The sequence below is a fragment of the Cydia fagiglandana genome, chromosome 14 (assembly GCF_963556715.1).
Source record: "Cydia fagiglandana chromosome 14, ilCydFagi1.1, whole genome shotgun sequence".
In the NCBI taxonomy this organism is placed as follows: Eukaryota; Metazoa; Arthropoda; class Insecta; order Lepidoptera; family Tortricidae; genus Cydia; species Cydia fagiglandana.
Genome location: NC_085945.1, coordinates 12,906,520 through 12,978,608, shown reverse-complemented (window position 1 = coordinate 12,978,608; position 72,089 = coordinate 12,906,520). Strand labels below are relative to the sequence as shown.

Here is a 72,089-nt window from a genome sequence, read left to right as displayed (position 1 = left end):
ATTCATGTATTAGCTTGTCAAAATTCGAAATAACATAGTTTTTACTTAGGGTTCGAAACTCATTTATTATACACGGTGTAACATGAGGAAACCGAATAATTTTAACAGCGTATTCCTGATCACATTTAGAGACAAAAATGTCCTATAAACTTTTTTGAAATTCGCCTAGTTTCAGAGTTAATACCAATAAAAAAAAACAAGTTTCTATTGTTACATCCAATCCGCATTGGGCTAGCGTGGGGACTATAGCCCAAGCCCTCTCGCGCATGAGAGGAGGCCTGTGCTCAGCAGTGGGACGTATATAGGCTGAAATGATGATGATTGTTACATAGTTCAAAACGCCTTTTTGATGGCGATGTTGTTACTATGGGATTTAGTCTAAATATCCTTATTGATATGTCAAAAAGTGACAATTAAGTAACACGTTGCAAAAACTATGTTTACCGAAAAAAAAGTAAAAATCCATGTTAACTGACAAGTTTACCAATAACATTTACTTTTTATGTACATACATATATACTCAAAAAATTAAAAAATTGCGGCCAAGTGCGAGTCGGACTCGCGTTCCAAGGATTCCGTATATTACACAATTTTTAACAATGTATTTTTTATTTTATTTATTTATTTATTTAGATATTTAATTCAGGGAACAAGGCCCATATTACAAATACCTTACAGACTAACATACATATGTATTTTATAAACTTAAAACTAAACATTATTTATGCGAAACGTGAGTGAAATCTTTAAAAAATCCGTAGGAGTCGGATCAAAAACTGTAATTAAGTCCGACTCACGCTTGACTGTACATTTCTAATAGGTTTTCCTGTCATCATAGACCTATTTTATGTATTTTTTCAAAATTTTAAACCTAGTAGTTTCGGAGATAAAGGGGGAGGGGGGAATAGTCATTTTTTGCCTATTTTCTTGAATAACTTCTAAAGTGTTTATTCGAAAATTATAAAAAATATATATTTGAGATCCTTACAATAAGCTCTTTCATTTGATATGTAACATGATATAGTTTGAAAATTTTTATTTTTTAATTTTTTCATTTACCCCCCAAAAGTGGCCCCCATGTTTAAAATTCATTTGTTTACAAACTTACATATGTGTACCAGATTACAACTTGATTGGTCCAGTAGTTCCGGAGAAAATCGGCTGTGACAGACGGACAGACAGACAGACGCACGAGTGATCCTATAAGGGTTCCGTTTTTTCCTTTTGAAGTACGGAACCCTAAAAACAATAAAAAAAATTGTTTTCGGCGAAATTGACCTAAACTCATACAAACATTTTTTCCTTCTTTTAATTTGACCTCAGAAATAAAATCTTTCGCATTTCTTGAGGACACCTTGTATAATAAGTGTTATAAAATGAATATATAACCTTTTTTACTAAGAATTTAATAAGGAACTATTTCTTTCATTGACACTTTTATCCTAAAATGTATACATGAGGTCAAAAAAAGGAAAAGATGTAATATGTGTTTAGGTCAATTTCGCCAAAAAAAAAATTTTTTTTGGTTTTTTTTTTAATTTTATGAATGAATTTGTATACAAAAAATTGTCACTTAAAATGGTTTTTTTTTTCGTAAAACTTAGTTTTTGTAAAGTGTTACTTGTCACTTTTTGACATATCAATAAGGATATTTAGACTAAATCCCATAGTAGCAACATCGCCATCAAAAAGGCGTTTTGAACTATGTAACAATAGAAACTTGTTTTTTTTTTATTGGTATTAACTCTGAAACTAGGCGAATTTCAAAAAAGTTTATAGGACATTTTTGTCTCTAAATGTGATCAGGAATACGCTGCTAAAATTATTCAGTTTCCTCATGTTACACCGTGTATAATAAATGAGTTTCGAACCCTAAGTAAAAACTATGTTATTTCGAATTTTGACAAGCTAATACATGAATTAGGTGCATGATATAAAAAAAATGAATATGACCTTTTTTATTAAGAATTTATTAAGGATTATTTCTTTCATTGACACTTTTTTTCCTAAAATGTATACTTTCCTCAAAAAATGTAAAAAACTGTGAACCGGGACATATTTCATGCAAAAAGGGTGGGTTGCGTCAGGGGGAGGGGAAGGGACGCTAGTGTGCGTAAAGCACCATACCCTAAGGTATCATACTACATTCATAAAAGGCTGGCTATAATTAGTTTTTCAAAAAGCACAATTTGACCGAATATATGAAAGAGGGTCATTGTTGTTGTAAAAGGTGTGCAGGAAATGATACGTTTCTGCACTAGAGCAGTTTAGGTTCCAATTACAAGTACGATTTTATTATTCTTTTTACAATAAGCAATTGAAATTTGGGTATAAATGGATTTGTTATACAATTTCCATTCTGATATTTGACTCCCCATTCCATAAATTACTTTTGGCCAAATTGTTAATTGAAAATACCTACTCTCAAAAATACCTACTCTCAAAAATACCTACTATAAAAATGTATTTAAAAAAACACATGCATTTTACTTTCCTCGTATGCGAAATGAAAAGTAGAGTGTTTTAACTCGGGTGAAAGGCAGCATTTTTGAAAAAAAACCAGGCAAGTGCGAGTCGGACTCGCGCACGAAGGGTTCCGTACTATAATGCAAAAAAAAACAAAAAAAAAAGCAAAAAAAAAACGGTCACCCATCCAAGTACTGACCACTCCCGACGTTGCTTAACTTTGGTCAAAAATCACGTTTGTTGTATGGGAGCCCCAATTAAATCTTTATTTTATTCTGTTTTTAGTATTTGTTGTTATAGCGGCAACAGAAATACATCATCTGTGAAAATTTCAACTGTCTAGCTATCACGGTTCGTGAGATACAGCCTGGTGACAGACAGACGGACGGACAGCGAAGTCTTAGTAATAGGGTCCCGTTTTACCCTTTGGGTACGGAACCCTAAAAGTATCATCTACTAATGTTATTGTTATGCACAAGCAGAAGATATTATAGAATCTTGTTTATTTACAAGAAGATGACATTTTTCTCCACATACCTATAGTAACAGCACCAGTCATGGGACATTTAAGAAGAAATTTGGAGTATTTATGATATTTCCCTTATACATGTAACTGGTCTACCGCTTAGCGTGTTAAAAGATGAAAGTCCTATCCGTCTTTCATGTTTTAGGCGTGTTGTATCAAAGATATTGCAATGAGTTTCCACATACTTAACAAATTAAAACTATGTTTTTTTCTTCTCCAGTCATGGACACCAAAGCTCCAGTAATGGGCCCCCAGTAATGGACGTGGATCCAGTAATGGGCCCCCTATAATGGACATTGCTCTATCAGTATAAAATATTGAAATGGGGTATAAGTTATGGCAAAAAAATCAATTTTTGGTATAAGCTTTTATCGATGAATGTATTTTTCTTTCCACAGCCAATTATTATTGTATTAGATCCATCGAGACAATTCTAATATACCTAACACAATTAGTTAGGGTTTATTTCGATAAAATTCCCATGGCCACCTCCTGTCTCCATCATAAGATCAGGTCGATGTTATCATATATAATATTGCATTATCATCAGATTTGCATACTTAATTACGTACTTACAAAAAAATTCAATTGTATCGGAAATCGAAAAGTGGCTCAAATTCAGTTACCAAAATTTGACCCACACAAACTAACAGGGCAAGTTAAATAAAAGTTTGGAAAAACGATATTAATTTATGCGAAGTCCGAGAATACCTCCTGGTTGACGTATTTCGTAACTACATTTTACTTCTGTATTGTTTAAACATGAAATTATGCCATGGCAAGCATTATAATGTCAATTGTCCCATTATAGGAGGCATGCAGTTTTACAGCTCCTATAATGGGATTGGGCCAAATACCACTATTTTTTTTACATCTGTGGAGTCACAACATAGTGTGTTGTATACATTATCTCATGGTAAATGCAATTAACAAAACACATTCTAGTTTTCATCGAGTATTAATTAATTAAAATTTAATAAATTAACTCACCTCTCTTAGCGAAGTTGTTAAGAATTCGTAGTGGTATTTTTTTTCAGTGACACGACAACTTTTGGGTTGACGCCAATTTCTTAAAAAATAACCAAATTTAATGAAACTTTAAATTGAAACAGCTCTAAGACTCATATTTATGATAATATACAGACAGTGTTTATAAACTATTTTTAGATACTTATTTTAGAGGATTTGTGGTTTTTTGTCCCATAACTGGTTCCACGTCCATTATAGGGTCCACTACTATATATATTTTTGAGAAAAATATAGCTAGGTATTTTAGTTTAAAAATCATTGTTACAATAAATATAGGCTTTTCCAGAGAACATTTACCGAAACGAAAGCAGAATTCACAAGGGTTTTCGGTGGACGACCGTAACGCGAATGATTGTTTGGACTGACCTTTCTATAAATATATTAATGTATTTTATTGTGTAATAATCATAATAATTATTAAGTTATATTAAATCTGGGAATGAAATTATATCAGAAAGGAGATTCTTAAATGAGTAGGTATACTCGTAACATGCTTTGTGCATTAAATATACCTCCCTCTATTGAGTGAAAATAAAACAAAATACACAGGTAATCTGTGTTGCGGTTTTAAAGTGCCATCTGTTACACCTTTGACAAATTAAAAATGATTACTTGTCAAATGAAGTCGCCATGTTAGAATTACACCGATACTATAAGCATCACTCACACAAACAAGCAATGAGGCAAAATTTTACCAATATTCAAAGGCTTTTTTCTTAATAATTTTAATCAAAATCTAGTATTTTTTTACGTTCTGCGAAGACAGAAATATATATACTACCCAAACATTACATATACAAGTGAAGAAACCCTATATAATAGGAGCTAGGGTGCCAAGAAAGTTGTATGAAAATCCTATAAACAATACGTAAATGAACCAACTAGAGTCTCAAAAAATACAGCTAAATGCTTAGATATCATATTTACAAATTTTTATGCCGATGGCTTTAGAGTACATGTTGACGAACTTGGTTTCTCAGACCATAAAGGTGTCTCTTTAATAGTGCCTGATTCAATTCAAAAGACTGGATGTAAACATAATGAATATATACAATTTAAGCGTTTGTTTTCGGAGAAAAATACTCAATCGTTTAAAACGGAATTACAGCAGGTTAACTGGTGCTCTATCCTTTCACCATATTTTACAGTTAATGAAAATTATGATCAATTTAATAATAAAATAAATATGTTGCTAAATCAATGTATCCCAAAAAAGCAAATTAAATTTAAAGTGAACTCTATAAGAAAATGGCTAACACCAGGAATTAAGATATCTTGCCTACACAAAAGATTATTGAAGAATATTACTGATCAAACAAATGACCCAATATTAATTAAATTCTCAGAAACGTATTCAAAAATATTAAAGAAAACTGTCACGCAAGCTAAAAAAATGTATAACTACAAAAGAATAAATATGTCAAGTAATAGGTATCGTCTAGGGTCGTCTCATTCGTTTTTTGCCAAGTTCTTAAATTAGTCCTATTCTGCTTTCGTCACCCATTCTACATTCGCCAAGTTCATCGGTGGTCGTTTTCATATTTGGTTATATTTAGTTGTTTGCCTTTTTCTTATTTCGGCTTATTCCGGTATTCGTCATGATCTTCCTTGGGCATGTACGATGTTAGTCAATTTCTTTATTTTGTCTCATTCGTTTTTCGTCCTATCGTCTTTTGGACTTATTCTAATTTCGTATTTTTCTTATTTAGGCTCTTCTGAAATTTGGACACATTCTCTATTTGTCCCGTTAAATATTCGTCCCGTTCGATATTCGTTCTATTCGATATTCGTCCCATTCACTATTTGTCTCGTTTTTAGTTTTGATTCCATATACAATAATCCTTATACTTAAATATTAATTAAATGTATCCTAAACAATACACATGTAGGGGAGATTAGTCCAAAACGGGGACACGGGGCTTACTCCATCGTGCCGTGCCTGGTCTTAAACCAGGGCACACAGTAGTATGGCTACTTAGATAGTTTCAGACTGATTAAAGCTTTGGTAACTGCTGTCAACCTTCTTCAGGGCGACTTCTATGACACTCACGGGAGGGAAGGGATTATGAAATTGATAACCACACTGGGAAAAAGGCAGTCAACAAATATGGCCAAAGATGACAAAGACTACCAGTGAAAGTGACGAATGAAGAATATGACAGAATACAGAATAAGACAAATTAAGAACTTGTCAATAACCGAATGGGACCAACAACGAACGTGTCGTTGAAAAAATGACGAATAATGAATGAGACTGAAAACGAGATAGACTAACATCGAACATGCCCAAACAAGATAATGACGAATACCGGAATGGGTCGGAATAAGAAAAAGGCAAACAACAAATATGACCAAAGATGATAAAGCCCACCGACGAACGTGACGAATGTAGAATGGGTGACGAAAGCAGAATAGGACTAATTTAAGAACTTGCCAAAAAACGAATGGGACGACCCTAGACGATACCCCATATAGCATATTATATCATCCTTCTGACATATTTTAAATCAGGATACGATGACTATTTTATTACGTGTTTGGGTGGTTGCCGTTCCCCAACTAACCACCTGAGCGGCACGAGGGCTCAATGCACATCGTCTTTAACAACTTTACGAGTTATAGCCCGGGATGTGATGACCGACGAAATTTTTCATCTGACCCGCGGTCTAACGCAAAAAAATCATGACACGCAACAATCATAAGTTTATAAATATGTGAAATAAAAGAAATGCTATACTACTTACCTAAATCCGGGCAGCCGAAAAGGCAAAATCGTCTTCTTCTTCCTGGCTCACTCATTTTTAACAACCGATATACCGATATACGAGTATCTCTTTGCGAATTGCGAGTATCTTTGAAAAGTTTCAAATCTGACCGATGCCATTTTTTTAACGTTTCGTTTTTGTCAAAGAGAATAATAATACATTAGGTATAATAAGACTAATGTTAATTTCCTAAAACTACTCTATACTCTATATAAAAGTAAGTATATTAAGATAATTATTTTTTTACTTAAATCACAGAAAAATTTAAAACGGTTTGTGTGAAATGGAATGTACATGTTAAAAATTAATAAAAATACACAGATAAGGTGTAAAAATATTTTTACGCTGTGGCACCATCTGTTTGATTTATTTGGAAGCATCAGGTGAGGAAATGTTGCTGTACATATGACGCCGACTGCGCTAGTATCCCAGGGGGGCGAAACTTAAAAGAGGGGTACCTTATATAAGGTACCCCTCTTTTAAGTTTCGCCCCCCTGGGATAGCGAATATCCGGTATCCGGCCAAACAACTATCCGTTGCATCTCTAGTAATTTGATTCAAAAATTTATTTAATTAATATGTTCAGAAAGACTTCTTTGCAGACAAGTCACAGAGCGATCTTAGTTATGGGAATCATATTTAAGTACTCACCACTTTTCACGCTTGCACGAACTTATCCGGCCCGTGTGAGGGCCTCATATTGCGCATAGTATCTCCGCGCTCCGAGAGGCCCGTCGTATTCTCGGTTCGCGAACCTTGGATTCTGCGCCATGTATTCTGTTAGCATCCGCATTTGTACTGCATTTGAACGGCTGAAAAAAACAGTCAGATAAATTAAGTTAACGATCAAACGAACTGCATGAAACTATATTTTTTCTGCAAATAAAGTATTGTTGTTTTGCGCAACTTACATTTTTGTAGTTTTGGGTGGCATCCTTCTTCTGCTATTGTGAACACAGACCAAACCCTTGTAAATGATGGCGTCAGTCCAGTGGGACTATTTCGGCAGTATCAAGGTATTAGGAGCTATATACGACGGCTAAAATTGTAAAGGTGCTCCAGACGCAATTCTAGCTCGGATTTTCAGGCGATCAGGATATCCAATTCCTAGTTCACAGACTGGCTAACACGTAAACGTAACTCAGTACCTACACGACTGAACGTTTGGCTTTAAAAATATGAGATGACCGGACGCTGTCACCACAGCCTTTCACAGTATCAGTATTAGTGATAGTTTTTTTACTTCCAACCTCGAAGGATTCCAAGGTCTTCTGACGCCTTTCACGGGAACAGTGTACATTTGTGTCAGGAACTGGAACTGCTAGAAAGGCCACAATGTTCGCTAGTTCCCCTCCCGCTGCAAAAATAAGTAATACTTAGTATGGTTAACGATTACTTAAAGTTTCTATTGAGTAAAATTCGCCAGCTGTCTACAGTGTTTTTCCTCCAGGTTTTGTTAAAAATCCATCTTAAGTATAGATATCTAGGAAAATGTCTCATTATGTCTTATTATTAATTGATACTCTGGGATAACGTACGTAAATATTTTCGCTTGCCCGACCATTTGAACGACATTATTGCATACTGTTGTAGGTAATTTTAATTTGTCTCAAACCCCCGAAATCGAGAAGATTCAATATTATAAGTATTATAAGTAGCCAATACCAAAAGAAAAATGTAATTCAAATAAAGTATAAAACTTAACTATTTTCGTCTTCGGTATCTTCAAAAGAAGCGTATATCCCTTTTATTTTTTTGCCTTCGTGGTAACTTGTTATATCCGCTACCTTTACGGCGCAACGCAATCAGACCCAGGGCTATAACCGCGAAAATCGAAGTTCGCAAATTGCGGGCATTTTTCTCTGTCACTCTAATTACGCCTTCATTGGAGTAAAAGAGAAAGATCCCCGCAATTTGCGAATTTCGGTTTTCGCGGTAGCCCCTCAGTCGTTAGAGGGCGTTTGTTCCGCTCTCAACCGGTCCAATTCGTGCGACTTTTTAGTTCTCGGCCATAGCAAAATATCGTTGTCGAGTACCCAACGACTGGGTACTAACGAAATCATTTTATTTTCCTCAGTCAACACTACAGCCTGGCAAAAAAGAACCATGCCGTGGTCAGTACAGCCTGGCAAAAAAGAGCAGAAATCAAAAAGTGGCAGCACTGTAGTGTCGTCCCGTTCTCTTATATATGTCGGCGGCCGATCGTAAGAGCAGGCAGATCGTAATGTTCCTGTGTAATGTTTTGACGATGGTCACATTAAACCAATATATAGGGAGGATAGGTTCGTGAGGTTGCTACAGATGCCCGAAGGGCAAACCCCCAGAAATAGGAGCCCCGCGGGCTCCGTCGACTCAGGAAACGAGTCAAAGATTTTCACGTTTCACGATATGTCTAGGAATTTCACGATATGCCTGATCTTACGGTCGGCCGCCGACATATATATTGATTTGAAAGGGACGACACTACAGTGCTTCTGCTCTTTTTTGCCAGGCTGTTCTGACCACGGCATGGTTCTTAGAATTTGAGAATATCTGAAAACAAATGAACTCCAATCCAGTCCTTGATTCCTCTAGCTAGGCTAAACCCACACCTTCAGAGGTGTCTCTGCCGATAGTAGCCAGGACCAGTTCCTCGTCCTCACTGATCTCCAGTACCTCTACTGAATTTCCGGTGATATATAGCGCCCAGTTTGCTGTGGCTTTCATTCACTCTAAGTCTGACGGTAAAATAGTTATTTGTTTTACAAGGGGGCAAAGTTGTTGTTTAACCGCTCGTGCTATCATAGAAACCAACTTGACATCTTTTCAGGCCAACACTGTAACAACCCCACAGTGTGCAGCAGTAATTAGTCCTCGTGGCATACGACGGTCGTTTAAATTTTTTATTTGTGGAGGAGTTTCCACTCTGCGACGGTTAACAACCTACGACGTCTGTGCGGTTTTTGTTTCAAAACGCGCTAAGCCTGCAGAGTTGTAGTAGTTGTCCATGTAAAGACAATGACCTTTGTCATCCATCGTACAATTGAAGCACTACTTTGGATGTAGCATTTGTGAAGCCATGTAAAGCTTGCCCTGCATCTTGACTTTTCCCTGTTTAAATAATCATTTTTAACAAGTATCCTGATTCTGTTTCACAAAGCAGATTTGATGCCGAATCTTGCTGATTTTGCACGTATGTACTGTAACCATGAAATTTTCCCTGTCCACAACAAACGCGAAAATAGCGAACATACAATACACACACCAAAAACTTTTTGCATCACATAATATACGAAAAGTAATATTTGTGTCCGTTCGGCAAATAAAAATGGCGTCGCAGAGATGGGTCGGTAGGCAAGTGACACATTGCACCGACATTTAGTTTCACGAAATGGGTTTCCTCCCATGGCCACTTGAAATCGTGAATACACGTTTGTGTATTCACAATAACATGTTACTATGAACACTTGACCTCTAAAACGCAATAATTATCAATAAGACGATTATTTCAAACTATTCGCGGAGCTGCGTTCCGGCACAAAAGTCACAAAACAATTTCTAAACATCATGTATATAAATATTCTAATTCCCGCAACGTAGATCCGCGTTCAAATCTGTTGTGACAAAATTTCAACAAGCATTTTAAACTAAAATTATAGATATTCCTTGTCAAAAGGTACATCTGCAAACATTTTTTCAGTCTTTAAATATTTTATAACAATAAATTTTGTCTCCACCAAGTCTTTAATGAAATGGTATCTTATATCTATGTGTTTTGTGCGCTTGTGACAATATTCTTTACTTACTAACAATTTATGCGCACTTTGGTTGTCATTATACACCAAAATACAATGTTACTTTAACTCTGTAAAATTTTCAGTCAGAAAGTTTAAATATAAAACACAAATCTTTGGTTACATCACAGAGGTACTCACTTTCACAACTCGATAGGGAAATACACGCCTAAACAAGTCCTTGTCTTTAAAAACAGAACTCAGTTTTTTCCAAGCTTCTTTTGCTGTATGAATACCATGAAGTAGTTGAAATAGTGTGGGTTTTAGTCTTAACGAAATTCTAGCTAAGGCACGCTATATTTTTACTAGATCGTTGTCATCACCTGTGACAAATGGCCAAATTGCTTTCAATATTAATGCGTTTTTGCATATAAATTTCCATGACGAGAAATTTCCAAGGCCATTCAATTTCTCAATACGCAATCCGCCGCTAAAGCTCGAAGTTGAAGGGTTAGCAAAGGCGTTCTCCATCTTATGTGGTGACGAACACGATTGAATTTCTACCAAGCACGTTGCAATTGAGGTTATGTGAGTTCGAAGCCAACCGCTTACAGCTTTCTGCTGCTTTATTTATCAAGTCTACGCTATCAATCTGAGCCCATAAACTTGTCGCCACTTGTAATATATTATGTACCTATGATGGATGATTACATATAACATGTCATTTTGAAGTTTCCTGATTTTCCTATTGTACATATACCTAAGCGACAAGGAGTTAAGTGACTCACGTTGAGAGGTTCATAGCTTTCATAACTAAATGCAATCAGTGAGAGTCGTTGATGGCACCAAATTTCTGATATAGAGCCACGCTCTTTGGTATATTCCTCTCTAAAGTGATCAGACCCATTGCCACCACAATTTCTCTACTCTCACCTTACTGTGGGACCCGCAGGTCCCTGGAGGTCCTACCACCTTCCCTAATAGACCTTCCCGTTCCACCATCGTTAGTGTTCTTACTTTTTACATAACCTCTCAACGTATTTCTCTCACCAGGGTGATCTTCTGACTATACTCTTACAATTGTAATCGGTACACAGCAATAACAGCTTCTTCTTAAATTTCTTCTATCTAACTAATAAGTTGCTTAGAACGCGTTCTTTTCAACTCTGCCAAATTATAATGTCAAGTTATTTTCTCTATCCCGCCAAAATTGTCTATACAGTGTTACCAACGTCAAAATCTCATGCTAATGGTTGTCACTCACCTTCTATAATAAGACACGACGAGGCTTGTTTAAAGAATAGCAAAAAGTTGACGACTCCACTCTGAGATCTTTTCTCGTGCTCGTATCGCGGCGGCTCGTCTCACTACCTCTTCTCGTGGCTGATTTTCATTTTGCATGACTACATCGGACTCATGGCTTACATCTTCCACTGGGTGAGGAATCTCATTAGTTTCTCTTTGTACTGGTTGTGGTGGTGTTGTAGATTCTTTCTCATTCAGACTATCATCATTAATCCCTCTCTCTTCTTCTATAGGTTGGATAGGTATTACCTCTGAACTCCCTTGGCTCTCCTTTACAATCTCAATTTGCTCATTTTCTTTTGGTACTTCAATTGTTCGACTTGTGTCGGACTCACTTGGAATAGAACCTCGAACTATTTCTCGGGGTTCACTGTCTTTGGTAGTTTCAACATGTCCTGGTGCCGAAGGTAGATGTTCCAGTTCTAAAGGATATAGGTGTCCACTCGACCGTTTGAAGATACTGTCTCCTACTTTAACTTGTGCTACTCTACAGTATCCATCAGGACTTCTTATCAATTGGACAATCTTGCCAACTCTCCAATTGTTTCTGTTGCTAGTTTCGCCTTTAATTTTAACTACGAGTAGGTAAATCACCAACACTTGGCTCTTTGTGTGATTTTACTCTTGGTTGCTTGTGACTGTGTTGATACCTTTCTCTTAAGCTCATCAAATTATTGGGTGAAGTTCTGCAGATGAAGAAAAGTGTGTTACTTAGAATACAATCTATATACAGGGCGTCCCACGGCGATGCCACATGGAGGGAAAGTACCTTAAATATCATAGATAGCATATTTTGCTGAAAGAAGACTTCATTTTAGTTTAAAAAACAATTTAAACTGCATTCATAGATTTTTAAATAATTACATGGTTGAACCGGGAATCGAACCCGCTACACGGAAAAAAAAAACACCCTGTAGCTTTTTCATCCCGATCGAAAGGCTTCATCATAAGGATTATTTTTTGCTAAATAACATAGTGTCAGAAACTAAAGGAAGACCATGAATTTTAACATTTGATGTGAAATTTAGCGAAATAATCAAAAGAGAGCGGCTTTGTATTCAACAGAATGACACTCATTTTGAGCATTTGATAAATTAAATTGGTTAATTTGAATTAAAAATGTTAAAATTCATGGGTTTCTTTTTATTACCGACACTATGTTATTTAGCAAAAAATAATCCTTATGATGAAGCCTTTCGATCGGTATGAAAAAGCTACAGGGTGTTTTTTTTTTCCGTGTAGCGGGTTCGATTCCCGGTTCAACCATGTAATTATTTAAAAATCTATGAATGCAGTTTAAATTGTTTTTTAAATTAAAATGAAGTCTTCTTTCAGCAAAATATGCTATCTATGATATTTAAGGTACTTTCCCTCCATGTGGCATCGCCGTGGGACGCCCTGTATATAAATGCAAGTGTCCTGACTGACTGATTCATCAACGCAGAGCCGAAACTACAAAAGCCAGAAAGTTGAAATTTGCACACCAGATTGCATTTATAAAGTGTACAAGAGATAAGAAGCGATTTTGAGAAATTCAACCCCTAAGGGGGTTAAAAAGGGGATGAAAGCTTGTATGGGGTTAAAGTTTTCTTTTAAGCTAGGAACTTGAAACTTCGTAAAAAGATAAATTATTAAAATACAAGAAAACTAATTTCAGCGTTTTAGAAAATTCATCCCCTAAGGTGGTGAAAAAGGGGTTGAAAGTTTGTATGGATATCAAAAAATTTTTCAAGCGCGGGACTTGAATCTTTGTATTTGGAGATATTATTAGAAGACAATAAAAGTAAATTCAGCGTTTTGTAAAATTCATCCCCTAACAGGGTTAAAAATTGGATGAAAGTTTGTATGGGGTTAAAGTTTTCTTTTGAGCTAGGAATTTGAAACTTCGTTAAAAGATATATTATTGAAATACAAGAAAACTGATTTCAGCGTTTTTGAAAATTCATCCCCTAAAGTGGTGAAAAAGAGGTTGAAAGTTTGTATGGATATCAATCATTTTTTCGAGTGTGGGACTTGAATCTTTGTATTTAGGGATATTATTAGAAGACAGGAAAAGTAATTTCAGTGTTTTGTAAAATTCATCCCCTAACAGGGTTAAAAGAGGTTGAGAGTTTGAATCCATTAGAAATGGTTTTGAAACTTCTTAGAAAGGCATAATAGCCGATTACAAAAAAAAGTAATTGCATCGTTTTTGGAATTTCAACCCCTAAGGTGGTTAAAAAGGGAATGAAATTTCGTCTGCGGGTGCAAATTTTATTTAAAGCAAGGAACTTGAAACTTTGTAAAAACGTTTTAAATATAAATTCAAGAAAACTAATTTTAGCGTTTTTGCAAATTCATCCCCTAAGGTGGTGAAAAAGGGGTTGAAAGTTTGTATGGATATCAAACATTTTTTTGAGCGTGGGACTTGAATCTTTGTATTTGGAGATATTATTAGAAGACAGGAAAAGTAATTTCGGCGTTTTGTAAAATTCATCCCCTAACAGGGTTAAAATGGGGTTCAAAGTTTGAATCCATTACAAATGCTTTGAAACTTCTTAGAAAGACATAATAGCCGATTACAAAAAAAAGTAATTGCAACGTTTTTGGAAATTCAACCCCTAAGGGGGTTAAAAAGGGGATGAAAGTTCGTCTTGGGGTGTAAATTTAATTTTAAGCTAGGAACTTGAACTTTTTGCATAAAAAGGCATTAAATTAAAAAACATGAAAATTATTTGAAGCATTTTTGAAAATCATCCCCCAAGGTGGTGAGAAAGGGGTTAAAAGTTTGTATGATCAGATATTTTGTGAGTGCGGAACTTGAATCTTTGTATAAGGGCATAGGTACAGTCAAGGAATTTAAATTCCGACCCATTTCGTACTTTGTCACAGTGACAATCAATATGAAAGCCGCTAGAGACCTCATACGGTTGTCACTGTGACAAAGTACGAAATGGGTCGGAATTTAAATTCCTTGACTGTACCTATTATGAGAATACAAAAAAAGTACTTAATTTCAGCAATCAACATCAAAATCCACTTGACTTAAAACTCCATACAACTTGCTAAAAAAAGAAAAGTATTTAATTTCAACATTGCTTGGATATGAAAATTATAGGTAATACTAAAGATGTAAAATGATGAAAGATACGGATGCGCGGACGAAGTCGCGGGCAACAGCTAGTCTCTTCATATTTGTCAGGGTCAGGGTAACTGCCTAAGCGGGGAAGCACTTGCTATCATATGTATTGAGGTATTTTCGTCCCACTGCCCTCGATCTATCCCACTGGGGCATCTATACTGGAATTACCCTACGTCATTTGTTATTGGTCCCTTTGGATCATGTTTTACTATTTCTCTCGCAATCTCTCTGGTTAAAGTTGTTTGTAGTTTTTAGGGTTCCGTATCCAAAGGGTAAAACGGGACCCTATTACTAAGACTTCGCTGTCCGTCCGTCCGTCCGTCTGTCACCAGGCTGTATCTCACGAACCGTGATAGCTAGACAGTTGAAATTTTCACAGATGATGTATTTCTGTTGCCGCTATAACAACAAATACTAAGAGCAGAATAAAATAAAGATTTAAGTGGTGCTCCCATACAACAAACGTGATTTTTTACCAAAGTTAAGCAACGTCGGGCGGGGTAAGCAACTTGGATGGGTGACCGTTTTTTGCATTATGGTATGGAACCCTTAGTGCGCGAGTCCGACTCGCACTTGCCTGGTTTTTAGACTCTGTTTTTAGAGTCACAGTGACAATCAATATGAAAGCCGCTAGAGACCTCATACGGTTGTCACTGTGACAAAGTACGAAATGGGTCGGAATTTAAATTCCTTGACTGTACCTATTATGAGAATACAAAAAAAGTACTTAATTTCAGCAATCAACATCAAAATCCACTTGACTTAAAACTCCATACAACTTGCTAAAAAAAGAAAAGTATTTAATTTCAACATTGCTTGGATATGAAAATTATAGGTAATACTAAAGATGTAAAATGATGAAAGATACGGATGCGCGGACGAAGTCGCGGGCAACAGCTAGTCTCTTCATATTTGTCAGGGTCAGGGTAACTGCCTAAGCGGGGAAGCACTTGCTATCATATGTATTGAGGTATTTTCGTCCCACTGCCCTCGATCTATCCCACTGGGGCATCTATACTGGAATTACCCTACGTCATTTGTTATTGGTCCCTTTGGATCATGTTTTACTATTTCTCTCGCAATCTCTCTGGTTAAAGTTGTTTGTAGTTTTTAGGGTTCCGTATCCAAAGGGTAAAACGGGACCCTATTACTAAGACTTCGCTGTCCGTCCGTCCGTCCGTCTGTCACCAGGCTGTATCTCACGAACCGTGATAGCTAGACAGTTGAAATTTTCACAGATGATGTATTTCTGTTGCCGCTATAACAACAAATACTAAGAGCAGAATAAAATAAAGATTTAAGTGGTGCTCCCATACAACAAACGTGATTTTTTACCAAAGTTAAGCAACGTCGGGCGGGGTAAGCAACTTGGATGGGTGACCGTTTTTTGCATTATGGTATGGAACCCTTAGTGCGCGAGTCCGACTCGCACTTGCCTGGTTTTTAGACTCTGTTCAAGAAGCAATTTGCCCCCTTGTACAGGTACTATTGAGTAGAGAAATGAAGTCCTGGCATTTGTTGTTTAATTCTTGCGAGCTTGAAATCATTGTCGTCTGGCCATCGCCTAAGAAGTGACACTGAAGTGTGAAGATATTGAAATCGATGTATCCCACAGGGGCATGTATACTGGAATTACCCTATGTCATTTGTTATTGGTGCCTTTCGATCATGTTTTACTATTTCTGTCGCAATCTCTCTTAAAGTTATTTGTAGTTGATCCCCCGTAGGGTTTAGACTCTGTTTAAGAAGCACTTTGCCCGCTTGTGCAGGTACTATTGAGTAGAGAAATGAAGTCCTAGCATTTGTTGTTTAATTCTTACGAGCTTGAAATCATTGTCGTGTAGCCATCGCCTAAGAAGTGACACTGAAGTGTGAAGATATTGAAATCGATCTATCCCACTGGGGCATCTATTCTGGAATTACCCTACGTCATTTGTTATTGGTCCCTTTTGGATCATGTTTTACTATTTCTCTCGCAATCTCTCTGGTTAAAGTTGTTTGTAGTTTTTAGACTCTGTAGGGTTTAGACTCTGTTCAAGAAGCACTTTGCCCCCTTGTACAGGTACTATTGAGTAGAGAAATGAAGTCCTGGCATTTGTTGTTTAATTCTTGCGAGCTTGAAATCATTGTCGTCTGGCCATCGCCTAAGAAGTAACACTGAAGTGTGAAGATGGATTACTAATATGTTGCATAAAATTTATTGTCATATTTTACTTTCGCATAGCAACCCTTGGCAGAATCATCATTTCGCAGAATTACTTTTTGCATAAGTTTCATGGCATACTGTTGTTTCGCACAATTTTGTAAAGCAGAATAATGCAATGGCATAATCTCAATTTGAAGAATAATACTATAATCGAATAATTGTTTTGCCGAAAATTGCGTCGCATAATATGTACTTGGCATACTGTCTTTTCGCACAATTTCCTTAGGCAGAATAATTCATTGGCATAATATATTGGCATATTGGCATATAATATGTTGATGAGAATAATATTTTGATGGATAGTTAGTTTCTCGCCGAAATAGGTATCGCATACAGATATAAAATCAATAATAATAATAAGTTGAGGTTATAATAAAAAAAGTCGGTTCTGGCGCTTCGCCGGCCGCTACCGCGGCACGCTCGCTTCGCTCGCTCGGCTCGCGCGCTGTAGGGTCGCAGTTCTACCTAACACTCCTCCTCGCTTTGCTCGTCGTCGTACCTAACTGAGACCTGCCTTAAGTTCGAATACGTAGGTTGTTATAATAGTAGTAAATATTACAAATTATACCAGTACTACATTATGCCAACTGAGCGTTATATCGAACTTAATTATATACGCTGTTAATGTTAGATTAGAAGTTGTTATATTACAAGTTCATTATACTTGACGATAGTTAGACTATTTAAGAATATACCATGTATTGTTATAGCAAAAGTGCATTATGTCCCTCAATCGTTATATCGACTAAAATATATCAAAAGTTGTTATATGGACCGTTACGCACCCTCTTTTGAGTAGGGGTCGCAGTTCTAACCTAACCTAACCTACAGTTCTGGCAACAATTTCTTTTGTGTAGGGGTCGCAATTGTAACCTAACCTAACCTATAGTTCTGGCAGCAATTCCTTTTATGTAGGGGTCGCAGTTCTAACCTAACTTAACCTGTAGTTCTGGCAGCAATTCCTTTTGTGTAGGTTCAGTCAGCGACATGAGTATTATGCGGTAACAATTTCGGCAAAACTTTTATTCTGCTGCATAACATTCTGCGAAATTCAAGTCTACAATATGAGCAATATGCCATAAGAAATTCGGTGGAATGTAATTTATGCTACATACAATTCTGCGTATGTAAAATCGACGATAGTAGTATTCTGCTATTCAAAATTCTGCCAAATGAATGTTATGCGACATGACAGTTATGCTAATTATACAATTATGCAAAAGTATCATTCGGTTAAAAATGTTTCTGCGAAACCTGCTATGCGAAGTGTATTTCGGACAATCGATATTATGCAAGATAAAGGGAAGCCTGTGAAGATATTGAAATCGATGTATCCCACAGGGGCATGTATACTGGAATTACCCTATGTCATTTGTTATTGGTGCCTTTCGATCATGTTTTACTATTTCTGTCGCAATCTCTCTTAGAGTTATTTGTAGTTGATCCCCCGTAGGGTTTAGACTCTGTTTATAGTTCGTTTTTTTAGCATTAGAAAGAACTCCACAGAAGCAAGCGTGCAGTTTTTATCAGGCTCTTTAATTGTTAATAATTATTGAATTACCTAATGTAGCATGGTCAATACATATAATTTACTTCAAATTGTTACCGCTAAAAGTGCCGGATTTGGAACCACAAGCTTACTTCTGCGAAGTTCTTTCTAATGCTAAAAAAAACGAACTATAAGAAGCAGTTTACCCGCTTATGTAGGTACTATTGAGTACAGAAATTAAGTCCTAGCATTTGTTGTTTAATTCTTGCGACCTTGAAATCATCGTGTGTCGCGTTACGTGCTCTGCCAATGAATTGGTAGAGCACGCAACTGAGCAGCTGGAAGGATGAAGGGTGAAGAAATGAAAAGTAAAGACTCAGGGGTAGGTAACGTTTATTTTTCCAGGTATAAGTGGTGGGTCAATATGGCACGGCTGGGAACTTAAATTGTCCAACAACACCGGGAAGTTGTAGTAGCGTGGTAGCACGGTGCTCCGGGGTGCAGCGCCTGGGAAACGCGTTCCCACGCACAGGCGCGCGGCGTCAAGGAGGGCGCGATCAGGCGCGCGGCGTCAAGGAGGGCGCGCACAGGCGCGCGGCGTCGAGGAGGGCGCGCACAGGCGCGCGGCGTCGAAGAGGGCGCGAACAGGCGCGCGGCGTCAAGGAGGGCGCGCACAGGCGCGCGGCGTCGAGGAGGGCGCGCACAGGCGCGCGGCGTCGAGGAGGGCGCGCACAGGCACGCACAGGCGCGCGGCGTCGAATAGGGCGCGAACGGGCGCGCGGCGTCAAGGAGGGCGCGCACAGGCGCGCGGCGTCGAGGAGGGCGCGCACAGGCGCGCGGCGTCGAGGAGGGCGCGCACAGGCACGCACAGGCGCGCGGCGTCGAAGAGGGCGCGCGGCGTCAAGGAGGGCGCGCACAGGCGTTCAGCGAGGGTCACCAAATCAGAGGCTTGTAGTAGATTTGCGTTTGTAATTTATAGTGAAAGTATTTATATAGTAAGTTACGCCAGGAAGAGGAGGGTTTCTTGAAGGTGCGGGGCCTCACTTGGCCCCGCACGGACCCTTAATTTCGAAAATGCTCGGATGAGAGCTGACGAAGAACTGAACAGAATGACGGTTGTTCCGCTTTTATACCTGATTCTTTAGAACATCTAAAGAATCAGATTTACAAGATTTGAAATTTAAAAATAGTCGAGTACCAGTTATGATTTTACCAAAATTTTGAATAACCTTTGCCGAAAGTATACATACTAGTCTTTTTAGTGGTGAAATCCGAACAGTTGAAAGCCGATTGACGGGTTACGTCAATCATCTTACAAAATGTAAACAATGAAAGAATCCCGAAAAATACAGCGATAATATTAACAAAAATCCCCTAGATTTATATAAAATAGTTGGAAAACCCTAAAGGTATGTATTTAGGTGGCTTAGGGCCGCATTGCATATGAAAAGTTATAAAAATAATAGCCCAAAGTAAGCCAGGCAGAAGTCCCAGTCTTCCCATGCATCCTGAGGGTTGAAAAGGACTTTAAAAATAAAATAAAATAAAATTCATTTATTTCAAGCTACAAGGCTCATAATTTGTTGTTAACAGTTATATAATAAATATGTCATTCCTAAAAATACTGTACAGTTGTTTAACGTTATCATTTATCAATTCCCATTAATTAATACTAATAAACAATAATTAAAATTGAATTTGAACTATTAAAATTGGAATAAATAAAACAATAAATAATACACTAAAAGCTACAAATGAATTAGTCCTTATCCTATCCTATCCCAGTCTTAGTTACATGCCTGTCACAGCAGTGCATGATGTAAGGACAGTCCAGTCTGTCCGCGATCATCGCCAGGACTGTGTTGGGGCTGGCCCGCACCCGCTGGACCAAGGACGCGGCGCGCAGTCGCATCGTGGTATGAAAACACGCCGTGTGCGCCGCCGCGAACATGCCCGAGGCGCTACAGTAGCGAGGCAGCCCCATCACTGCCCGGAACGCGTTGTTGTATTGGACGCGGAGTGCATTGTATGCTTTTTGCGTGTAATTGGCCCACAGGCTGCATGTGTACAGCGACGTGCAGTAGGCTTTGAACAGCGTCAACTTCACGTCGCTGGAACACCGAGCAAACCTGCGAGCCAACATGTTCGCCCTTACACACAATGCCCTCCGCTCCCGTTCAATATCAATGTTATCTTTCAGGTCGGCAGTAACGATATGCCCTAAATATTTAAAACTATTTACCCTTTCTAGTGGTGTTCCATACAGAGTTACCTCAGGTACATGCAATGGTCGATTACTGCCGGCCTCAAAGACCATACATTGACTCTTAGTTACATTATATTTCAAGCCGTGGCTCATGGCGTACTCCTCACAGATTCTTAACAACCTTCTGAGACCACACACTGACGCGCTCAACAGCACCATGTCGTCCGCGTAGCTAAGGTTGTTCACACACACGCCATCCACATGACAACCGACATGCTGACTGCTGAGCTCGCCGATTAGTGCGTTCATGTACAGATTGAACAGTGCGGGGGAAGTCAACCCCCCCTGCCTCACCCCGCACTCCAACCCATACTCCTCCGATGTTTTACCTGCCCACCTGACCCTATTGACCTGGTGTCCATACCAATACTTAAAGATATTAATTAATTCCCTGGGCATGTTAATGTTCTCCATCTTTTCCCATAGTACTTTGTAGGACACGAGGTCAAAGGCCTTAGAGAGGTCCAGGAAGCAGGCATACACCGGGGTCTGACGATCGGTATAATATTTGACTGTATGCTTAAGACACAGTATTGCACTATCTGTGGACAGTCGTGGCCGAAACCCGAACTGATTATCGTGCAGTTCCAGATATTTCTCTAACTGTGTATTAAGCAAACAGTCAAATACCTTAGCAATAATCGTTGCCAAAGAAATTGGCCTATAGTTAGTTTTATCCGTTAGGTCTCCTGTTTTATTTTTAACGACAGGAACGACTATCGTTTTTAACATAACAGTAGGTATATATGAATGACTCAGACATAGGTTATAAAACATAGCTAAGACTCTTGCAATATGTGGACCGGCATGCAGGAGATGCTCGACACTAAGACCGTCATGGCCCGGGGATTTACCTCTCGCGATAGATTTAATTGCCTGTGCGACTGCCTTAGCTGTAAATCTCATCCCCCCCACCAAGCCGGTCAGAGTATCGGGCGCCTCCCTCCCCGAACCCAATGGAGATAGTACACGAAAATGATCCTTAAAGGCATCTGCAATCGTTTTGGGGTCACTCACCCCGTCAACACTCACAGGAAGACCCGGGCGAGCGTTAATCTTTTTTGTGTCACGCCAAAAACCCCGGAAGTTGCCCTTAGAATGTTTTTCAGCGAGAGCATCCATTTTTAACTGCTCTTCGTGATTTTGGCACCACTTTAACCGAGATTTGAATACTTTTCGACTGACACACATCTCCTCGTACATCATACCACTCCGGGGTTTACCGCAAGACACCCATTCGAGAAACCTCGCCCTGGCCACCCGATGAGCCTCGACAACGTGTTCATTCCACCCCATTACACGTTTACCCCTTGCTCCCCTCGTTTTACTACCCTTACCACACATTGCTGCCCCACTTAATGCATTTACAATACTACTGTACAGGTTGTCCAGAATACGCCTATGAGCCACGCTATTACAATATCTATCTGCACAGTTTGTGAAATTATGGTCGAAGTCTATACGCCCCAGTCTTGAATGGGCCTCCCTCTTATAAAGCTCAACTTGTTGTTCCGTTCTTTCTCCCCAAACTAGTTTTTTGTTCGCGGTTATTGTGCTAAGCAGTTTAGGCGTTAATAACTCTAAATCGCATTCAATGATAAGAGGGAAGTGATCAGACCAGAATGAGTCATATTTGACACGCACATCGCGCACTGAATGCACGGCCGCCCGGGTAAGAATGCCGTGATCGAGCCAACTAGGGGTTCCGTACACTTCGCTAATAAAGGTATAAGTAAGGGAGTTCAAACCTAACTTCTCTGTGTCGATGCATGACCAGTCCTGTTCCCTACTTTAAGAGTCTTATTAGAGTCTGTAAATTTCAGATACAATTCAAGAAGTATCATAATGTGATCGGAGCCATAATAAGCAAGTCAGAACGATCGGACTTGGAAAGCTAAATGAAAGAATTAGGATACAATAAACAGAGGAAGGAGGTCATTCCAAGGTAAATGCTACATTACCCCAAAAACCTCGGAAAAAAAATTTTTGACGTAGTCTCAAAACGGCTAAAAAAATTTTTTTTTTTGTTTAGTATTAATTATGAGGTAACATGCTAAAGGTGTTAAAATTATTAATTAGTTAAGTATTCGTGCAAGGTATGAGATGAAGGTGCTGTAGAACATAGCAAAATAGAGAATTTCCTGCTCAATCATACTTCTCTTTCAATTATCGCACAATTATTCGTCTCTCACATGAGTAAGGGGCTGTGGTTCACTTTCGATGACTCACACTCCTAAGGAAAGTCTCCCAATGACCTAAGGCTTATTTTTTTTGGGAGTAGTCTACCGCTCCACGAGAAGGATGACAGAGTATATGTACAAGCTCTAGCCGGTTTAGAGCCGACGAGAGTAAAATAGGATTAAGACCTATAAAGATTATGGTAGGAGTAGACCTACCGAGTAAGGAACCATTAGTTGGACCATATAGGTAGATATCATCTTTATTTTTTATTTATATTTTCAGAATGGAGAACCACTCTGGAAAAAGAAAAGAAAAATGCCGTGCGAGACACTACGGTCGAGTCGCAGGCTGAAGCATATTAGATGCCTGGAAAAATGAAATAAAAGCAAAATTAAGCCTAAGATGAAGTTATGAATATATTAGTTAGAAGTAACTATTAAAACTAATTATCCTAATAAAAATTACGTTTTGAAGTCCTTAATGTGCCATTTACTTCTGGACCCATTAGAATCTTCAAGTATATAGACAAGAGGTGAGAGTTTTTGAATAACTCTACTTTTTATGTATCTAGGGGCAAGTTTGGCACTAAAGTAGTTGCCAGCATTGCTGAGGACGTAATTTTTCCTCCAAATTATGTCGCCGACCTCAAATTCTTTAAAAGATTTTCTTAGGTCGTATCTGTTGCTATTTTTAGAGTGTGCCTTGAATAAGGCGATTTGAACTTTGTCGAAAATTGGGGGTAGGAGGGCCAGGCTGTTGGCGTAAATGTCTCTAGGGAGGAACACTAATTCGTCAAGATTCTGACAGTGTGAATAAATAGAACCACAAGGAATAGTTTCGCGACCGAAAACCAAAAATGAAGGCGTGTAGCCAGTTACTAGGTTGGTCGAGTTATTCATGGCTGCCTGGATTGTTGGGAGGTGGTTGTCCCATGATCTGTGATCTTCACCAACCAGGGATGCCAAGGCAGTGATAATGGTTTTATTATACCTTTCTGTTGGGTTGACCTGCGGGCAGTAATGTGGATTAAAGTTTGCAAAAGGTATTTTATATTTAATAATTAAGTTGTGGAACTCACGTGAACGAAATTGAGGTCCGTTATCCATGATTAGAGTCTGTGGAACTCCAAAAACTAAAAATACGAAATTTTCTAGGTGATAGATTATTTCTGAAGCTCGAGCACGCTTTAAAGGAAAAATTATGGAGTATTTAGTAAAGTAACAGTTTATGACTAGTATATATTGGTTTCTTTTTCTAGTCATGGGTAGAGGACCTAGAAGATCAAGGGATATGCATTGGAAGGGTCGTGAGCAAATTTTTGGCTTGCCCATAGGGCCATAGGGTGAATGATTAGAGTGTTTGTAGGATAGACATGTTTCGCATGTAGATATAAGTTTAGCTACCTCTTTAAACATGCCAGTCCAGTAGTAGTGTTGTGAGAGTTTCTTGTATGTTTTGAAGGTTCCCAAGTGAGGTCCTGACGGAAGTCCATGGAATTTTTCAATCAGCGATTTTCTTTCGGCAGGAGGTGGAACTTCCTTCCAAATGAAGTCATCTGATAAAGAGTCTTGGTTGCTCATTCGACGGAGAAGTTTGTTGTTTCTGAAGTTGTAGTTTGGGTAACTGTCGGGATTGTTTTGGCAATCTGAAATAAGTCTATTATATAACTCTTCGTCGTTATTTCTATGTTGATTTTCTTGGACTATAGGGGCTACATGGTAAGGGTCTGGATCTTTGTTATTGGAGCGTGATAGAAGGTCAGGAACGACATTATCCTTACCATGTTTGTGTTTTAAAATGAAATTAAAAGTTGAAAGTCTTAGAGTCCACCTGGCAAGTCTTCCTGAAGGATTAGATAGATTTAAGAACCATTTGAGGGCAGCATGATCAGTGAATACCGTAAACTGTCTGCCGTTGTCGAGATAGCATCTCCAGTGTTCCAGTGCAGATATGACGGCTAAGGTCTCTCGTTCGGTGGTTGAGTAGTTCTGTTCGTGTTTATTCAGGGTCTTGCTCATATATGCAATGACAGCTTCTTTGTCTTCGTGTTTCTGTGTCAGAATTGCCCCGATTCCGTAGTTTGAGGCATCACAATGGACGGCGAAGGGTTCTTCAAAATTAGGGCAGACAAGGACGGGTGTTGTAGCCAAAAGTTCTTTCAGTTTCAAAAAAGCTGTGTTAGCTTCAGGAGTCCAATGGAATTTTGGAGCGTTCTTACCCGTAGCTGCTAGCTTGTTTAGTGGAGCTGCTATAGTGCTAAAGTTGGGTATGAATCTTCTAAACCAGCTGCAGGTGCCATGGAATCTTCTGATTTCTTTTTTCGTAGTTGGTGTAGGGTACTCTAATATTGCACGAACCTTATCAGGATCAGCTCTTAAACCTTGTTCATCGACGATAAATCCTAAGTATTTCAGTTCCTTTTTGAAGAATTGACTTTTTTCGAAGTTAATTGTTAGGCCAGCGTAGGTTAGTTTTTCGAGAACTTTAAGTAAAAGGGAGATATGTTCGTCGAAGGTTTTGGATACGATAACGATGTCGTCCAAGTAGCAAAATACCTTGTGTTCGAATTCTGGAGTAAATAGTGTATCCATAAGTCTTTGTTGTGTCGCAGGAGCATTGGTGAGACCAAATGGCATGACCACAAAACGATACATACCTCTGCCGGGGACATAGAAAGCGGTTTTATCTCTGTCTGGAGGGTGCAGTGGAACTTCCCAAAATGCTTTAGCGATGTCGATGCTAGATAAGTATTAAGTACGTAAGTAAGTACACAGAATCGCCACTCACCGTTCTTCTTAGGTGTTATGATTACTGGTGATAGCCAAGGGCTCTCGCAGGGCTCGATTACTTTCCAAGCAAGCATCTTGTCCACTTCGTTGATCAGGGCCTTTTGTTTCTCGGGGGAGAGTCGGTAGCAGCGTTGCTTAATTGGAGGGGAATCACCGGTGTCAATCTTGTGACAAATCAGGTGAGTTCTTCCGAGTTCACCCTTTTCTTCAAAAGAGATCTGCCGAAAACGAGCGATTATATCCGTAACGATGTTTTTCTGTTCAGTGCTTAAAGCTTCAAAGGTAAAAATTTTTCCTTGTTCAAGTGTTATAGTGTTGCAGTGTAGATTGCTGAGAAAGTTAGGTTTTAATAAATCAGGTATAAGATTAAAAGCTTTCCAGAAGTCTACACCGAGAATTATAGAGGGGTGTATTTCAGGAAATACGTGAGCTCTTATGGCATGTGTTTTATTGTTGAAGGTCATGAGTAGGTCCATATGACCAAGTGAGTGTAGTTTCTTTTTGTTGGCTATAGAAACTGAAGTTGGGCACGACTTAGATAAATGGTGACCCATTTTTAGGAGGCTGAAATGGGAGTTATTGCCCAGAATGGTCAATGAACTGCCACTGTCTAGTAAGCCAGAGAAGGGGATGTTATCTACAGTGAATGTCAAGAATGGCCTGTCACCATCTTGTTCTTCTTCATAGAGAACTGAAGAAATTTTATAGACAGTAAAGAAGTTACGAAGGTACGACAGCCAGTCTTTCCAATCACTTGCATCAAAGTTATTGGCTTTATCTAAGTCGTGCTGGGTTCGTTTTTTGAGGGAGGTTTATTTGTAGGATTGCATTTAGGGCAATCGGGGGTCTTGTGACCTTTTAGGCCACATTTGAAGCAAATAGAGTAGTGGGGTTGCCTACAAGTGCTAAGGGAGTGTCCATTGCTACGGCATCGGACACAGAAAAGATTAGAAGTAAATTTATTATGAATGGTATTTACTTGTTTTGGATAGTTATACCTGTTAGGTCTTGCGTCTAAGTTGAATGTAGGTTTAGGATTAAAGTTAGAGGAGGATTTAGAACTTGATGGAGTAGCCATGTAGTTGAACTCCGAAGCCAGTTGGTCTACAGCTGGTTTGGGTTCTTTGAAGTTACGGTCTCTATCCAAAATATGTTCATAATTTTGGCATGCCGCAAGGAGATCATCAACAGAATTGATTTTGTTGAGTGCAACAAAGACTGAGTAAGAGGGACGTATGTTTCTGAGGAGAATTGCCAGTTGTTCAGATTCTGGCAATTGTTTGTTAAGACGAGAGAACATGCCATGCATAATGGAAATGTAGATAACAATAGCTTCGTTTTCGCCTTGGGTTCTAGCGTGGATAGCGGTTAGAAGTTTATGATCGTAGTCCGTATTTCCGAAATCTCTAACTAGTAAGTTAGAAATATCGTCCCAGGAAAGGTCTGGTTTACGGATTTTTTGGAAACGTATCCAATGAAGGGCTTTATCAGTGAAAATTTCGAAGACTAACTCGGCTAGACGTTGTTTTTTAAGGTTACGAGAGGTGCTGAATTCCTCTATCTTCTGGAGAAAAGATTTGGGGCAGGAATCACCATTATAGGCAAGCTTTCTAAGCTCTGAGATTATATTCGGTGGGGAGACAATTTGGAAGGTTTGTTGGTTGAGAGGGGGGTTTAGTTGATGGGAGTCAGAGGAAGTTAATTGATGGGAGACAGGAGAAGTTAATTGTTGGGAGTCAGCGGGGGTTACGGGGGTAGTCAGTGATGATGTCGAGGTCTGGGGTTCGGGAGGGTGTGGGGAAATCTGAGGGGTAGATTCTGCAGACTCGAATAATAGACTTTCATACCTATTCTCCAAAGATTTAAACCTTTCAAGGGAATTATTAAGATTATCTGTGAAAGGAGAGTCATGATCTAGATCAATACGATTAAGTCTATGATACAAATGATTAAGAAAAGATTCTAACCTTTTAGTTGCGTATAGTGAAGGCTTGGCTTGGAGTAGCTCAATTTTCGCTTGCACGAAGTTGAGACAGGTGTCGATTTGTTCAAACTCTTCTTCAGGGGGAATAATGGAATAGAGAACGTCTGATGCAGGTTGGGCTTGTCCTAGGACCTCTGCCTGCTTTTTAAGGGCAGCTAAATTATCCTTAGGCTCCTCTAATCTAACACGAACTTCATATTCTAATTCTGCTTTGTTTAAATTAGCATATTTAATAGGACGTGCCATATTGACTAAATGATGGTTAAAAATAATAATTTAAGGTTCTAAAGTAAGGCCAAAGGGTTTAAAATTTTAGAAACACGAATGTTGTTTTTAATTTAGAATTTTGAAAAAGGTCTGGAAAAATAGCTATTGGGCGCCAAAACTGTCGCGTTACGTGCTCTGCCAATGAATTGGTAGAGCACGCAACTGAGCAGCTGGAAGGATGAAGGGTGAAGAAATGAAAAGTAAAGACTCAGGGGTAGGTAACGTTTATTTTTCCAGGTATAAGTGGTGGGTCAATATGGCACGGCTGGGAACTTAAATTGTCCAACAACACCGGGAAGTTGTAGTAGCGTGGTAGCACGGTGCTCCGGGGTGCAGCGCCTGGGAAACGCGTTCCCACGCACAGGCGCGCGGCGTCAAGGAGGGCGCGGTCAGGCGCGCGGCGTCAAGGAGGGCGCGCACAGGCGCGCGGCGTCGAGGAGGGCGCGCACAGGCGCGCGGCGTCGAAGAGGGCGCGAACAGGCGCGCGGCGTCAAGGAGGGCGCGCACAGGCGCGCGGCGTCGAGGAGGGCGCGCACAGGCGCGCGGCGTCGAGGAGGGCGCGCACAGGCCGCGTAGCCAAAATGCCAATCGCTTACGCTCCGTAGCGATCGAAACGCAACTGTCACTGTCGCGCTAATATGGAAGAGTGATAGAGAGACATAATGCTTTTCGTTGTCGAAGCGATAGCGATTGTGACCTTGGCTAGGCCGGCAGGCACGCACAGGCGCGCGGCGTCGAATAGGGCGCGAACGGGCGCGCGGCGTCAAGGAGGGCGCGCACAGGCGCGCGGCGTCGAGGAGGGCGCGCGCAGGCGCGCGGCGTCGAGGAGGGCGCGCACAGGCACGCACAGGCGCGCGGCGTCGAAGAGGGCGCGCGGCGTCAAGGAGGGCGCGCACAGGCGTTCAGCGAGGGTCACCAAATCAGAGGCTTGTAGTAGATTTGCGTTTGTAATTTATAGTGAAAGTATTTATATAGTAAGTTACGCCAGGAAGAGGAGGGTTTCTTGAAGGTGCGGGGCCTCACTTGGCCCCGCACGGACCCTTAATTTCGAAAATGCTCGGATGAGAGCTGACGAAGAACTGAACAGAATGACGGTTGTTCCGCTTTTATACCTGATTCTTTAGAACATCTAAAGAATCAGATTTACAAGATTTGAAATTTAAAAATAGTCGAGTACCAGTTATGATTTTACCAAAATTTTGAATAACCTTTGCCGAAAGTATACATACTAGTCTTTTTAGTGGTGAAATCCGAACAGTTGAAAGCCGATTGACGGGTTACGTCAATCATCTTACAAAATGTAAACAATGAAAGAATCCCGAAAAATACAGCGATAATATTAACAAAAATCCCCTAGATTTATATAAAATAGTTGGAAAACCCTAAAGGTATGTATTTAGGTGGCTTAGGGCCGCATTGCATATGAAAAGTTATAAAAATAATAGCCCAAAGTAAGCCAGGCAGAAGTCCCAGTCTTCCCATGCATCCTGAGGGTTGAAAAGGACTTTAAGAGTCTTATTAGAGTCTGTAAATTTCAGATACAATTCAAGAAGTATCATAATGTGATCGGAGCCATAATAAGCAAGTCAGAACGATCGGACTTGGAAAGCTAAATGAAAGAATTAGGATACAATAAACAGAGGAAGGAGGTCATTCCAAGGTAAATGCTACACGTATCACGTACTAACGTGATTGAAGTCATTTGATTGAACTTATTTTTTTCTGCACCTTGCAGTATAAATCTTAAAAAGTTGACTTGACAGGTCATAAAAATTATTCTGAGCCGCGACTAATTGCATTAACCTTCTAAAACTTACGTCACCCTCAACGAAAATAAATGACAGGTTCTGTAATGCAATTATTTCATTAATACAACGGTCGATTTGTTGGGATACCTGTTGCTTTCGTTCTACCATCAGGTGCGACTTAAGGTCTTAATGTCGCAAGCTCAAGGTCTAGAAGACTAGGTGGTGACCCATTCTTAATCAGAAGTACCAATTATATATTTTATTACGTGTTCACACAATTGTGATAGGTGTATCAAGAAGTGGCGGGCTCGTGAGAACATAGGCATGGACGCTAAACTCCACGCGCGTCCCGCGCACCGATTCAATTTCGCTCCGTAGTGGGATTAGCAATCCAAGTGTGTCCACACAGTAATCCCCCCTTTTTGAAAAAAAGAATACAAAAACACAAAAACTAATTAATCATCTCCTTGACGGAACCTTACTTAAAATTACTCGAGTTGCAGTAGGAGGCGACAGCGATGCGACGGCTTTACGTAACCAATTTCGAACGTGACGCTTACATTTAGTTTAGTGGGATTAGCAATCCAAGTGTGTTCCCACATACCCAAGTTAATATAGTCCGCTATTTTTGAAACATGATTTATACAAATTTAAAGCTTTTTGCACAGATGAGAATAACAATAGTCTCGCGTCAGAACAGAATCCGTTCTACCGCTCACAATACAGTACCTAAAGCTGGTCAAGCAAATCTTGTCAGTAAAATAAGGCGCGAAATTCAAAGTTTCTATGGGACGATATCTTTTCGCGCCTACGTTTTTCAAATTTGCCGCCTTTTTCTACTGACAAGATCTGCTTGACCAAGTATATATCTATATATCTAAGAGGACAACACAAATTACTTAATAGGTATAAGATGGCTTCGAGATCAGAACACAGATCGGAATGATCGAGTACATATATGTGATAGCTAGCCATAGATAATTAATTCATCGAAGAGTATAAAGCTGTGTACATATTAAGACGTTTTTGTAAGGCATAATCTTCAATATATAAGTACTTATAATTTATAATGACTCATGAGTCTCATGACACAAGTGCATATCACACATTCACACGGTAAATATTTCCGCGCATGTTTGATAAAAGGAAAGTATTAATATGGTCGTGTAAAGTAACACGTGCGTTTTAGAAAACGTATAACTAATCAATTGAAATGTACAATCACGTAATAAAATCACCTTATAATTGCTGTCGATCATTGGAATTTTAATCATTCATTTTTCGTGCGAATCCAACGAAAATATAGGTATAATTACAATTCACCTTGTGGACCATATGGTTAGAAGAAAAGCCGTTTTCCATTCGTCTTTTTGAAGTTCACGGAAATAAAACTTATTGGAGCAGAAGATTTTTTATACTACATCGGTGGTAAACAAGCCTACGGCCCGTCTGATGGAAAACAGTGACGTAGCTTATGGACGCCTGCTACTCTAGAGGTGTCACATGCGCGTCGACCCTAACAACTCTGCACCTTCGTTGAGCTCTGGCAAACTTACCGGCAGGAAAACAATATGTGACGTTCCACGGCAAAAGGTACCTTATGGCGGCTGACGCTTACATCGCATAGCGCCGCAATAATATTGGAGCGGCGTTAATAATAGCGTAAGCGCCAACTGCCATAAGGTACCTTTTCCCATGGGACGTCACATATGTACCTACTATGTTTTTTAAATTTGTAAATAAAATGTAGAATATTTTATAAACGTTACTAGTGTCAACTAGTGTGTTTTATTTAATTACCTACAGGGTGTCCCTAGCCATTGGACAATGCCGAAAGGTACATATGCATTAGGGTATTTAGAACCATTATAGCAACCGGTGTAGCGGTTACGAAGGAATTAACAAGTTACGATTTCTTTGGAACAGCCTGTTTGCGATTATCTTTTTTAATTAAGACAGTAATAAGATTTAGACTTTAAATTTTTGAACAAGTTTTCAAAAGCACTGCCAATTATTATAATTACAATATGTTTCTTATTGTTGGCGATTATTGGAAATAACTTTTGTTTGAAAATTTATTTTTGTATATTTCGTCCTAATTACAAAAATAATATTAACGTTAGAGCATGAGAAGTAACCCTACGTGGGATTTCATGGTTCGTAAGTGGGCTATTTTAAGTTGTAGGTACACTATACTTGGCCAAGCGAATCTTGTCAGTAGAAAAAGGCGCGAAATTCAAATTTTCTATGGGACGATAACCCTTCGCACCTACATTTTTAGGGTTCCGTACCCAAAGGGTAAAACGGGACCCTATTACTAAGACTTCGCTGTCCGTCCGTCCGTCTGTCTGTCACCAGGCTGTATCTCATGAACCGTAATAGCTAGACAGTTGAAATTTTCACAGATGATGTATTTCTGTTGCCGCTATATAACGACAAATACTAAAAACAGAATAAAATAAAGATTTAAGTGGGGCTCCCATACAACAAACGTGATTTATGACCAAAGTTAAGCAACGTCGGGCGTGGTCAGTACTTGGATGGGTGACCGTTTTTTTTGCATTTTCTTCCGTTTTTTTTTTGCATTATGGTACGGAACCCTACGTGCGCGAGTTCGACTCGCACTTGCCCGGTTTTTTTAAATTTGCCGCCTTTTCCTACTGACAAGATTTGCTTGACCAAGTATACTTTTTATTTGTAAAGTTTATATTAAATATTTCTACTCCGAATCACGAACTCTTTCGATTTGAATTGGAGAAATGAGTGTCCCAAGATGTTTATTTCCACTCCGTTACCATTTTTCATAGACTTTGTATGGCGATAACGGAATTGAAGGAACAATAAATACATATGAGACGATATCCCTGCTCGCCTACATTTTTCAAATTTGCCGCCTTTTTCTACTGACAAGATCTGCTTGACCAAGTTTATATGCAAATTTTGGGACACTTCTCCTATCAGCATAGCATCGGAACAGTTCGTGATTCTGAGTAGAAATAACACAAAAATTCCCAAAACTAAAAAAAAATATAGTGAATTAAATTTAAATGAAACTGCTCAGCTAAAATTTTTCTCTTATCAATCTATGCATCTGGGGTGAGTAAATGAGTATAAAAGCCCACAAAGATTTGCTATGATATCAGTATTGAACAGAGATTAATAGAAGTCGGAACAATGAACTATAAAATTTGCTACGTATTCGCGTTGGTAAGAAAAATGGTTTTAGTCGCATAAATAGTTTAAATTTTTTTTTCCTAGCCTATTTGGTGTCCAACTGCAGGGCAAAGGCCTTCCCTCGTTTTTTCCACTCGACCCTGTCATCGGCATTTTCCCACCATTTGGGGTAGAATGCGTCCAAGTCGTCCCGCCATCTCCTTTTCGGTATGCCTAAACTTCAATATAAATAATAAAAAAAAAAATTATAAAATTAAATAAAAATAAATAAATAAAATAAATTTAATTAAATTAATAATAAAATTAACTTAATTAAAATTAAGTTTAAATTATACTTTTAAAAATTAAATGTAATTAAGGTATATTTCTGTGGATATACAAGGGACTGCATGTGCTATCAAAATCGTTGCAGGCTTGTCTTGGGCTAATTCTACCTATATATATATATAGGTCATACTGCAACTTTTGCTATTGGACCATGCCTGTAATCGCAAAAATAAATGTAATAAACAGATGTACGACTTTGTCCCGGTTGCCGTCGAGACGGCGGGACCTTGGTGTGCCGAGGCCAAAGCCTTTATTAAGGATATAGGGCGTCGTTTAAGGGATAGGGGCTGCGATCCTCGCTCTGGTACTTTCCTTGTCCAACAAAATTTATATCATTGGCCATTCTGCGGGGTAATGCCGCCAGTGTTTTTGGCACATTTGATCCGGGAGACAATCAGAGTGGGGGGCAATATTTTATTTGTTAAGTTAGTTTTACTCATTCTTAGGTTTATTTTAGTTTATAATTTGTATGTTTAATCTATTGTATTCTAAAGGTTTTTAATAAAATATAATAGATAAACAGATGTGTTCTACAGGGTGATTCCGGGGTCGTGGAGCAAGCGATCAAGGCATGATACACAAGCCCATACTGAACAACTTTTACTATGGGACCAACTCCGAAATCGCGAAAAAAAAAATTGGTAGTTTCATACATTTCGGCCGATCACATGTTGTCGTGTTCTATGGGAAGGCCAGTTTTTTTTCGCGATTTCGGATTTGGTCCCATAGTAAAGCCAGCGATCAAGGCATAATACAGTGATCGGCCGAAATGTATGAAACTACCAATTTTTTTTTCGCGATTTCGGAGTTGGTCCCATAGTAAAAGTTGTTCAGTATGGGCTTGTGTATCATGCCTTGATCGCTTGCTCCACGACCCCGGAATCACCCTGTATAATAGGAGAACCAAATTTTTTTTGTGATTTTGGGGTTGGTCCTACCTGTAGCAAAATTTGCTTTGTATGAACTATTTATTCACCTTAAAAATTTGGCCAAGGGTCGAACAAATACCTCGTACTATAATTGAACTACAGCTTGGCAAAAAAGAGTAGAAATTAAAAAGTGGCAACACTGTAGTGTCGTCCCTTTCTAACCAATATATATAAGAAAACGGGACGGCACTACAGTGTTGCCACTTTTTAATTTGCCAAACTGTATACTAGACTTGAGGTGTTTGTATTTCAGGCCATCTTCGACGCAGCCATTATACCAGCCGCCTTATTAGAGATGCCAGGTATGGTATTCATACATTTTACTCACTCTTATTTCTTTGTACAATTGCTAGCAACGAAACCTATGTAGACTATGTAGTATGTACCAGACATATGGCTCCTCTACACGAGGGCCAGCGCCGGCCACTCCAAGGGACGCAGCCATGCGTGTGAATGAGATAGCAATGTCACTTGATCCCTCTAACGCATAAATGCGAAGAACAAGCAATGTGAAGCCCGCTCCACACTCGTGCGCGAATCGCGGCGCGAAGCCGCGAACGCGAGTCTGGAGTCGATTTCGCATATCAGCGAACTAGACTCCACACTCGCGTTCGCGGCTTCGCCCGCGATTCACGCGCATAGTCTGGAGGGCGCTTGATACATCAATTACTTAGATGGTAACATCCATTTTATACCGAATTCCATCTCGCAGAAGAAAAGACCCATAGTCATGTAGTTTACCGATTTTAGTATCGAGTTAATATTAAGACCACTCAACTCAGGTCTATAGACCCTTGAAGCTGTTAAAAAATCAAATTTCTAAGTTAACGTAAAAAAAGATATATTTCGACATTCTCAAGGGAATCAATAGTAGTTTGTGTTACAAGGGATCAAAATGATATATTTCCGTACATTGAATCCTGAATGAAGCGATGGATTCTACAATAGAATCCCGAACATAGTGAGGGATTCCAAAGTAGAATATTGAGCGTAATGAGGGATTCAAGTGTTAACGCCCAAGACGAAATAATTTTGATACCGTGTGACACATACTGCTTTTCACATCAACTATGAGGAATATAAAAAAATCTTAGTGTTGACACGATCTGATGCTTAAACAGATTATTTAAGCTAAAAAAATAATGTACAAAAAAATTAAAAAATAGTGTGCTTGAACAGAAAAGTGTTACTTTGATCCCTCCTAGCAGGGAGGAAAAGTGCCACTTTGATCCCTCCTAGCAGGGAAGAAAAAGGTCTTTTCCGAATAGGTGGTGTGACAAATTTATAGGGTACCTCCTGTTGACCTAGAACTATGAATTGTGGCAAGTAATAAATCGTCTTACGCAACAAATACAGGAAAAAGGTATCGTCTTGGACCATCCCATTCGTTTTTCGTCAAGTTCTTAAATTAGTTCTATTCTGCTTTCGTCACTAATTCTACATTCGTCAGAATCGTCGGTGGCTTTCAATGTAGAATGAGTGACGAAAGCAGAATTGGACTAATTTAAGAACTTAACGAAAAACGAATGGGACGACCCAAGATGATACGATAATCTGAAAACTAATAGATTTGTAAAAAATAAGTTTAATTTGTACGGAACCCTCAGTGGGCAGGTCCGATTCGCTATTGGCCAGTTTTTAACAGATTACTCTATTTCAGAGCCCTTCCTCGTGCCATGTGACTTCGGAGACCTTGGATGTCTGAAATTATCCACGAATTTATTTTTGAGTCAAACCTATAAAGGGATACCCTCCATAGACATATTACCTATCGACCCTTTATCCATATCTGGAGTGGACGTTCCATTTCCGGGTGATAATTTGGTGTACTCGAATAAAAATATTACTGTGCTTGGGTTGGCAAATCAGGCATTGGTGGCGCTTGAGTAAGTCATACCTATTTATTACGAACTACCTGTTGCCTGCGGGGAATGATGATGATTGATACGTCGGCGGTCGATCGTAAGATCAGTACGGTTACCATCAGTTTGTCACTGACATAAACGCCGTCGAGAACGTAATTTACTTTCTATACATCCCGTTTGCACTAATATGCGAGTGCGAGCGAGATGTATAGAAAGTAAATTACGTTCTCGACGGCGTTTATGTCAGTGACAAACTGATGGTAACCGTACAGGCATATCGTGAAACGTGAAAATCTCCGACTCGTTTCCTGGGTTGACGGAGCCCCGGCGGGGCTCCTATTTCTGGGCAGTTTGCCCTTCAGGCATCTGAAGCAACCTAACGAACCTATCCTACCTATATATATTGGTTTAATGTGATTATAGTCAAAACATTACGATCTGCCTGATCTTACGATCGGCCGCCGACAGATATAAAGAACTGCTCTGTCCTTTCCCGGGCTTCAAACTATCTCCAAACTTCATCTAAATCGGTTCAGCGGTTTAAGCGTGAAGAGGTAACAGTCAGACAGTTACTTACGCTGTATGGTTTGAATATTCCAGCTACATTTGTGATCGCCTGATCGGTCTTGATGAGGAGAGATCTATAGTTCGTTTTTTTAGCATTAGAAAGAACTTGCAAGAATGTAAGCGATTTTAACAAATCTTTTAATTGAAAAACACCTTTTAAAAATCAAAAACTATTACTTTATGAAAGCAGAATAATATAAATGATCGTATTAGATTCATAATTGTTACATATTTGCCGTAACTTATTTTTAAATGTGTGTTTTCAATTAAGATTTAAGACACATCAAGATTGTTTACTTTATTTCTAATGCCTAAAAAAAACGAACTATAATCCTATTTATTTACCTCATGTCTGAACCTAGTCTGAACTATGATTTTTCTTACAGAGACCAAAGTGCTATAGTCAGACCCATTTGATAGCCCACGCAATGCAAGTGTCATTTTAATTTTAAACGTCAAACTTCTATGAAATTATGACGTATACATAACACTTACACTGCGTGGGCTATCAAATCCGCTGCAGACTTTGCTTGGTGCGACTATAGAACTTTTATTTTGTACATGTCTCTAGTCGCACATACAACTTTTCACCTGACCACCGCGAACACAAACACACGCCATAAAAGCCGCTGCCATACAATCGAAAGCGCTCTGGCCATCAAAAAAGTAACGCTGCCAGCCTTCTGGGCACTATAAGAATAACGCATGAAGGTAACCTGGGGGGCATTTGGTTTAAGATTTGTTAGAAGTAGTTTAGTTTTCTATTTTTCATTTTGTTCGTTATTAATAAAGATATTATGGATACCTACGTAAAATATATCTAATATCAAGAGTACAAGTTTTGTATGTAAAACTTTTACTTGCTGTATTTTTAGGGTTCCGTACCCAAAGGGTAAAACGGGACCCTATTACTAAGACTTTTAGGGTTCCGTACCCAAAGGGTAAAACGGGACCCTATTACTAAGACTTCGCTGTCCGTCCGTCCGTCCGTCTGTCACCAGGCTGTATCTCACGAACCGTGATAGCTAGACAGTTGAAATTTTCACAGATGATGTATTTCTGTTGCCGCTATGACAACAAATACTAAAAACAGAATAAAATAAAGATTTAAATGGGGCTCCCATACAACAAACGTGATTTTTGACCAAAGTTAAGCAACGTCGGGAGTGGTCAGTCCTTGGATGGGGTGACCGTTTTTTTTTGTTTTTTTTTTTTGCATTATGGTACGGAACCCTTCGTGCGTGAATTAGATATGAGCGCCGATAGGCATTTTGCCGGCGGCGGCGCGTCGGTTAAAATCGGTCGGCGGCGGCGGCGAATCGGCGGCGTGGCCTTGAAACACTTTTGACTTATACAAAAGCAATTCAAACCAAAATTTTACCGAAAAAACATGTTTTTTTTGCCATAATCACGCTACAAACTAAGTGCATTTTTTATTTTCAAGGATAATTCGAATACTTGCATGAAAAAAGTTTCATATCGCATAATAAACTGTAGATAAGCAGCAAAGCCAAGGCATCAGAGACGGTCTTAATCTCGGTGAGGCCTTTTATCCAGTATTTTGTGCTAAGTCAAAAATAGCTGATAGACTATATCAGGGAAACGTCTTGTCGACAGTCGAAAAAAGAGCCGAAGCGAGGAAAATCGAGCTCAGTCATTGTCATAACCAATATCGACTCAATAAAACCGATGTCAAAAAAACGATGCCCAAAGTCAAGCTCCACCTCCACCAAACACTGAAGACCCGATTCCGACGCCTCCTCATGCGCGGCCATAGGCCGAGGTGCAGGCAAGCAGACAGCTTAGAGCTTAGAATAGAACGCAAAGTGTGAGCTAGGCTGACGGCTGAGCTCTGCAAAGATGGAGCCGGCGGCCATGAGCGAAAATTTACCAGACAGAAAAGTTTTCATTTACCATCGATATTTTTGAGTTATAATAAAAAATAATAATAAAAAGCCTTTTATTCCAACTTATTACTAACTAAAGTTTACAAACTAAGGTTACATATAACTTTTTTTTAAATATTTACATAATACAATTTATATCTATACTTTTTATTTGAAGAGCGGACCTCCTCGTGAGTAAAGGCCTCTCCCAGTTTGCGCCAGCTCTCTCTGTCTTGAGCCTTGGTGTGCTTTGTTATGTCCTCTATCCATCTTGCCTGTGGTCTCCCTTGTCTGCGTTTGCCTGGTGGTCCTTTCCAGAGCGTCGTTCGCTTCGTCCACCTTGTATAAGGTAGCCTAGCTACATGTCCTGCCCATTTCCACTTCATGTTTATGCAGTGTTCTAGGGAATCTTCGATCTTGGTTTTTTCTCTTATTTCTGAGCTTTTTATTTTGTCTAACCGTTTTATTTTTAATATACTTCGTTCCTGTGCTCTCTGGCAGGTTATAATTTTTTGTTTGATATCATTTGTGTATGTCCAGGTTTGGCATGGGTGCCAAACCTGGACATTTTTGAGTTATATGAACCTAAAATACCCTTTGAATGCCTATAAACTATTCAGAGTGGCGCAGTTAAAGATCTAAACTGGACAAAATATATATTATCTTGATTCTGAAAGTAGTAGTATCTAACAAGGTCACGCCGATGCCACGCCGATAGCGCAGCGTCGGCGGCGGCGGCGCGAAAATTTAGTCGGCGGCGGCGGCGCGCCGGCGCGGCGCTCATATCTAGCGTGAATCCGACTCGCACTTGCCCGGTTTTTTTGTATTAGGTACATTTATGGCAACGAAAATTATTACCAGACATATGTTCGTGTCAAATTACGTTATTCCATAATGTCGCTTTAAAATAAGACCGTAACTTGGATTGTATGGCGGCGACTCGATTCGAGTGACTCATATCATAAGCTACTAAGCTGAGGTAAAAACCCATATTTTGTTTTTATTTTTAGGATGGATCTTAAAACTCGTTCGGTAGCGCTCTCGACATCTGCCGATGTATACATAAGCGGCGACATCAATCAGGTGTACCGCAATCTGGGAAGGAGCGTGGCGGGACATTTCAGGACATCTGGAAGTAAGTTTGTAATGCGCTGCCAATTCGGTGCGGATAAGGGATAGGGGGGCCGATTTGTGAATTAAGTACTAATTACAAGCGCTCGATTTATCTAGTCTTAATTCTCTTTGCCATTACCAAATCGTTCAGGGTTAGCGTAGGTTGAACGGACTATGATTAATTGATTGTGTAATATGTTATCGGCGTATACTTATCACAACGGCGCATTGTTTTATTAAAATTTCCAGTCGGAGATCGTAAAAAATGCATTACGAAGTTGTTTATGGCTAAATAGGCATAACGGATGATAATAAGGACATAGATTATTTTTCGGAGATGGGTATAACTAGATATAGGTAGGTGCCTACAATGGGTTTTCTACTAAAACCGGTCAATTTATAATGTTTAATTTGCAGGTGTGTTATGCACAGCTTTATACAATTACACTTTTGCAAGGGACGGCATGGAAGTTGAACATTATGTGGTCGGCCCCGAAACTAATTCCTGCGAAGTTTTCGAAACTCCGGTGGTTTCGTTCAGTTCTCCGTTGGCGGAAATGTGCAACGGTATGTAACGATATAGATACAATGTTACAAACTGGACATGAACTATCATAACAACTAAACCCCCATTCGCACGGGAGCTTTTTCAACGCGCGTTAAAAAAGCGTTTAAATGACACAAATGGATAACCATGTACACATTCACACGACAGCAGGCGTGTCTCACTCCGCAATTTCGTCGCTTTGCTACAGGTAGCTAAAAGTACATCCGTTCGGCCTCAATTTTGGGGCTTGCTATAAGCCGCACGTGGCGCTGTCGCCAGTGTCGCCACCTAGCGGCCATATCTGTGCTGATCGTGACAGACGCGTTATGTTAGGGAGTGAGTCTTCTGTACCTAGTACATACTATTATTTATTCTGTGACGACAGCGGTGGCGCTTTTTATCGGGCGTTGTTGGATTTTCTACTTTAATCCTTGGTCGTTAAATCAAATTTAGAGTGCGGACAGATTCAAGCGCTTTTTTAATGCGCGTTGCAAAAGCTGCCGGACGAACGGGGACCTTGTTTTGTGGGGCTGATGGCGCCACAGACATTCGATAATTGCATGCGATTAGCGTTAAATTGCCGACGATAGTAGCTAGTGCAACGAAATCGATGGATCAAATGTTGCAAAGTATCAAAAATCGCATGCGATACCGGTGAGGTTTGTAGAGCCCCTAAGATTGACCCCATCCATCGTCTGTCACAAAAGGCCTTTGTACATATTGGGCCAGCGTGGGCCAGTCTGGGGGACGCATTTATGCGTTAGAGGGAGCAAGTGATATTGCTATCTCATTCTACCGTATGTATCCAAATACAGTCAAGAACGATAAATAAAATAAATAAATAAATAAATAAAGCGTTTATTCACAAGCTTACTTACATTTAGATACAATACATTCTTCTGCCAAACCACATAGCGGTTTGTTGGCAGACGAGGCTCCTATTATAATTAGCTTAATATGCAAGTACTAGGTAGTTTATTTATATGTAACTTAAACTTATCTACTTAACCCTTTACCGCATGCGTAGCCCAATATGGCATTTTCAATTTAGAAAACTATTGATAGCTATTAAGGTTCATTTTTAAACAAATACTTTTTATTTATGGTATGAAGTTAAGGGGTCAACTCTATGGTCTGAGCGTACAATATAAAAAACTTAGTGTATGGTTTACATAGGTTGCACTTGATCTTTTATCTTATTTAATAGAAAACTACTTAATTTCTTTTTAAATGTTTGTTTTGTCATCCTTGTAGTCTTTAAATCCGACGGTAGTTCGTTATAGATCTTAGGGACTAAATATTTCCTACATCTCTGGCCATAATAATTCGTAAAACTAGGTACCAGCAATTTATTACTATCTCTGTTTCTTATTAACCTTTGATTGACAATAGGTATTTTAAACTCATCATTACACATTTGATCTAAGGCTAAAAATAACGTGACTTTTTCATGAACTGTTAAAATTTTACATTCTGAAAAGAGCTGTTCATATGAAGTACTTTTACATTTTATTTTAGTTTTTTTGTCAACCATTAATTTCATGAATCTAATCTGTAGTGCCTTTATTTTGTCTAGATACGTTTTAAATGTACGACCGTAGCTTACCAGCCCATACGACAATAGCGAATCCACTAGGGCATAGTAGACTGCATACATAGTAGCCCTATTCAAAACGAACTTCAGATGGTGGAATTTTGCAAGTACTGCCCTTAATTTATTGCATAATCCATTTACATGTGGCTGCCACGAGAACTTATAATCTATAAGCAAGCCCAAGTACTTGTATTGTTCCACCACCTGGAGCTCGACACAGCCGCACGCGTCCCCTGCCGGCCGCGCACTGTGGAGGCAGTCGAAACTGTGCCCCACAATGCGCGGCGGCCTGTACCTACCTCTAGTGTAAGGCGACCGTATGCACATACATTTAGTTTTAGCAATGTTAATAATAATGCCATTATCATGTGACCATTTCATTATGTTAGTTAGATCTTCCTGTATTCTGTTTTCTATTAGGTCTAGGTCTTTATCCGCATATATTAGGCAGGTGTCATCTGCATACATGTAAACACTACAGTTTTTGACAACATTACACATACTGTTAACATGAACTATGTACCCAACGGGCCCGGTTACCGAGCCGGTCGGCACGCCGCAGGAGACGTGCGCGGGCGCGCCGCACTCGCCTCCCACGGCCGTGCGCAGGGTTCGACCTTCGAGGTATGCACGGAGCCACCCATGGAGTGGTCCAGTGATTCCACACTCTTCCATTGCCTGAAGCAGCTGGTTGTGGCCCAAGGTATCAAAAGCTTTTTTGAAATCAATAAAGACCACAACCACCTGCTTCCGCTGGTCCAGAGCCTCGTTGACCTCGTCAGTAAACCGTGCCAGCGCGGTCGCCGTACTGCGCCCTCGACGGAACCCATGTTGCGAGTGAGTGATTATATTATTATTTTCTAAAAAACTACTAATTTGTGCCGTCACGTATTTTTCTACTATTTTATTAATGACTGATAAAATGGCAATAGGGCGATAATTTGTATAATCAGTATACGATCCTTGCTTAAATATAGGCCTTATTATTGCTGTTTTTAATAGCTCTGGGTACATAGTTTTTGTTACACACAGATTAATAAATCTTGCCAACACCGGACTAATTTTTTCACTTACATATTTTACATCTCGGACCCTGATCTGATCTAAGCCAGGCGACTTTTTTTCACTTAAATTATTGATAATTTTTATTATATCATTAGATTGCGCCCTGACAAACCTTAGTGATACTTGACTATTATTTGTGTAATTTGACCTATCTAAGAACTTGAAATCACAGTTATGCCTTATGTCTAATATTTCCTTAGTGAAAGTTTCCGAGAATTTATTACAGATATTCAAGATGCTGTCATGTTTTGCTAAGTATTTTTGTATTATTCTATCTACGCTCAATTTTTGCGTCCCCGTCCACAGATTAATTTTTTCCCATATTTTCCTAGGATTATTATTACAGTGTTTTAATTCTTCCTGCCTAAACTTATTTTTTGCTTTATTTATACATTTGTTGACCCTATTTCTATATCTATTATACATCAATCTTAAGCTCATATCGTTAGGACTACTTTTCCACCTTTTAAATAACTTATCTCTTATTACTAACATTTTTTTAATACTTTTATTAATCCACGTTTTATCTTTTCGTTTACCAGGCAGCATTTTTTGTATTTTAGAGTCATTGTAAACACGAGAGAAAACTGCGCATAACTTATCATACAATTGTAGTGGGCAATCGCAATAAATCAGTTCTTTCCAATTAACACTGTCAAGTTGCTTTTTAACTGTTTTTTCACATAAAATAGTCACAGGTGCTCGCTTACCATTCTGTGCGGGGTCAACAACCTCGATGCTCACTCCGATGGGATAATGGTCAGATACCTTGGTGGTGAGGACGTACGCGGACACCGGCCGCCCGCAGCGGGTTCGCACCCATGCGTGGTCGATGCAGGTGCGCGTCACGTGGCCGCCGTACACCTCCTCGCGGGTCACGTCGCTGATGGCGCATTCTAATCCTAACTCACACATGTTGTCCCTGTACTGGTTAATGACGTTGCCTAAGCTGACCTCATTCATAAGGTCTATATTTGTATCGCCGATCATTATTAACTCGTGTCCAGTAGGTATTTTTGAGAGCACTTCATGTATATCTGTCACAAATCCGTGTTTGCTTGTTTTCGGCGGTCTATATACGACGAATAAGTGGGTCATCTGTTTTCTATCCCGGGAAAGTTCTCCGTATATTATTTCACTGTAGTTAGATTTAATTATAGAAGCCGTGAAGCTAATACTCTTCCTTACATATACCAGTATACCTCCTCCCCTAGATGTCTCTCTTGTCGTTATATATGTATCATAGTCCTTCAGTTTATACATCGGCAGTTCTTGTTCTTTTATATTAATCTCTGTGAGAGCAATAACATCTATTTTCTCCATACACCCACTTAGTAATATTTGTAGCTCGTTAAAGTTTTTTCTTAATGACCTTATATTGATGTGAATAATATGTAAACTTAGTTTATGTAGATTTATTTCATTGTTCCATGCTTCTAAGTTCTCGTACTTTTTGTAGCTTATGTTAGACGTAATATGAGTAGTTTCGTCATTGAATTTTAATATTAGATAACATCTTATTTAACATAGTGTTACGTTTTAGCGGAACCGTTAGATATTTATATCTGTATAGGTACATATATACATCACTTCTCATCAGTTAATAATGAATCTATGTCGTTTAGGGAACGGACCACTCTTATCTTCGCGTCAGCTGGGTCATCTTTCCTTATCAGTACCTTGCCGTCCTGCACCCATACGTATTTATAAGTAGGTTTTAATTCATTCTTTGCCGTCCACAACAAGTTACGTGTATACTTAGTTAAGTCCTCATTTATGTATATAAAGTCTTTGTTGCCATTCTCAAATACGTCATCATTGCATAGCTTGGTTGTTTTTCTAGCGGCCAGCCACAGGTCGCGAGCCGCCCGCGTTGCCATGGTGATAACAACGGGCCGCGGGCGCGGCTTGCTCGAGCGACCCTCGCTTTGCTTGTTGGCGGTAGTTGATTTAACTGCGGCGGGTTTTACGCCTACCCGCTGTATCTCGCGAATCTGCCCGTCATCTACTCCAAGCTTGCGGGCTAACGTCTGTATAATGTTTTCCAGCATGACGCCGTCTTTCTCCTCCAGGCCAACTATCTCCACATTTTTCTCTTTCTCTTTAGTTTCTAACCAGGTTACCCGTTCTTCCAGAGCCCGATTGCATGTCTCCAGGTGGTTGTTCCTATGCTCTAATGTCTTTATTCTGTTGTTCGCTTTGTCCCTATCCTCCGTAAGTTCTTGATATTTTGCGGCATAAAAACTTATATCGTTTGACATCTCTTCGAGGGTTTTTTCCATTTTGTATACGACAGACAGCTTTTCGTTGACCTCTCTCAACACTTTTTCCATCGAGGTTTTAGAAGAATCAGTGTTTAATATACTCGATTGAGGCTTAACAGGTGTTTGGCAGTCCTCACACAGCTCCGTCTCACTAAAGCCTTTCAGCTTTGCGGCACATTTTTTGTGAAATACACCCTCACACCCATACAACCATTTCCAGTCGCCGTTACGACGCGGTGTAGACACATCTTGTGTCGACACCGTCTGTTTCGGTCACAATTCCAGTCGCAGAGTCGTCGCCGTGTCGACACAGTTACCAGAAATGGGGAAGGGTCGACACATGACACAAAGTGACATAAAGTGTGGTCGCCGTGTGCACACATTGTTTCGGGTTTGCGACTACTTTATGCCAAAATCATTCTTTCATTCGTTCATTTCGTTCCTGTCAAATGGAAACTGTCAGATGGAAAAATACTTAAATAAAAATAAGTGACATTAATACGCCATCTCTAAAACGGATTACAAGACGTAATTATATATTGTTTGCATTAAATTACAATAGGACTTAAATTATTATGGGGAATTAAACTGCTCGAGTGATTTGATAAACTAAGTGTAATATAATCAACGCGCCACCACATTGTTTTAGTTTAGCCGGAAATGAAATTGTTTACTTCTCAGTGCCTGTGTTCATAACTATATTATTTGATGCATTTTTAGTACTTCGATGCGTATACTATACTTAAATAACAGAAATAACGCTTTACATACTACGAAACTTGTTAATTATGATGTATAAATATGGTTTAAGGCTGAGAAATATTGCAGTCACAAAGTAGTCGCAAATGTTTCGACTTTGTGTCGACTCTGTGTAGACACATGACACGCGCTGTCAAAAGTAATAACAAAGTTACTGGATTTGCAAAATGGCTTCTTGTGTTCATTTGTTTTCAGATATTCTCAAAGTGTAAAAATGCCGTGGTCAGAGATGGGACTTAATAGATTGACTGTTTATTCGACTAATTAATCGAATAAAAAAAGTTAATCCTCAAATTTTAATCGCGATTAGTTTAGTCGACCTAACATAGATTGAAATTGAATTAATCTGAATATTAATCGAATAAATTATCGATTAAATCTTGGTTGGAAGTTGACAGGGGGCCATTTTTGTACGTAAAAATAATAGTAGCCAAACACTTTGTCATAAAAGTCGAGATGGGTGTCGATTTATAGGTTTTAGGGAGTGCCGATTTCGAAAATGATGACCATTTTGGAATCCAAAATGGCGGCCATGCACTGTGTCATAAAAGTCGTCATGGATGTCGTTTTATACGTTTTAGGGGGCCCCAATTTTGAAAATGATGACCATTTTGGAATCCAAAATGGCGGCCATGCACTATGCCATAAAAGTCGTCATGGGTGTCGTTTTATAGGTTTTAGGAGGCGCAGATTTCAAAAATGATGACCATTTTGGATTCCAAGATGGCGGCCATGCACTATGTCATAAAAGTCGTCATGGATGTCGTTTTATAGGTTTTAGGGGGCGCAGATTTAGAAAATGATGACTATTTTGGATTCCAAAATGGCGGCCATGCACTATGTCATAAAAGTCGTCATTGGTGTCGTTTTATAGGTTTTAGGGGGCGCAGATTTCGAAAACGATGACCATTTTGGATTTCAAGATGGCGGCCATGCACTATGTCATAAAAGTCGTCATGGATGTCGTTTTATAGGTTTTAGGGGGCCCCGCTTTCGAAAATGATGACCATTTTGGAATCCAGAATGGCGGCCATGCACTATGTCATAAAAGTCGTCATGGGTGTCGTTTTATAGGTTTTGAGGGGCGCAGATTTCGAAAATGATAACCATTTTCGATTCCAAAATGGCGGCCATGCACTATGTCATAAAAGTCGTCATGGATGTCGTTTTATAGGTTTTAGGGAGCGCAGATTTCGAAAATAATAACTATTTTGGAATCCAAGATGGCGGCCCCATGCACTATGTTAAAAGTCGACATGGATGTCGTTGTATTGGTCATGGTCATCATTTTCGAAATCTGCTCTTCCTAACACCTATAAATCAACATCTATGACGGCTTATATGACAAAGTGCACGGCAGACATCTTGGAATCCAAAATGGTCATCATTTTCGAATTCTGCACTCCCTAAAACCTATAAAACGATATCCATGACGACTTTTATGACAAAGTGCACGGCACACATCTTGGATTCCAAACTGGTCATCATTTTCGAAATCGGCACTTCCTAAAACCTATAAAACGATATTCATGACGACTTTTATGACAAAATACGTAGCCGCCATCTTGGATTATAAAATGATCATCGTTTTCGAATTCTGCACTCCCTAAAACCTATAAATCGACATCCGTGACGACGCGTTATCTTTATTTTCAGATCTAACAAATTGCTACAGAATACAAAGGACAAAAAAAGAAGCGAGGAGGTAATGAAACAAGCAAAAATACAGATGATTCCTCGACATAATTGGATGCTTCTTAAATTGTGTCCAAATTTTTTTGTCATAAGTTTTTATTTTTCACATATTACTCTCACAAGTTCCGTGACATTTCGACCTTGTAATTTTTTAAGTTTAAGTAAATGTTTTTGTTTATCTATGAGGATCTCACTAGAATACTATAATCAAGGTATGTTTATATTTGATGATTGAAATAGTAACGCAAAATAAAATATATATTTGTGTCTTATATTCCTGCCGAAGACTTTTATTTTTCCTTTTCCTTCTACACAAGTTTGGCCAAGTTATAAGAATTTAGGGCTCTCAATTTTATTTTGACTTCTACAACAGTAAAGCTACGAGGCCATGTTTGGTATCGTTTTCGTATAAATTCGCAGTACCAAATTTAGTTATGGTATCACATTGACACCATTCCAAAGTAAAAAAATAAAAACATAAACTTTTTAAAATACTTTCTTTTAAACTCCTCTTCACGCTTAAACTGCTGAACAGTTTTAATTTAAATTTAGTACACATATATTTTGAGTCCCGAGACAGGACATAATAAGTTATCTCAAAAATCGGTTCAGCGGTTAAGCGTCAAGAGGAGTTTAAAAAAAACCGGCCAAGTGCCAGTCGGACTCGCGTATTAAGGGTTCCGTACATTAAGTCCGACTCGCGCTCGACTGCACATTTCTAATAGGTTTTCCTGTCATCTATAGGTAAAGAACTATTTTGTGTATTCAGACGGACAGACATACAGACGAACGAGTGATCCTATAAGGATTCCGTTTTTTGCTTTTGAGGTACGGAACCCTAAAAAGATTTTTTTTAATTTTGTGGAATGGTGTCAATGTGTTCAGCAACCCAGATTTATACGAAAACGATACCATACACGGCCTAGCACCTTCACTGATGTAGATATATCAAGATAAAATTGAGAGCCCTAAATAAACTTTCAAGAGCGGATATCTCAAAAACTCTTCATCATATCGAAAAAATTGACTGAATAAACTTGTAACAAATTAAATTAACTTTCATTTTGTATAAATGGCCATCGCTAAGATGCATAGTTTCCGAGATATAATCGAAAAACCGGAAAATGGGACCTTCAAACAAAGCCCCCTCTCTTCCCCCCGCTCAAGGGCTACGGCCGGGGACTTTTGATATGTTCACCTCCTAACTTGTCCAAACCAAGTTACAGAGTCAAAAATTGTGTTCCGAGCATTTCCCTCTACAACTTTTTGGAGCATTCGTTGGCTGACCTAAGTAGCTTATTGCATTTCTTTAAAAACTTTTCTGTAAAAGGTTGACGGGTGTTGGGTGTTTATATGGTTTTGGTCGATTATTATCATTTGCATCGCCCATGATGACTTACTAGAATTACTTACGAGCACACGAGACACTAATAGTAGTTTGACAAACCTTGGTTTTCAAGAGGTATTTTGTATTGACATTTGCTGTCACAAATTTGCTGTCAGATTTAGTCGCAAACCGCACGCAAAGTGCACACAAATGTGTCGACACCTTGTTACGGAAAAGTGTACACACGGCGACGACACTTTGTTTCGAAACAATTCTAGACACATTGTGTGGACTCTGTTACGACACATCTGACATTTAGTTACCACTTTGATGATTCTGCGACTGGAATGGTTATATGGGCACATACCCTTACAATGGGATATACCGTCGACTTTTACTTTAGCTAATGATAGCTTGCACTGCTTACACTGCACCATCGCTACGGTCTTATTTAAAAAACTTCACTTAAATTATTACGCAGATTTAACAATAATTTCTACACTGCAATCCGAATACACGTGTTTGGGTAGGTAGATAATTAGCACAGCGCGTTATCTATCGGTTGTGTCGTCCGCTCGGTAGGAGCTCGGCCGGCTGACTGTTGATTAAAACCTATCTGTTTTATTATTCTTGAATGCACTCAAAAAATCTAAACATGCACTTCAAGGCCTTGTAAATTATAATAGAGGCGTTGTTAACATATTTGTGAACAGACGAGTGTATTTTTCTGTTTGCAGATACATTTTGTCCAGAGGAGATAAAACAGTTGTGGAAAACGAATTTCAGCAAAATAATGGAGAAAGCGTACGTCACTGTCATTCACAACATCAGGGCGGCTGCTAAAGTCCTACCTGCGACTGCGTTCTTTAAAAACCCGCATGGAAATGGAAATTAATAAAATCTATAATTTAGTATAGCTTACTATTCATTCCCGCGGAATACATAAATGAAAAGGTGAGGCCAGCTTAAAAAAAAGACCAGCTTCACTCGACGCGCCACTTCGTCGACTTGTATATTTTTATTCTACAAGACTGAATACCTATCATGTATTTTACTATTTATATTCATTTTATGGCATTAGTAAATTATTCATTGACAGAAATGTTAATTTATTACTTACCTAGGTATTTATGTCAATAGATATTTTCTTATGTGAAATGAAAAATCAAGTTATTCTACCGATAAAATGGGCTGCGGAAACAAGAATACCAATTTGTGACATGTTGAGTATTCGCGTTTGAGGGCCATTTTTTTATGTTAGGACAATTTAATCAGATTGGCGGAAAATTGTTCCCGTCTGGATAGATCCAAGATAGATCTTATTTCGAGAGCTCAAATATCACCAAAAATTTAAAATTGGAGATTGAAGCCAATTAAAATTAAGATAAATCAGTCGATTTGATAAACTCGTCGGACTGAGATATAACAGACGAGCGTACTAATTTTATGTTTATGGTGACAGTCGAGCGCACAAAATAAAAAAATGCCTCAAATCGCGCATACTTGCATTTAATCTTGGTATTTTTGCATCCGAGTATCACATTGTGCGAAAAATATTTCGGGATATACCCATTTTTATTAGAAGCGGAGCATATTATTGGGCCTAGAATTATCGCCCGGCTGAGCGAGCTCCGGGCAAGCTCCGTCCGGGGTTGGTCCGGGGCGATAATCCGTTATTGTGTCCAAAAACATGGTTGAGTCGCGCATTATTGGGCTGAACACTACAAATAAAGCAAAGCAAACGTCAAACAAATGTCGAAGATTTCAAACAAATGTCATCGTCCCAGGGATGCCAACTTAGTGGTTTTACCACTAAATTTAGGGGGAAATAAACCAGCTAGGAGTTCTTTTAGGGGCTAAATATTTTTAGTGGTTTTATTAGGGGTTTTTTAGGGTAGAAAAAGGCGGCAAATTTTAAAAATTTAGGCGCGAAGGGATATCGTCTCGTAGAAAATTTGAATTTCGCGCCTTTTTCTACTGACAAGATTTGCTTGACCATTTATAATGTTCACATGTATGATGATCACAAAAACCGGTTGGAAATCATAATAATGTAATAATTCTGGAAAATGTAAAGAATTAATTAAATGTATAATTTCTTTTAAGCAGTGGTGGCCGAGTGGATATGACGTCTGACTTTCAATCCGAAGGTCGAGGGTTCAAATCCTGGCTCGTACCAATGAATTTTTTGGAACTTATGTACGAAATATCATTTGATATTTACCACTAGCTTTTCGGTGAAGGAAAACATCGTGAGGAAACCTGCATACATCTGCGAAGAAATTCAAAGGTGTATGTGAAGTCCCCAATCCGCATTGGGCTAGCGTGGGGACTATAGCCCAAGCCCTCTCGCGCATGAGAGGAGGCCTGTGCTCAGCAGTGGGACGTATATAGGCCGAAATGATGATGATGATAATTTCTTTTATTTTTAATTTAGTGGGTTTTCCAAAATAATAGTACAGTTTTAGGGGTTTTTAAGTTGAGCTCTAGGGGTAAAAAAAAATTGGAGTTGGCAACCCTATCGTCTAAATGTCAAAGCGAATAAATCGATTCGCCAGTCCACACTCCACAGCGCCACTCCACTGGCTTGGGATAGCTGGGATTTGGGATTGACGCACTAATTTTTGCTGTTTAATCTTCTTTATTGTGTTATTCTGTTTTAGTTTTTTATTTCATTACTTAAGAAACTATAATTTAAAATAATCAAGTCGGTGGTTAACAACCGGGGTCGATATTTCTTTCAACTCGTGAGGGCGGTGCCATGGTTCAGCGTTCGGTCGGCGTAGGTAGTCTTTGTTGTATCAAATCTGGAATCCTGATATTGCATCGGCAGTCTTTTCTTGCTCAAAAAAATTGAAGGTTTGGTGTGAATAATCAACTGTTTGTTCAATGACCTAAACATTGTTTAGGGGGACTTCTGCTGCCATCTTGGTGGGAGAACATTGTTGTTTCTTGCTAACAATGTATAATATTTGCTATCAATTGCTAACAACGGACTCAGTCTAATTTCTCGGGACTTCTCTGATAATATTTGTGGAATTACATACATGAAATATACCTTTCTTCTCCTATCCTTCTGGTCCACTGAAAATGTGTTGAAAATCGATATTCTGTTAGATCGAATCAAGTTGAGCAGTGAATTCGAACCATTTTTTCCTTGGTGATTTAGGTATAACCACAAGATTGTTTACTTATAATATTAATGACACTGTTTAGAAACAAAATATTGAATGAAATTTGGTTTAGGTAGTATATTTGCTTGGTAGTTCCAAATGAGCTCTCTTAATTTTTGGGTAATAAAATATGGAAGAAGTAAAACAGCAGAAATACCTAATATTGTACTTGTATTCAACAATGAAAAAAAAAAGAGATTTTTTTTCCAAATTCTCAAATACAGAATGAGCTGGGCTATTAGATAAAATGATATTGTTTTAGTTCATCTTAGCTAGGAGTAAAATACAGTATGTATACTTACATAAACCATGTGTTAAAACTGGTTGACGGGGAACTGGGGGACATTGTAATGACATACTTTTGAGCCTGTTTCGTGGCATCATAATTTAATAAATCTTTAATTGAATGGTTAAAATTATGGGCCCAGTCTAAGCCATGCTTCCGGAACGGAACGGATTTTTTAGGGATGTTGTGGGTTCTTCTTGGCTTATTTAGGTTTGCTTCAAATGAAATAAAACATGTTTATTATTTACAAAATTATTTAATTCTTGAATGGTCGGTAAATGTTTATTTTGGGTATGAGTGGGTAAAAACTGCTGTCTGTTGTGGCTGTCTCTCATGAACTGGTGTTTTTGTCCTGTGATGGTCATGTCGAATTTTTAATTGAAATGGTAGTCGTTCTAAATATGTATGTCAGTCAGTCGGTCTATGTCAGGTCGCCATTGGAAGTCATAACTACTAAACATAAAGCAGTTTACTGAAACACTAATCGACTTATAGTTATTTATTAAAGAATCTATATTTATAGTACCTATACTATTTATACTGTTTTTATTACTATTGAACTCTAACAAAATGTTGGTGGTAATGACTGGGAAAAAAAAATTCCACCTTTTACCAGTAGTAACTAGTGCGAATAAACCCAAGGATTACTATGTCTCTTTTGGGATGAATGATATTGTGTTGCAATGCAATATATGTTTGGGTAGATCCAACATTTTTTGGGAGGGACAGATGGGCATAAATAATCACCTGTTATAGGTAACTTAAAAATAAAACTGTAGTATTTAGGTAAAGGTTTATTATAAGTATGAAAATTATTAAGACAGTTTCCGTTTATATTTCCTGCTAGATGTCCAGCATTTCATAATAAGCGTTCATTTGGTGCTGTATCTTGATGGATATGCATTACAGCCAGTCCGTTCAAACATTCTTCTTTCATCCTGCTGTGAAGATAAGTATGACTTAAAAGAGGATAGGTATACCGCGGTGTGAAATCGCCTTTTCATACAAATTAGTCCTCATTTTCCCTTCTTCTTTATATTTTTAAGAGCTGTGCTCTTGTCGGTGGAGCAATCTCCAACTCGTCCGGTCCTCTGCCAACTCCTTAACCTTCTGGTAACGACTTGAACCTTTTATTTGGTTGAAATAATTTTCCCTAGCTCCTCAATATTGATGTAGTTGAATAAGCCCAGGGCGTCCATCCAGTCCTTCTCAAAATGTAGGTACTATCTTATGTTTATAACTGGAGGAAGCTGGAAAATGTTACCAAAGAGCAAAACGTTTACTCCGCCGAATAATTTGTCATTATTTCTGTATTCTTGAAGCCTAAGGTGTATGATTTGAGGTTGATTTTTAGGACCATAGAAATTTCGTCAACTATCAACCAATAAATATTTCACCATTTGCGACGTTCGTTTTCGAGGTGTTGACCGGTCATTTTCTGGCCGTCATTGTGTTTCCTTTTTGTATGGGCAAGGAGAAAATACTATGGAGCGATTTTCCCAAAATTTGGCGCGCGGCTATTCCAGTTAACGCCCCGACCATAACAAAATTCGGCTGTAGCATTGGGCTTACTGTTGGTGCATAACATCGCTTGATACGTTCTACAATCAGTTTTAGTTGAGAGGATTTACCGCAGCTCAAGCTCAAGTAGGTTTATTACACCTGCTTGAGCTGCTGAGCTCCATGAGTTTTTCATCTATGTACTTTGGTAATAACTTCGCTGTTATCAATAAATATTTGTGTTTTGTATTGGTATTTGTATCGACGGTTTTTAGAACAAGATACTTACTATTTCTATAAATAGAATTTTTTGTTTGTTTTGCGACGAAGGCTCGACCTAAAACCAAGAGCAAGAAATTATTAGACACATTTTGGGTAGACCATGGACGAACTTGGTGACATACCTCGCTTGCTAACGGTTTTTAGGCGTCAGTTCATTTAGGTGTCCAACGATATGCGTGGTACTGACTCGGCCGGTTGATACCCTTATCCAGCTGAACTCTTTGCAGTAGAACTGCTTGCTGCTGCTTATCGATAATGATATAGAACCCGGTCATGTCGACGATGTTGGAGACTTTAAACATAATGAAAATTGGGAAAACTTTGGTGAAATCTCTTTGGCCTCGAAATTAGATAATTACTTAAAATTCTTGACCCAATGCGAAGTACTTTTAGCTAGTGTCTTTATAAAATATTGTAATAATTTGTTTCTCATAGTGCACAGTGCTTACGTCTTTTATTAATATTTTTCACTGTTCTCAGTCACTTGTCTCAGTACACATTTGCTGTACGGTTAATTGTGAAGTCCATTGTCCGTTAAATATCCCCAGAATAGGTAAACTTCCTAGGCTGGACAGTGAGCAGTCTTTTTGTCTATCATTAGCGGTTTATGTCGCGCACAGGTCTTTATAGCTACCTGCGGGCTGCAGTATATCGAGTAATTGATAACCATTTATACCTCCTTCTTTGCTAAGCTCGATGAGTTTTTCATATAAGTATGTGGTTTATCGTCTCTTTCAACCTTGCCATGCCATGCCATGGCCATGGACCAGCTATTAACCAAGTAAAGAAGCTCGACATTCTCCCGAGCCCAGTGACAGCATAATTCAATCTGGCACAGCAAGCACAACAGAAATTCAAGTAATAGACAGTCAACATTGCGCTGAAAGGATTGAGGAAAGGATGAGTCAAACACCTAACGATTACCTACTCTAAAGATAACCAGATAGAAATCAGCAATACAACAGAATATGATAGCAACAAATTAAAAGACGAACCAGTTCAAGACAATCTCAATACAAAAGAAAATAAAGAAGACACCAACAGCAATAAATTAAAAGACGTTTCCGTACAAGACAACCTCAATTCAAAAGAAAGTAATGAAGAAAACGACAGCAATAATCTAAAAGTTACAACGATTACTATTGTGACATCTATAGATGATCTGCTGGCTACAATCACTTCTTCTTCTTCAACCTAGCGTTTTCCCGGCCTAGCGCCAGGGTCCGCTTTCCTGCTCAGTCTTCTCCACTTTGCCCGGTCTTCGGCATCCTCAGGTGTGAGATTATTCTCTTGCATGTCCGCTTTCACGACGTCCATCTAACGCTTCTTAGGCCTACCGCGGCCGCGTGAGCTAGAGCCTTGGACAATGAGATTGAGGCATCTATTTCCGACGTAGTCTACCGATCTGCGGCGTATATGGCCATACCATCGGAGGCGACTTTCCTGCAGAATAATTCAGAAGTCCCAGTCCACAACATTAAAGAAGAGTTGGAATATGAGAAAGATAGACCTGATAATTCTGCTCTGCAGCTTGTGCCAGATGGTGGTCCTGTAGTAAAATCTATTACTATAATGAAGTCAGATGCCGAGTTATTGTTTATTTATCGTATGGCATATGTAGGTACATGTCACTGGATTACAATGTCAAAGTTAAGGTTTCGTTAAAATTTCGCCCTTCCCAGGTACGCGACTGCTTCATCTGACAGGGTCTTAAAATCGTCTACTTGGCATGTGTAGTAAGGGGGCATTCCAGAATAATGTTGTTGATGGTCTGATCTGGGTGCCCGCAGTTACAGGCAGGAGAGGAGTTCCAGCCCCATTTATACCAGAGGTGGCCGCAGTTGCCCACTCCTGTTCTTAGGCGGTTAAGGGCGGACCACACCCTTGCCGAGTTATATTCAATAGGCCAAGATGGTCATAAGAAAGTTAACGAAATTAACCGTATTGATGGAATTTCCTGAAGGAAATGGCTATTTTCGTTGGTTACCATCATTCTGGCTTTGTTAAATCATATTTACATGGGGCATCGGCGCGCGCGCGACTCTTTTGGATTCCCAATCTACAATGATAATGGTCTCGTCAAATTTTATAACACCATTTTTCAATGTTTTCATCGGACGCCATTTTAACTTTTTTTTTTAATATTGAAAGTTGTGGCTTTTTCGTAGATATTTCTCTTTTTGTGGGTGTTTTCAAGAATCCTTCATTATACTGATTTAAGAATAATCTCTCTTGTAATTGTGGGGCCGAGTAACAGCGTCCAAATGTAATGCTGACTGCTTATGTACAGTTCTTAAGCCTTCAATCATATCAAATGTCATTGTATAATCTAAATCGAGCTTAATACTCATTTCATCAAAACCCACGGGGCATGATTTATCCTCAATTGGTTGATCAGCAAATTTATTCTTAATATTTTCGAATACGTCGTCATTTAATCCTGGTAAGCAATCGATATTAGCTTGTACATGCAGATGGTGGGATAATGGATAGTATTATTGTTTTTTTTTCTTTTATCTTACACTACTTGATCTTTTGCTTCATAAAACTGTTTTGATATTTTAAACAAGGTTTAATCTTTTTCATATCGGTGTATTGGTATCATCTGGTCGCTTGCGTTTTTTTTGATGTACAGATTTCTTTACCATATAATACTTGCACATTTTTTCCTGATTTAATAATCACACTAGAATTTAAAACCTGTTTTCCTGCCTAACGAGGTTGATATGGTGAGTATATCGTCGCTAGAGTCCCTTAGTGTTGTTTTTAAGACTCACCTGTCTGCTGTTAACCCTAATCTAATTTCATTGCAAAACTTACCGGAAAGGTGTGCACAGCATGTAGTCACAGTCCATTAATGACAAAAAATTGTACGTCTTATGGCACAACATAGTGATGCAACAGTAATACACACAACAGTATAGTATAAGATCTGTACTTATGTACTATTCATACCTATGTTGGACAAATAAACGATTTTGTATTTTGTATAAGGTACTTACGTACGGTACGACTTGTACATTGGTCGTATTTCTGCGCACTTTCCTGATTTTACCTTCGTGGCACATCACATACATTAACAATTGAAATACATTTATAACACTGCTATTTTAGTATAAATAAGTCTAATTCAATGGAATAATTTAGTTGTTTATTGTATATCGTCCGATCTCTGTCAACGTCAGATCGTCTATATTCTATAATAACAGACGTAAAATGGTGTTTCATTTGGTACGTACTGATTTTTTTTTCTCAGTTGTCCACTGTCGCTACAACTATGAAATGAATTTGTTTCCTCAAACTTTTCACATCATCAGCGGGAGCGACATCCCTTATTGACACTTTATATTCCAACTCGTTTTTGTGTAACAAATTATAATTATGGGACGTTCCTTCAATTTGAACAGGTTTACGATTGTTTACTAATTAGTACTTTAAAATATGGTCATATGTTCGTTGAACAATTAAGAGGATTACCTATTATGTGTACGATCACGTGGGGTAAGATAAACATAATGTTTTTGTTTCCTGGGAAGAAACAATGGCCCAATTTCTCGATTCATCCACATAACAGAAATTTATCTCTATCGCTCGATAACATCAAAGGATTACCTTCTTTTGTCGTGTTGTTGAAGACAATCTTCAAATCTTTAAATATCTTTACGTCAATAAAAGCATCATTACTATTAGCTTCTTCTTCAAACTGAAGGAACTTCACAAAAATGTGAGGTGTCCCCTTTAGGATGACTGTATTCAAAGGCCAACTTTACCTGCAAAGCATAGGTATTGAATATAAAACAGTGTTGACACTGTTGACAGACATTGTTGGGTACAAAATTGTTAATTGTTTATTAACAGATGTCTACGAAAATCGTCTCGACTTTTGACTAATCTGCCTTTATACCATTCTTTCGCCTTTAACATATAAGTATCATTAATCATTATACAATTTATAAGCCCATGAATAACTACTTCACCCCTTTATTAAAATTGTATACTTACAAGCTGAAAGCTAAAACTATTTTAATAATTGATATTTCTTAAACAGGTCTCGCAAATTATGTTTTGCGTTTTTGTAATCAATTTCGATAGTTTTTATCTTTGACTTCATGAAAGGGCTCTTTATTATACTGAAGTCATATGACGGTGTTTTATGCACATACTTCTTAGTATGATTGTTGTTGGTGTTCGCTTGTATATATGGAAATAAGACTAAAGGTGGCAGCAGACTTCCATTCGCTGATACTGTCATTGAGACTGTTAAGCACTCTTTTTCATCATTGGCAATTCTGCTGTACGTAAGCTATGAGTATAGCTTCCTTTTTTTACTATAACACAAATTTCTTTAAGACAGGCTGAATGCTGATTCATCGCTATTGAATATTCGTCGCGGGTCAGTCAGACCTTCCTTTAGGTTTTCTCGTGTTAAATACGTGACTAAGCGACCAAAGAATGCCCATTATGGGGTGCAATAGATGTCAGGTGAAGTATACAGTAGTATTCACAGTTTACCTAGTTTACCAAAGAATCCTCATCTCTTATTGGTAACGGCAAATCGCGGCGGACCGAAAAGCTCTACGCAACCCTCAATTGAGCTTTAACGGCACAGTACCAAAAGTCTTTATTTCTGTGTTATTAGCTGCGTATAATTTGTAATTGCTACACTCGCGACGAACTGTGGCACTGATTCGATTAACCGGCACTATAGACACAATCTGCTTCAGTGTCCAATAGAAAACTCATACCACTGTTGAAGTCTACTACACACAGGCGGTGGCTTTCCGTTCTCGGCTCCACGCACCCCCAGCCTTGCCGCCTCAATTGCACCGCGTCTAGTTTCCCTGCGGTGGCTGCCAAGCGTAGGCTGTCGTCGGCGCCACGCCTGCCGGCTGCTGCTGTCTCCCCCAGGCACACGGCTGGATACATCCTCGTGCATTTTCTCTAAATTTGAAGTGGTACCCGCATAACCAGTCCGGTTTCCTGCCTGGTCCGCGTAACCTCGAACGCGACCGGCTCCTATTGTGCCTAAAATCCATTTCTCGGCGTCTTGACCCGAGCTTACTTACTTTGCCTCTGAGTTGCTCCATTTCTAAGCCCATATTCCTGAACTCACAAAGTAGGTCGCTGGAAAGAATCAAAACTTACCACTCGCCGTGCATATCGATGTCGCCGCTCATTGATGACCGTCGTGCGTCGTCCGCAGATGACCGACGTCGTCAGCGTGGGTATAAAAAAAGCGGTCATGAGCATGTTAAAGCACAAAACAGTATTTTTCAATAATAATGTTTAAGCACAAAACAGTATTTTTTCATTCCTACCTTATGCATGTTAAGCATTCTCTCATTAACAATCTTAACCGCTCCATGATGTATCACTTGGTGTTTACTGATCACCGTGGACCGCTTCAGTTGCAAGACACACGAAGATATATAACAAATACAATTGCGTGCCTACGAAAATTGAGAAATGTTCGTATATACACTGTTGTGGCGCTGCTCTGGTCTCACCACCTGACCGAGCAGCTTAAATTTGACGTTTCTACGTCAAACTCGGGCCCCACAAAGAACGCAGGCAGCGTAATTGTGACTGCCAGGCCCCAAATTACAACAGTGGCCTGTCGCCTTGTTAGTTGTTCGCTGAACGGGGGGCGGGTATTACTATTATTATTCCTGCTGCGAATGTGTTCTGGAGTTTAAATGTGTTTAACACGTTTCCTTCCATGGTAGTCCGATGAGTTGCACTAAATGAAGAAGTTAAGAGACGAATCCGATGCGCGGCGCCTGTACGACATGCATTTTCTCTAAATTTGAAGTGGTACCTGCATAACCAGTCCGGTTTCCTGCCTGGTCCGCGTGACCTAGAACGCGACCGGCTCCTATTGTGCCTAAAATCCCTTTCTCGGCGTCTTGACCTGAGCTTACTTACTTTGCCTCTGAGTTGCTCCAGGTATTTTTTCATTCCTACCTTATGCATGTCAAGCATTCTCTCATTAACAATCTTAACCGCTCCATGATACTAGGAAGCTCGAGACGGAAATGTTCATGTTGCAGATGACCGTCGTCGTCTGCGTGCCTACGAAAATTGAGAAATGTTCGTATATACACTGTTGTGGCGCTGCTCTGTTCTTGCCACATGACCGAGCAGCTTAAATTTGACGTTACGTCAAACTCGGGACCCACAAAGAACGATGGCAGTGTAATTGTGACTGCCAGGCCCCAAATTACAACAGTGGCCTGTCGCCTTGTTAGTTGTTCGCTGAACGGGGGGCGGGTATTACTATTATTATTCCTGCTGCGAATGTGTTCTGGAGTTATAATGTGTTTGTCACGTTTCCTTCCATCGTAGTCCGATAAGTTGCACTAAATGAAGAAGCTAAGAGACGAATGCGATTCGCGGCGCCTGTACGACGCGTTTGTGTGTCTAACACGTTTCTTTCCATGGTAGTCCGATGAGTTGCACTAAATGAAGAAGCTAAGAGACGAATCCGATGCAAGGCGCCTTTAGGACATGCATTTTCTCTAAATTTGAAGTGGTACCTGCATAACCAGTCCGGTTTCCTGCCTGGTCCGCGTGACCTAGAACGCGACCGGCTCCTATTGTGCCTAAAATCCCTTTCTCGGCATCTTGACCTGAGCTTACTTACTTTGCCTCTGAGTTGCTCCATTTCTAAGGCCATATTCCTGAACTCACAAATTAGGTCGCTGGAAAAAATCTAAACTTACCACTCGCCGTGCATGTCGATGTCGCCGCTCATTGATGACCGACGTGCGTCGTCCGCAGATGACCGTCGTCGTCAGCCTGGGTATAAAAAAGCGGTCATGAGCATGTTAAAGCACAAAACAGTATTTTTCAATGATAATGTTTAAGCACAAAACAGTATGTTTTCATTCCTACCTTATGCATGTCAAGCATTCTCTCATTAACAATCTTAACCGCTCCATGATGTATCACTTGGTGTTTACTGATCACCGTGGACCGCTTCAGTTGCAAGACACACGAATATATATAACAAATACAATTGCGTGCCTACGAAAATTGAGAAATGTTCGTATATACACTGTTGTGGCGCTGCTCTGGTCTCACCAACTGACCGAGCAGCTTAAATTTGACGTTTCTACGTCAAACTCGGGCCCCACAAAGAACGATGGCAGCGTAATTGTGAATGCCAGGCCCCAAATTACAACAGTGGCCTGTCGCCTTGTTAGTTGTTCGCTGAACGGGGGGCGGGTATTACTATTATTATTCCTGCTGCGAATGTGTTCTGGAGTTTAAATGTGTTTAACACGTTTCCTTCCATGGTAGTCCGATGAGTTGTACTAAATGAAGAAGTTAAGAGACGAATCCGATGCGCGGCGCCTGTACGACATGCATTTTCTCTAAATTTGAAGTGGTACCTGCATAACCAGTCCGGTTTCCTGCCTGGTCCGCGTGACCTAGAACGCGACCGGCTCCTATTGTGCCTAAAATCCCTTTCTCGGCGTCTTGACCTGAGCTTACTTACTTTGCCTCTGAGTTGCTCCAGGTATTTTTTTCATTCCTACCTTATGCATGTCAAGCATTCTCTCATTAACAATCTTAACCGCTCCATGATACTAGGAAGCTCGAGACGGAAATGTTCATGTTGCAGATGACCGTCGTCGTCTGCGTGCCTACGAAAATTGAGAAATGTTCGTATATACACTGTTGTGGCGCTGCTCTGTTCTCGCCACATGACCGAGCAGCTTAAATTTGACGTTACGTCAAACTCGGGACCCACAAAGAACGATGGCAGTGTAATTGTGACTGCCAGGCCCCAAATTACAACAGTGGCCTGTCGCCTTGTTAGTTGTTCGCTGAACGGGGGGCGGGTATTACTATTATTATTCCTGCTGCGAATGTGTTCTGGAGTTATAATGTGTTTGTCACGTTTCCTTCCATCGTAGTCCGATAAGTTGCACTAAATGAAGAAGCTAAGAGACGAATGCGATTCGCGGCGCCTGTACGACGCGTTTGTGTGTCTAACACGTTTCTTTCCATGGTAGTCCGATGAGTTGCACTAAATGAAGAAGCTAAGAGACGAATCCGATGCAAGGCGCCTTTAGGACATGCATTTTCTCTGAATTTGAAGTGGTACCTGCATAACCAGTCCGGTTTCCTGCCTGGTCCGCGTGACCTAGAACGCGACCGGCTCCTATTGTGCCTAAAATCCCTTTCTCGGCATCTTGACCTGAGCTTACTTACTTTGCCTCTGAGTTGCTCCATTTCTAAGGCCATATTCCTGAACTCACAAATTAGGTCGCTGGAAAAAATCTAAACTTACCACTCGCCGTGCATGTCGATGTCGCCGCTCATTGATGACCGACGTGCGTCGTCCGCAGATGACCGTCGTCGTCAGCCTGGGTATAAAAAAGCGGTCATGAGCATGTTAAAGCACAAAACAGTATTTTTCAATGATAATGTTTAAGCACAAAACGGCATGTTTTCATTCCTACCTTATGCATGTCAAGCATTCTCTCATTAACAATCTTAACCGCTCCATGATGTATCACTTGGTGTTTACTGATCACCGTGGACCGCTTCAGTTGCAAGACACACGAATATATATAACAAATACAATTGCGTGCCTACGAAAATTGAGAAATGTTCGTATATACACTGTTGTGGCGCTGCTCTGGTCTCACCAACTGACCGAGCAGCTTAAATTTGACGTTTCTACGTCAAACTCGGGCCCCACAAAGAACGATGGCAGCGTAATTGTGAATGCCAGGCCCCAAATTACAACAGTGGCCTGTCGCCTTGTTAGTTGTTCGCTGAACGGGGGGCGGGTATTACTATTATTATTCCTGCTGCGAATGTGTTCTGGAGTTTAAATGTGTTTAACACGTTTCCTTCCATGGTAGTCCGATGAGTTGCACTAAATGAAGAAGTTAAGAGACGAATCCGATGCGCGGCGCCTGTACGACATGCATTTTCTCTAAATTTGAAGTGGTACCTGCATAACCAGTCCGGTTTCCTGCCTGGTCCGCGTGACCTAGAACGCGACCGACTCCTATTGTGCCTAAAATCCCTTTCTCGGCGTCTTGACCTGAGCTTACTTACTTTGCCTCTGAGTTGCTCCAGGTATTTTTTCATTCCTACCTTATGCATGTCAAGCATTCTCTCATTAACAATCTTAACCGGTCCATGATACTAGGAGGCTCGAGTCGGAAATGTTCATGTTGCAGATGACCGTCGTCGTCTGCGTGGGTATAAAAAAGCGATCATGAACATGTTTAAGCACAAAACAGTATTTTTTCATTCCTACCTTATTCATGTCAAGCATTCTCTCATCAACAATCTTAACCGCTCCATGATGTGTCACTTGGTTTTAACTGATCACCGTGGACCGCTTTAGTCGCAAGACACACGAAGATACGCAGATTCGATATGCGCCCATTGGGTTGCTAGGCCGTACATTTGGAACTGCCCCGCATAGGCTGACACCAGGAGCCTCGAGGCGGAAATGTTCATGTGTATGACACGAGCGGTGATGTTGCGCAAATTTGGATTGCGCCCCGTCGTCAATAGAACACTGAAGCTAAAAACAAATGCTAAAGTTCACGCGGGGCGCCTGTACGACGCGTTTGTGTGTTTATCACGTTTCCTTCCATGGTATTCCGATGAGTTGCACTAAATGAAGAAGCTAAGAGACGAATCCGACGCGCGGCGCCTGTACGACGCGTTTGTGTGTTTATTACGTTTCCTTCCATGGGCAGGGGCGGGTTTCTCGACGGCCAGAAGAGTGTAGGCGAATACCTCAGCTACACCGGTCAGGGTGGTGATAAATCCATATATGTTACAGCCCGTTGTCGCTTCGATGTACGCCCGTCCAGTTAGCAAGGCATATAGTTGGAACGGCCCCGCATAGGCTGACAATGCTGACTGACATCGGGAGGCTCGAGGCGGAAATGTTCATGTGTATGACACGAGCGGTGATGTTGCGCAAATTTGGATTGCGCCCCGTCGTCAATAGAACACTGAAGCTAAAAACAAATGCTAAAGTTCACGCGGGGCGCCTGTACGACGCGTTTGTGTGTTTATCACGTTTCCTTCCATGGTATTCCGATGGGGGTCCCTTTGTTTCCCATAAAGTTTTAAGTCATAATGTATTGTTTGTCATATTATCGTTAGTCATAAAACTGAAACCGTTAACTTTTCAGGATTTTCCTAGGGTTATTCTATAGATAGGTTAGGTTAGGTTTGTTTTATGGCAATCCTGAAAAGTTACGCGTTTCTGAGAAAAACCACTTATGACTAACGAAAATTCGGACAAATAATACATTATGACTTAAAACTATTTGGGAAACAATAGAGACCCATTCCGATGAGTTGCACTAAATGAAGAAGCTAAGAGACGAATCCGACGCGCGGCGCCTGTACGACGCGTTTGTGTGTTTATCACGTTTCCTTCCATGGTATTCCGATGAGTTGCACTAAATGAAGAAGCTAAGAGACGAATTCGACGCGCGGCGCCTGTACGACGCGTTTGTGTGTTTATCACGTTTCCTTCCATGGGCAGGGGCGGGTTTCTCGACGGCCAGAAGAGTGTAGGCGAATACCTCAGCTACACCGGTCAGGGTGGTGATAAATCCATATACGTTACAGCCCGTTGTCGCTTCGATGTACGCCCATCCAGTTAGCAAGGCATATAGTTGGAACGGCCCCGCATAGGCTGACAATGCTGACATCAGGAGGCTCGAGGCGGAAATATTCATGTGTATGACACGAGCGGTGATGTTGCGCAAATTTGGATTGCGCCCCGTCGTCAATAGAACACTGAAGCTAAAAACAAATGCTAAAGTTCACGCGGGGCGCCTGTACGACGCGTTTGTGTGTTTATCACGTTTCCTTCCATGGTATTCCGATGTGTTGCGCTAAATTAAGAAGCTAAGAGACGATTCCGACGCGCGGCGCCTGTACGACGCGTTTGTGTGTTTATCACGTTTCCTTCCATGGTATTCCGATGTGTTGCGCTAAATGAAGAAGCTAAGAGACGATTCCGACGCGCGGCGCCTGTACGACGCGTTTGTGTGTTTATCACGTTTCCTTCCATGGTATTCCGATGAGTTGCACTAAATGAAGAAGCTAAGAGACGAATCCGACGCGCGGCGCCTGTACGACGCGTTTGTGTGTTTATCACGTTTCCTTCCATGGTATTCCGATGATTTGCACTAAATGAAGAAGCTAAGAGACGAATCCGACGGGCGGCGCCTGTACGACGCGTGTGTGTTTATCACGTTTCCTTCCATGGGCAGGGGCGGGTTTCTCGACGGCCAGAAGAGTGTAGGCGAATACCTCAGCTACACCGGTCAGGGTGGTGATAAATCCATATACGTTACAGCCCGTTGTCGCTTCGATGTACGCCCATCCAGTTAGCAAGGCATATAGTTGGAACGGCCCCGCATAGGCTGACAATGCTGACATCAGGAGGCTCGAGGCGGAAATGTTCATGTGTATGACACGAGCGGTGATGTTGCGCAAATTTGGATTGCGCCCCGTCGTCAATAGAACACTGAAGCTAAAAACAAATGCTGAAGTTCACGCGGGGCGCCTGTACGACGCGTTTGTGTGTTTATCACGTTTCCTTCCATGGTATTCCGATGTGTTGCGCTAAATGAAGAAGCTAAGAGACGATTCCGACGCGCGGCGCCTGTACGACGCGTTTGTGTGTTTATCACGTTTCCTTCCATGGTATTCCGATGTGTTGCGCTAAATGAAGAAGCTAAGAGACGATTCCGACGCGCGGCGCCTGTACGACGCGTTTGTGTGTTTATCACGTTTCCTTCCATGGTATTCCGATGAGTTGCACTAAATGAAGAAGCTAAGAGACGAATCCGACGCGCGGCGCCTGTACGACGCGTTTGTGTGTTTATCACGTTTCCTTCCATGGTATTCCGATGATTTGCACTAAATGAAGAAGCTAAGAGACGAATCCGACGGGCGGCGCCTGTACGACGCGTGTGTGTTTATCACGTTTCCTTCCATGGGCAGGGGCGGGTTTCTCGACGGCCAGAAGAGTGTAGGCGAATACCTCAGCTACACCGGTCAGGGTGGTTGTAAATCCATATACGTTACAGCCCGTTGTCGCTTCGATGTACGCCCATCCAGTTAGCAAGGCATATAGTTGGAACGGCCCCGCATAGGCGGACAATGCTGACATCAGGAGGCTCGAGGCGGAAATGTTCATGTGTATGACACGAGCGGTGATGTTGCGCAAATTTGGATTGCGTCCCGTCGTCAATAGAACACTGAAGCTAAAAACAAATGCTAAAGTTCACGCGGGGCGCCTGTACGACGCGTTTGTGTGTTTATCACGTTTCTTTCCATGGTATTCCGATGTGTTGCACTAAATGAAGAAGTTAAGAGACGAATTCGACGCGCGGCGCCTGTACGACGCGTTTGTGTGTTTATCACGTTTCCTTCCATGGTATTCCGATGAGTTGCACTAAATGAAGAAGCTAAGAGACGAATCCGACGCGCGGCGCCTGTACGACGCGTTTGTGTGTTTATCACGTTTACTTCCATGGTATTCCGATGAGTTGTACTAAATGAAGAAGCTAAGAGACGAATCTGACGCGCGGCGCCTGTACAACGCGTTTGTGCGTTTATCACGTTTCCTTCCATGGTATTCCGATGAGTTGCACTAAATGAAGAAGCTAAGAGACGAATCCGACGCGCGGCGCCTGTACGACGCGTTTGTGTGTTTATCACGTTTCCTTCCATGGTATTCCGATGAGTTGCACTAAATGAAGAAGTTTCTCGACGGCCAGAAGAGTGTAGGCGAATACCTCAGCTACTCCGGTCAGGGTGGTGATAAATCCATATACGTTACAGCCCGTTGTCGCTTCGATGTACGCCCATCCAGTTAGCAAGGCATGTAGTTGGAATGGCCCCGCATAGGCTGACAATGCTGACATCAGGAGGCTCGAGGCGGAAATGTTCATGTGTATGACACAAGCGGTGATGTTGCGCAAATTTGGATTGCGCCCCGTCGTCAATAGAACACTGAAGCTAAAAACAAATGCTGAAGTTCACGCGGGGCGCCTGTACGACGCGTTTGTGTGTTTATCACGTTTCCTTCCATGGTATTCCGATGTGTTGCGCTAAATGAAGAAGCTCAGAGACGATTCCGACGCGCGGCGCCTGTACGACGCGTTTGTGTGTTTATCACGTTTCCTTCCATGGTATTCCGATGAGTTGCACTAAATGAAGAAGCTAAGAGACGAATCTGACGGGCGGCGCCTGTACGACGCGTTTGTGTGTTTATCACGTTTCCTTCCATGGTAGTCCGAGGAGTTGCACTAAATGAAGAAGCTAAGAGACGAATCTGACGGGCGGCGCCTGTACGACGCGTTTGTGTGTTTATCACGTTTCCTTCCATGGTATTCCGATGATTTGCACTAAATGAAGAAGCTAAGAGACGAATCCGACGGGCGGCGCCTGTACGGCGCGTTAGTGTGTTTATCACGTTTCCTTCCATGGTATATTCCGATGAGTTGCACTAAATGAAGAAGTTAAGAGACGAATCCGACGGGCGGCGCCTGTACGACGCGTGTGTGTTTATCACGTTTCCTTCCATGGGCAGGGGCGGGTTTCTCGACGGCCAGAAGAGTAGGCGAATATCTCGGCTACACCGGTGAGGGTTGTGATCAATCCGTATCCGTATATGTTGCAGCCCGTTGATCCCTCAATTTGCGACCATTTTGTTGCTAGGCCGTACATTTGGAACTGCCCCGCATAAGCTGACACCAGGAGCCTCGAGGCGGAAATGTTCATGTGTATGACACGAGCGGTGGTGTTGCGCAAATTTGTATTGCGCTCCGTCGTAAATAGAACACTGAGGCTAAAATCAAATGCTGAAATACAAATTATTATTATTATTATTCTTGCTGCGAATGTGTTCTGGAGTTCGAATGTGTTAGTCACGTTTCCTTCCATGGTAGTCCGAGGAGTTGCACTAAATGAAGAAGCTAAGAGACGAATCTGACGGGCGGCGCCTGTACGACGCGTTTGTGTGTTTATCACGTTTCCTTCCATGGTATTCCGATGATTTGCACTAAATGAAGAAGCTAAGAGACGAATCCGACGGGCGGCGCCTGTACGACGCGTGTGTGTTTATCACGTTTCCTTCCATGGGCAGGGGCGGGTTTCTCGACGGCCAGAAGAGTGTAGGCGAATACCTCAGCTACACCGGTCAGGGTGGTTGTAAATCCATATACGTTACAGCCCGTTGTCGCTTCGATGTACGCCCATCCAGTTAGCAAGGCATACAGTGTGTTTTTTTTAAGTGGGACAGTATGGGGAAATCCTAAAGTATAAGAGATACAGGGAAACTGTCTTAGGAAACATTAGGTACTTTTTTGTGAAAAAAAAATTGGTATAGTCAAAATTTTGGTCAAGTGTGAGTTGTCCCTAAAAATGATTAATTTTGATGAAATTTTTTTTTGACGCCTTCTACTCAGTTTCATGAGGGGATCATTTTATTGTATGGGAAGAAAAAAATCGGGACAGCAGAAGTTAGGTAAATTTAATAAAATAATTTTACATTAAAGTAAATGTTCAAAGTGGCCTCCCTCTTGTCGAATGCAGGCACGAGCGCGTTTCAGAACACCTCTGGTAGCTTTAGACAAGGCGTTGTGATGTATGTTGTTCAAATGATAATGCACTGCGTCTTTTAACTCTTGTACCGAGTTGTAAGTATCTGCATAAATTCGACCTTTAAGGTACCCCCAAATGAAAAAATCCAACGGTGTTAAATCGGGTGAACGTGGTGGCCATTTAATAGGGCCATTTGTGCCCATCCAGCGATCAAGAAAATGTTCATTTAAAAACTGTTTCGTAGCGATACTATTGTGGGCAGGGGCGCCGTCTTGTTGGTAGATGATATTATTCAAATTATTTAATGGAATTGCCATATCTACTAAATCCACAGCCATGTTTAATATTTCCTGATATTTTTGACTATTCAATGTTCCATGGTAAATTTTAATGGCAAAGATTTTATTATCTAATATTGCACACCAACAATTAAAGGAAAAGCGGACCTGGTTATGGGTTGCCGTAGTTCGGAAGGGGTTTGTACGTGCCCAAAAATGATTATTTTTTCTATTGTACATGCCATTGTTTGAAAAATTGCATTCATCTGTCCAAATAATCCGGCTTGGAAAAGACGGGTTTCTAATCGAGCATGCTACAAACCACTGGCAAAATGCTAATCTCCGGTCAGTGTCTCCTGGAAGCAATGCTTGTACAAGATGACCTTCTATGTAACACTTGTACTTGTAAGCCTTCAATACCTTTCGTACTGTAGATTTATGCACACCGATAGTGTTAGCAGCTTCCCTCAATGAGGCTTTTGGGTAGGCTTCAAAATATCCTAAGATTGCGATAGTTGTAAATTCATTTATTACTGTGGCTCGTCTCTTCCGTTTTAATTTAAAACAGCCTCCCTTTCTTAAATTTTTCACCAGTTTGTCAAAAATTTTGCGGTCCGGTTGATCGCGGTCCGGATAACGTTCCCGATACCACTGTAACGCATTCACAGAGCTACGATAATTTACAAAATACGCTTCAATTAAATCTACTTTATGCGAGTTTGGTAATTCCATGACGAAAACTTAACATAATGTTAACTTTAAACAATGAAATATCAAGTAAAATACTGTTTGTTTCAAGAAGTTCCAAATTTAAAATTTGTTTTTTTTTTAAATTAGATTTGTAAGGTAAGGCTCGCGTAAGAATATCTTAAAGTATTTTAATCCTTTTTAAACCAAATAAAGTGTTCCAAATTCAAATGTAAAACTGGAATAGGCAATATTTTTTAAATAAAAACCTTGCAGTGGGCAGTGGTTTTCAATTTACACGGGTTGTAAAAATGAAAACGATTTTCTTAAATTTGACTAACTTCTGCTGTCCCGATTTTTTTCTTCCCATACAATAAAATGATCCCCTCATGAAACTGAGTAGATGTGCGTCAAAAAAAAATTTCATCAAAATTAATCATTTTTAGGGACAACTCACACTTGACCAAAATTTTGACTATACCATTTTTTTTTTCACAAAAAAGTACCTAATGTTTCCTAAGACAGTTTCCCTGTATCTCTTATACTTTGGGATTTCCCCATACTGTCCCACTTAAAAAAAACACACTGTATAGTTGGAACGGCCCCGCATAGGCGGACAATGCTGACATCAGGAGGCTCGAGGCGGAAATGTTCATGTGTATGACACTAGCGGTGATGTTGCGCAAATTTGGATTGCCCCCCGTCGTCAATAGAACACTGAAGCTAAAAAGAAATGCTAAAGTTCACGCGGGGCGCCTGTACGACGCGTTTGTGTGTATATCACGTTTCCTTCCATGGTATTCCGATGAGTTGCACTAAATGAGGAAGCTAAGAGACGAATCCGACGCGCGGCGCCTGTACGACGCGTTTGTGTGTTTATCACGTTTCCTTCCATGGGCAGGGGCGGGTTTCTCGACGGCCAGAAGAGTGTAGGCGAATACCTCAGCTACTCCGGTCAGGGTGGTGATAAATCCATATACGTTACAGCCCGTTGTCGCTTCGATGTACGCCCATCCAGTTAGCAAGGCATGTAGTTGGAATGGCCCCGCATAGGCTGACAATGCTGACATCAGGAGGCTCGAGGCGGAAATGTTCATGTGTATGACACGAGCGGTGATGTTGCGCAAATTTGGATTGCGCCCCGTCGTCAATAGAACACTGAAGCTAAAAACAAATGCTGAAGTTCACGCGGGGCGCCTGTACGACGCGTTTGTGTGTTTATCACGTTTCCTTCCATGGTATTCCGATGTGTTGCGCTAAATGAAGAAGCTAAGAGACGAATCCGACGCGCGGCGCCTGTACGACGCGTTTGTGTGTTTATCACGTTTACTTCCATGGTATTCCGATGAGTTGCACTAAATGAAGAAGCTAAGAGACGAATCCGACGCGCGGCGCCTGTACGACGCGTTTGTGTGTTTATCACGTTTCCTTCCATGGTATTCCGATGAGTTGCACTAAATGAAGAAGCTAAGAGACGAATCCGACGCGCGGCGCCTGTACGACGCGTTTGTGTGTTTATTACGTTTCCTTCCATGGGCAGGGGCGGGTTTCTCGACGGCCAGAAGAGTGTAGGCGAATACCTCAGCTACACCGGTTAGGATTGTTATAAATCCATATACGTTACAGCCCGTTGTCGCTTCGATGTACGCCCATCCAGTTAGCAAGGCATTTAGTTGGAACGGCCCCGCATAGGCTGACAATGCTGACATCAGGAGGCTCGAGGCGGAAATGTTCATGTGTATGACACGGGCGGTGATGTTGCGCAAATTTGGATTGCGCCCCGTCGTCAATAGAACACTGAAACTAAAAAGAAATGCTAAAGTTCACGCGGGGCGCCTGTACGACGCGTTTGTGTGTTTATCACGTTTACTTCCATGGTATTCCGATGAGTTGCACTAAATGAAGAAGCTAAGAGACGAATCCGACGCGCGGCACCTGTACGACGCGTTTGTGTGTTTATAACGTTTCCTTCCATGGTATTCCGATGAGTTGCACTAAATGAAGAAGCTAAGAGACGAATTCGACGCGCGGCGCCTGTACGACGCGTTTGTGTGTTTATCACGTTTCCTTCCATGGGCAGGGGCGGGTTTCTCGACGGCCAGAAGAGTGTAGGCGAATACCTCAGCTACAACGGTCAGGGTGGTTATTAATCCATATACGTTACAGCCCGTTGTCGCTTCGATGTACGCCCATCCGGTTAGCAAGGCATATAGTTGGAACGGCCCCGCATAGGCTGACAATGCTGACATCAGGAGGCTCGAGGCGGAAATGTTCATGTGTATGACACGAGCGGTGATGTT

At 40.2% G+C, this 72,089-nt stretch overlaps 3 protein-coding genes across 3 annotated transcripts in view; 2 read left to right on the top strand and 1 right to left on the bottom strand.

Annotated features, from left to right (window-relative positions):
• The first annotated feature begins 32,957 nt into the window (after positions 1 to 32,957).
• Positions 32,958 to 49,893, top strand: LOC134670767 (juvenile hormone-binding protein-like). The gene is made up of 6 exons (XM_063528579.1): positions 32,958 to 33,062; positions 34,539 to 34,587; positions 35,946 to 36,171; positions 39,614 to 39,738; positions 40,134 to 40,283; positions 49,705 to 49,893. Exons 1-6 carry the CDS (start codon positions 33,030 to 33,032, stop codon positions 49,860 to 49,862), a joined length of 741 nt encoding a protein of 246 aa, XP_063384649.1. The 5' UTR covers positions 32,958 to 33,029; the 3' UTR covers positions 49,863 to 49,893.
• On the bottom strand, positions 42,980 to 46,793 carry LOC134670766 (uncharacterized). Its single transcript, XM_063528578.1, has one exon. The coding sequence runs from the start codon at positions 45,253 to 45,255 to the stop codon at positions 44,509 to 44,511; it is 747 nt and encodes a 248-aa protein (XP_063384648.1). The 5' UTR covers positions 45,256 to 46,793; the 3' UTR covers positions 42,980 to 44,508.
• Positions 49,894 to 71,804: 21,911 nt separating the features above from the next.
• Positions 71,805 to 72,089, top strand: part of LOC134671016 (uncharacterized) — a 1,653-nt gene continuing 1,368 nt past the window's right edge. Inside the window, exon 1 of the mRNA XM_063528836.1 lies at positions 71,805 to 72,089. This exon is cut by the window's right edge and continues 1,368 nt beyond it. The gene's annotated coding sequence lies outside the window, so the exon portion shown is untranslated.

Bases quoted from the DNA above. Each gene is read 5' to 3' on its own strand.
- LOC134670767 (XM_063528579.1), top strand. From the start codon at position 33,030: ATGAACTATAAAATTTGCTACGTATTCGCGTTG. The intron at 33,063-34,538 runs GTAAGAAAAATG...TTTGTATTTCAG, and splicing joins TTTGCTACGTATTCGCGTTG to GCCATCTTCGACGCAGCCAT. The intron at 40,284-49,704 runs GTATGTAACGAT...TTCTGTTTGCAG, and splicing joins GTTGGCGGAAATGTGCAACG to ATACATTTTGTCCAGAGGAG.
- LOC134670766 (XM_063528578.1), bottom strand. From the start codon at position 45,255: ATGGAAAAAGTGTTGAGAGAGGTCAACGAAAAGCTGTCTGTCGTATAC.